General features: G+C 35.2%; 1 protein-coding gene and 1 long non-coding RNA gene across 2 annotated transcripts in view; both read right to left on the bottom strand.

Moving 5' to 3' along the window:
* LOC144447070 (uncharacterized) overlaps window positions 1–8,063 on the bottom strand; it is a 10,821-nt gene extending 2,758 nt beyond the window's left edge. Inside the window, exons 1-2 of the mRNA XM_078136967.1 lie at window positions 7,870–8,063; window positions 6,893–7,144 (exon numbers count right to left, since the gene is read on the bottom strand). Coding sequence (XP_077993093.1) covers window positions 6,893–7,144; window positions 7,870–7,885 — 268 coding nt within the window. The 5' untranslated portion in view covers window positions 7,886–8,063. The remainder of the gene's footprint in view (window positions 1–6,892; window positions 7,145–7,869) is intronic.
* A 30,014-nt stretch (window positions 8,064–38,077) lies between these two features.
* Window positions 38,078–46,707, bottom strand: LOC144447540 (uncharacterized). The gene is made up of 3 exons (XR_013482034.1): window positions 46,599–46,707; window positions 41,779–42,118; window positions 38,078–38,494 (listed from the first exon to the last, which is right to left on the bottom strand). It is a non-coding gene; the product is annotated as an uncharacterized LOC144447540 (long non-coding RNA).
* Between the last annotated feature and the right edge of the window lie 25,382 nt (window positions 46,708–72,089).

Here is a 72,089-nt window from a genome sequence, read left to right as displayed (position 1 = left end):
TTAGTTGTTTAAGGAGCTTAGAACCTTATCTTTGGCCTTTTACAAGGTTGGAGAAAATCCGGTATTGATGCAATGGTATAAACATATACGCCATTGTCGTACAGACAAAATGTATGGGGAAAAGGTGGCTGTCACCTTCAGTCATGTTACCTCATTTGTTTGGATTAGTAGAGTGCTTACGAACATGCGTCTGTTTTCAACATTTCAGCTTAACGAGTGCATTCAAGAAAATAGACGTAGTAGGGATAACAAGGAACTCTCTCCAAATAGCCTCACTGTCCCATTTATCCGTCCTCTTGGTCGGACACATAACAAAATACATTAAACAAGCACAGCAATTTCATTTTGTTGTATATCTTCACTGCAGTATAGTGCAGCTACTAATACACCGTTCTGTGTCACTTCACTGACTGTTTTGATTTTATTTCTAAGTCTGATTAAAACCAGTATGTTATACCATTAATTTGTGGATAGTAAGTGCCAGACTCAATTTCATATAATTACTGATGCAATCCAGTTACTGATCGGGCAGAAAATACCACGTTTCAAGCAATTCGGCGTATTTCTAATACATTTACATAATACATCTTTATATGAAGTAACTGTGCTATACGTTTACATAAATTAAGCTCTATATAATTATATACGTTTAACAATGTTGTAACTTTGTAAATTTGCTGCCATGTTTTAACTTTCTACTTTTTATCTGTTCAGTTCTCTTTTTCCATGTTAATTTATTCATAATTTCAAGAGTTTCTAAAATGTTGTTTTTAAATGAATAACAGTGGCAAGAACATAATAGTACATTTGTTTAATTTAACTTTTCCTACCCCTTAGTTTGTTGTTTTGCCAACTGACGTTGATGTACTGTGTGTTGACTTCGCGCATGCTGGCTATGCATAATCCTCCCGGAAAATACAATTCCTCGATATCAAATTTATAGACTAACACATGGATATGAATAAATTGCTCTTCTGAATAAAAATTCGAAATCTTTTATACATTTAGTAATAATGATAGGACCTAAAAACATTGTTTGGTTTCGGTTACCCGACCCCACCTAGTTTTCACTGCCGTCCCTAAACTTAGTTTTTACGTATTCTATAAATAAAATCATAAAATCGCCAAACTTGTGTTGTATCGCATGAAACAGTGGATGCGGAAAATGACATCAACTTAAAAAGACAATATAAAACTATTCTTCCAATCTGTAATGGCTGTACATTTGATGAGATGAAACCAATAACACAGAGACCACATGAAAAAAACGGAAAACATAACTGCCTGAACTAGACAATCACACATGAAAAAAAAATTTAAAAAATTAAAACCATCTATTCTAAAATTGAGCGTAATCGGAAACACACAATTTTTTAGGCCTAGTAAATAATAACTTTTTATATAGTACTTTTAGACACTGCGTTCAACGAGATTTACAATTATTATCCCTGGCACGGATCTATAGTGGCACAATGGCCCTTTGCTTCAACTCCCCGAGGAGCTCCATTGCACCTTATCTTATAGGATTAAAGCATTCACATTGTCACCTCTATCCTATCAGGTCCTCAAAAATTGAATCATTCGCAAACAAACGGCAACATCGAGGTTCGAACCTGCAACCTGCAGATTCCAAGCCGGTCACCATGACTCCACATAATAGATTCCATGTACCAATGGCTTTGTACAGAGTACGGGTGGGAATAGTGAGGGTGGGGATGGGGGTGGTGGCTAATGCTGTAATGCACATCGTAATCATGTAACCACATAGTACAGACCTTCGTAGATGGGATTATTACACTACAATTACAACCGTACGCGTGGACAATAAAATGAATGAAGGAAGCAAGAAATTTGACCATACCATAACATACTTGCACTCATACATAGCCTTCAGTCTTGAAAAGATAATGATGGGAAGTAAATGCAACGAAAGACAATATTTGAATGTAAAATTTGTGAACGACCCAGAAGTTTTAATATAGTCGTCGTATTTTATATTCCAGAAATACTGAGATACCGTTGTTACCTTGGAAGGTATTGGTTAATTCGACGTATCATGAAACCAATTTAACCAGTTATCTCATTTGATAATTCCTATATATTATTACCTTGTTTCTCTTAGCTTGCTATAGTCTAGAATGGAGAGTATTCAAGTACATTCAATTGTATTAAAATTTTAAAAAGTTTTTCTAAACACTTTTCTGAAACCTTTGTCATATTATTGAAGTTTGCTTCTGGTTCTTTTAATGAAAGAAATGTGGATCTTGTTGTCAAGGAAATGTCAATAATTTAGATTTCCCATTCAATTAAAATAGTATTCGGCGGCCATATTGGATTCTAAAGTGGCTTACTATTGATAATAATTTGACAGCAATTCGAAAAATATGTACGGTGACTCCGATTTTTTGTTATTTATTTATTTATTTATTTATTTTTTATTTGTATATTTATGTGTTTATTTATTTACCATTTGTTTAATTATTCATTTATTTGTTTTATTTATTGATTATAATTTTAACTGATAATGAGTTTTCTCGAAAAATGTAACATCAAAATGTTTAAGTTTATTTCCGAGGCGGATTTCACGTTAAGACAATCACCTTGATATGTGCAATCTCATGTGCTCTGAGTCGAAAACATTTTTGTTGCATATTCTTAGTTTAAAATTGCCGAGACAATGGCAGCTGTAAAATAAACTAGCTGTATGTGTCACGATATCGTCAATAAAGCACACCACTTAAACACATTTCGTGTTAACAGGCTTAAAATGTTATAGTCATTCTTGTAGTATAATCCTGGTAACAAAAATGCAAATGATAATCGTTGTGATAAGCTTAGTGGCCGTGAAATCTTACTAACTCCGTCAGCAACTTAAATTTTGTTTAAGTAGATTTTTTCTAACATGGAATTGTTAGAAATTTTCAATAAATGATGATTGATTTTTTTATCTAGTATCATCACTTCACATCTGTTCTGTTCACCACTTTGTATTATATGTGTAGCAGGGTAAGTTTAGGATAAGTTTGACATTCTTTGAATCGATAAAAACTAGAAAAACAATTCATTTAAATTAACTGTTCAATTTAGATGGAAATTATCATTTTTTTTGACGTACATCGTAATTTATAAGTTAAATTGTAATCATGACAAGTTTGATTTTGTTGGTTCTTTAGATGAAAAAGGGTTTCAATTCATTACCTTAAAGTTGAACGACACGTCCAAAATGTGCTTAACTAAACAAAATCGTTGGCATACACACCTCAGTTTGGCAAATATATCGTGATATTGTAGTTGGCTGAGGGCAACGGAAAGATAGCTATTGCGGAAAGTAACTTTAGACGCAACCTTATTTCTACAACGTGATTGAATTGTAACAGTATAACCAATGCCAGTAGCATTATGTCGACACTAAGTCCAATACCGACATTGTGTTATATATTTCCTTAATGGTAAATCTTTCTTTCAAGCGTTCACGTATTATCATATAGCTAGGCTCGTAACAAATTGTTCAGTCGCATCGTTTGAAAGACTATTTGCGTTCCCATTTCTACAGAGAGGTTAATAGACTTCAAAGTAAGTTTAATTTGTACTAATGTGGCTTAGATACTATTTTATCATGTAAAGTTAGATTTATTGAGACTAGTGCCAAGCCTTCAACATTGTCTATCGACGTGAAATTTATTGAATGACGTGATGTGACTGAAAAATGAGTACCGTGAAAACCATCCAAACCTAAAAAGTAATGAATATAATAGAAGCATTGCATTTATAAAAGATTATGGTCATTGTCACTATTTCTAAAAAAAATGAAAGTAGTTCCAGTATGCCTGTAATTGTACTACTATCTAGTTTACATGAAAGGCGCCTCGAAAAAAAACTGTTCAAACTGTTACTGTTACTTTGTTCAAGAAAAAACCAATTCTCACTTCAAATCAAGAAAAAAAATCAAAGGTTACCGTATACATTTTTTAAAATAAAGACCTCAATTGCCTTTTCTCTATGAGAAAATGTAAGATTGTTGAGTTTCTTGAAATCAAAACGTTGAGGGCCCAAAGTTCCTTCACTACTTCAAAAACACCAGACGCAAACTTCCATATAGCAAAGTTTGGAGGCCCATTATTCCGGAATAAGATTTTTGCGATCGAAGTTTGCTCTGTAAGAATTAAATGAAATTTGTGAAGTCTTCAAGAATATTAAAAAGTCAGTTTTGCGTTATTGAAAAGGTTTTAAAGAAAGACGTTGTTTGATAATCGTTTTGGTGCATCAAATTATTTTTAAGGAAACCATAAAAATGTACCATTTTTACCTTTTCCAACTGTTTTTACAAATTGGTAAATCTCTTCATATTTCATTCTTATAATTAAAAAAATAAATTGAATGCAATACATCTAAATTCTATTATTACGTATAGCTTTACGAAGAATGCAACTCTGAAATAAACTTCTTAAACTGTTCTTGTTACTTTATTCAAATTCCAACCTATTTTCATTTAAAGTCGTATGGGTTCTCTGTACATATTGGATTTAACCAGAGGTCAAAAATTTAATCATTTTAGAATCCAATATTATAAGAAATAAATTGAGTTCAATGAAAGCAAGATGGTGAAAACCAACATTTTCTTTCATTAGGACCAAAAACAAGCTTTTTATAATAGCAAAGTTTGGAGAGAATTAAAGAAATTTGTTTTTCAGATAAATGTCTCCGAGAAGCGCATTCTACCTTATGTGTAATTTATTTGTAATATCATAGTTTTCATTGCCGAAATTTAAACAAAAAAGTATTGTGATTCTTTCATTTTCTCTCGGACAGTTATGGACACTATACTTTGCCACTAAGTTTTATAGATGTGTTGTGTTTTAACCTAGCTAGTTCCACTTCAGTCATTTTGAATGATAAAGGATCGCTCACTTTGACTGGGGTACAGGGAGTGAAACAAATTGACAAGTGATGTTGGAATGAAATAAACCACGTCTGTTACTTAGGATAGAACAGAAAATAGTTAGTTTAATCATTGCATTTTATAGTTTTTCATTAAGAATTGTGTTTAAAGTGAATATAATTGTGTTGAAGTTGGTAAATATGCAAACGTAATGTGAAATATTTAATATATATACGTGTGTGTGTGTGTGTGTGTGTTTGTGTGTGGTGTACATTCTAATATTAAGAAAAAATAATAAGAAGAATGATATTAAGAAACAGCAATACATGTTACCTATGACGCAGCAAATGGAATAAAAGTTAACTTCTAATTTTAAACTTATCGCGACCTTAAGTACTAACTGCACTTCTTTGGCTGTAGTATTGAGTAGTGATGGATGCGTGTCGTTTGAGTAGAAGTGGCATTTTGCGTTACTAAACGTCAATAGTTGTCAACACAGGAAACAACGTTGATATGGGCAATTATAAACTCAGTATACAGCCGTGAATACATAATGTTACTACCAAACCAGAGTGACTATAGAATTTCAAGTAGGCGGTACAATGTTTTCTACATCTCACACACTGTTCTTGCTGGGGATTACATACTTAAAACAATTTGAAAATACAGACAATGGCATCGTACATGCAAACATATACAGTGATACATTTTATCTTACTATGAACACAAATATACACACTGTTTGATGAAGCAAGGACATTTCAAACAAACCTTTTCATTTGTATTCAAAGTGAGGTAAAATGTAACATTTCACATGTTTGCGCGTTATCATTGCATGTACTTTAAATTGTTTAATTCGTAGCAAAAAAACGGTGCGTGAGATGTAAAACAAACATCATACTGTCTCATTGAAATTCTATAGTCTTTCTGGTTTGGTAGTAATACAGCGCATAAAAATGTCAAAAACAGAGAAGTTAACTTGGCCTGGCTGAAGCTTTAGAATGCTTTTGAAAGTACAACAAAGAATACATTGGCTTCGGAATGACTTTGATATATCGTTTGTAAGAACGAGACTTTTACATAGGAATAAATCAACGCGGTTTGAGTGAGTTAATCTATTACAGGCCAATGCTTTTCATAAGAGTCGTGAGTAAGGGATTATTATCTGGAACATTAGAAAGTGTCTGTCTCTGTCTCTAGACTCTACTAATGGATATAATCCGGAACGCTGTTCGCCGAGAGAGAAAAAGAGAAATAACGGCCATAACATCAAATGGAACAAATAGCAAAATCCTTTTCAATAGGTGCTTGCGGATACGCAGGTTTTAAATGAACGTTTACAGGTGTTCCTCTTTGCGGAATTATACTTAGAAGGATTTAAGGATGGCAATAATCCTAAAAAATGAGATTGAGTTGGCTTTGCAGTCAACCTTTCCATGACGTTTTATTAAACGTGTTGTATTAACCGTAAAACTGTTAAGATCACTTCAAATGACATCAAGCTTTTATAACGCGTTTTCTTTTTTATATAATAATTTTGGTATTCATGCTTTCATTACAACGATTCATCATCCGAAATTTAGCTGCACGAATCCAGTCAATAAATTACAAACAAACATTGAAGAGCAAACTACCACACTGTATGTCATATTAGATAAACAGACAGTTTCACAGATACGTTCGCATTCACATACATACATACATACATACATACATACATACATACATACATACATACATACATACATACATACATACTTCGGATGATGCAATGCAGGTAAGCAACTAGCTGAAGTTGGTGCGAGTTAACATGCTCACATAAAACAGTATAAACAAGAGCGAATATGTTGCGGAACTTTGACATTTGTCTTTTAAATTAGGCACATACATATTTCAACAAATTCACTACAATATCTTATTTCGGTTAAGTTCAATAACAAGAATTGTAAAATCTTTATAATTATGACATTTACGAAATAAATATTACAGGCATGGAATGGATTTTTATCTCACCGTCTAAGTCTGCCGAATCAAAGGAATCCATCAATGCCGTGATTCTAAATTGGGGAACTCGTTCGTACTCTTCAATAGATAGTTTTCCATTGCCGTCGCTGTCAAAGAAACTAAACTGGCTTTTTGGTGTGTATGAATGTGGTAGCGTAGATTTCTTTCCCAGCCGTATAACTTGATTCCTATACAGGAAGGCTGTCGCTGTGTGTAGGGCAATGAGCTGGACTATCACCAAGAGTATTATGTGCTGACATTCTGTAAACAAACATGATAGTCAATACCGGAGAAAAGGAGAAGCCTTGGTGCTTCTCTCATGAGACATGGTGTGGTTTTTTTTGTACACAGAGACAACTTCAACTGTAAATGAAACTACTATAGAGGTGCCGCACACAGTGGGGATGTAGAAGAAGCCAATTAATACTTCATGTTGGTTATCAGTTTGAAAAGTAAACAATTGAAGTTATTAATATCATCAAGTCCAGATGTAATGTTTTCGACAGAAACCTGTTTCTACTGCACTGTGAAAGAATAGCAATGCCTTTACCACTTTTCAATGTGATTAGGTAACGAAAGTGTCGTCAGCGAAAGATTAAGAACAATTATTGTTACAGTTTAATCATTTAAAGAAGAAATATAGATAACCTTAAGGCAGCTCATACAAATAAAATGTAGCAAATTCAATATTTGTACATTTTTCTTCTCACCATAGACGAAGAAATACAGTTTTGTTAACAGTAAGATTTTATCGAGTCAGCCAATAAAATGTAGCTGCAATGTTATTGAGGGTTTTGCCAAACAGTCGACGTACGATTTAGAAACTGTTATTGAAATAGCAATTTACTTTTGATATGTTGTTAGTACCGTAAATGTTGTAAACTAATCAAAACTTTAGATATTTATATTTTTGAAGTCTAAAACAAGTAAATGTCAATGCTAAATCTTCAAATGCAACTTTTTCTAGCGTCTGAGATCGAACATACCTAATTTCGCCATCATCTACGAAGCTCCACAAGATCGAAGAGTTTCGCCTTCCGTCTTCCGAGCCTTTATTCTATATGGAACGATTCTCCGAGGTGCTCTGTAGAAATTTCAAACAAACCAATACGTTCCTTTGTCTTCTTTAATAGCTTCGTATCAGTTCCTTGATGTTCCCTGTAATGTTAAGCCTCCGAAGTCCAAATGACAACTGTCTCAATGGTCACAGGTGTGCCGGTCCTTTAAGTAGGCAGTGCTTAATGAAATTGTTACTGTTAAGCCGTAAACTTCCTGGGTCTTTTCTTAATACCGAGTACAATGTAAGAACTGTATACTGCTTTCCTATTGGATAATGACACTTGCTTTCGTCAATAGAGCGCATTGAATACGATTAATTAGGTATCTTTGTAACAGTGCAAACCCCGCAGTGCGCAACAACTGTGATTTTATCATTTTAAGTCCTTCATATCACAATAATTCACTAAATTTTTACAAAAGTACAATTCCAAAATGAAAGATAGATGATAGATGTTTGAACATGTATAACAATGTTTCATCCCAAAACGAAGAATATTAAGTCGTAGTGGTCTTGTGTATTCAGGTAGAATATTACCAAGATACTATTACGGTTACGTTCGCTGTTGTAAAACGTAAAGTGCACTAAAAGCATATTATACGTAGTAGAACACACATCTGAGATGCAAACTCGCACACTTTCTATTCGCTATGCAGATAAGCAGATTCAGACAGTGGATGGTAAACGTACATTACTGCCCCTTCAACTTTTTTACAAAACGTAATGTAATATTATATTACACAGTAACAATTATTGCCATTGCTTCAATGCCGTTTTCAATGCTAATCAACAAATGGACTAAGGCAGTGGTAAGGGTTGAATAATATCACCTCCACCCCCAACCCCCTAACCCCAATCCCCATCTAACTTACAAAAAAGTCAACAGACAAATTTGGCAATAAAAGACTGTACAATAACCGTCCTCCTTAATGAATACCAAACGTCACTATGTGCGTTAAAGATATTCATTAGATATTACAGATTCATATGTGGTAGAATAGTAGACAGACGCTTACAGCATAACGAGGAATCCAATACTTATGAAAAGATGTACACAGAGTGACATGATTATGTACATCGACAGTGAAACAAAGATAGATAGATAGATAGATAGGTAGGTAGGTAGGTAGGTAGGTAGGTAGGTAGGTTGCTTGCTTGCTTGCTTGCTTGCTTGCTTGCTTGCTTGGTTGGTTGGTTGGTTGGTTGGTTGGTTGGTTGGTTGGTTGGTTGGTTGGTTGGTTGATTGATTGATTGATTGATTGATTGATTGATTGATTGATTGATTGATTGATTGATTGATTGATTGATTGATTGATTGATTGATTGATTGATTGATTGATTGATTGATCGATCGATCGATTGATTTGGTGGGTGGGTGGACACACACACACATACATACATACATACATACATGTACATACATACATACTTTGTGAGTAGCATCAAAGTACAAACGCATATCATAAAACATTATAAAAGTCAAACGATTTTATAATTTTTACTACTTCTGACGTTTGTGAAGACATAAACGTTATCTATACCTAATCGTTAATACCAACTTCTAGTCTTTTATGTGTTAACAATTCGATACACCGAGTGAATTAAATGGCATCGTAATCCTATCGGGTAATCTGAGGAGTAGCTTTTGTAGTTTATGTGACATCCGTACCTTTCGTTCTCCTTTTTTCGTCCCTCCCCGTCGTGAGCATTGGGCAGTTTCAAAAATGAAAATTACCGACTGTTTAATGTTGGTGTTCACCGGCTTTATTTGATACAACCACGTCGGAAACCGATAAGAAACTGCATAAATATGTCCACAGCCATATCTATATTGCTACGCTTTAAGATAGCAAGATTGAATGAATACATTTCCTTGCGACATTTTATCTAAATGAAATAAGTTAACATGCCAAAATGAAGACTTTGGCGCCCATGTGACTGTGTCTAATTGCAGTACGTTTATTGGTTTATTTTATTTAGACAAAATGTAGCAAGAAATTCATCCTGATATATTAAAGTGTAGCATTTGCAGTTTCCTATTGGTTTCTGCGTGGCTGCATCAAAGAGGGCAATGAACACTAGCGAAATGATGGTTAAAAATGTATCATTTTGTATAGTATGCTTGATGCTATCGATGTCTGTATTTTGTTGTATGTAATCTGTAACAAAAAACGTTGTGTGCAATGTAAATATCATACATTCTGTCTAATCGAAACTTTATAGTCACTCTAGTTTGGTAGTAAATAGAATTGAAATTTATTCAAAATATTATATGAAGTGAGCACCATGATAATAGTTCCTGAGAACAAGACTGCTACACAGAACAACTTGTGGATGAGAGATACATTTATGGGCGAATATTTTGAAGTATCAATATAGATATGGCTGTGGACATGAATATAGTATAAATATGATTATAAACACAAATGTCAACTATAAACACAAAGTATCAGTGTTTACTCTATATCTACAAAATACAGTATTACATCATGCTTACATATATTTATTTCAATCTGATATAGCTCAAAATTACACAAGCCTTCAATATGATCTGAAACACCGACTGTTATCCATCATATGATCCTTGAAATATAATCACATATATAGTCTGCAACAGTATTTCATTTGTTTGTGCGTTTTGCAAATGTGAACAAAAAGCCGTGCCAGGTAAACTAACGAGAAAGCCCCGGTTGGCTAATCCCGAGGCTCGCTGCAGCTCAGCAGAGGGTAAACAAAAATGGGAAAGAGACAAAAATGGTCAATTTTATGAAAGGAAATGTGAACGATAGAAGGCTAATTTTAAATGCAAGTATGGTAGCCAAGGCCTAGATCCTACCAAGAAAAACTAAACCTGGTTGGATATAGATGTGTCGTTCACCTACACTTTACCCAGCAGGTACATAATTTAATAGACACCATGTCCAAGCCATGTACTCTACTCTTCAAAACTAGGCCTGAAGACATGCAAACAAATTAGTGGGTGGACATGAGATACGAGTTACAGAATATATCTTCTTTATGCGATCAGGGACGTGACATTCTTAGGGGTGAGATCAATAGTTCAATGTAGGATGAAAAACTAAATTCTTTTACTTGGGGGATGGGGGATTTTGGGCCATTTTTTTATCATTTTAGTTTAGATTATTTGAATTATAAACGTGTTCCATCCAGTCTAGCCATGTAATGGGTGAAATAAGATACATGTACAACATCCGAGTAAATCTAAAAATGTTTAAGAGTGTATTCCACCATTTTGTCCCACGTCAATGTCTGCATTTACTCCCGTGTAGGCGAATGTTTGGCCATCATTGTGCCATTTCGGTCTGTCCTTTTAATTAAGTAATGGAGGCAGAATGTATACTTCTAATTTGTCTCTAAGCAGAAGCTATTAGCAGTGACATCCTTAGATGACGAATTCCTTGTCGTTATTGCCGTAAGATGTTAGTGAGGCACTGGATCAAAGTTGAGGCTGGATATGCCTAGCATACGATAGTTACAAACATATAAACCCTTTCCGCAACGCCACTAATCAAATTAATTCGAAATCTTGCCTTGAGCAAAACATGAATTCCATACCTCGCATGGATCATCAATGACACAGGAACGTCTCCTCTGGAAAACTTAATCCTTTTCAACTGAGCAAAGCCAAATATCATAGCATGATACATTCAGAAAACTTACTTATAGTTATGTAGACAGCAATTCGGCACATCCCTTAGTGTACAGAGTTAACGGCATATGCACAGTCAATAGTTATTTTTTAGCATAACATGGCAAAGGACTTTGTATTCTTTATTTGTCACTATCTCGCAGTGCACCATTTATTATCGTGTTTTAGCGCTCAACTCCTGGGAAGCGCCACTAATGATAGATGCTATACCATACAGTTCCTTCTGTCAGCTATTCAAATCCGGCACACATGTGCAATGCTATAGCGGGCAAAGTAGATCACTTTGTTTCACGACATAATCAAATTTTGTCTTAAAAATCGATAAGTATAGTATTACCATAACTCGAAATACCATGCAACATGGAAATTCCAGCAGTACCCCACTTGCCATGTGTCGGTTTCTTGTAAGAGCTTTGTATTTGCCCTTGACCATGTCCTTCAGTCGGTTTTTTTTTGTATATTACAATGCGATGTATAGGATATGTACAGATGTTTGATGCGAATATAACTGGACAGTGGCCATATTTTCATAAAAATCAATATTTTATAAATTATCTCCAGGATTATAGGTTTATTCAACCCCATATTACTTTATATAACCTTTCAGTTTGTGTCACTATGGTCGCCTGCGCTTTACCCCCTCAACATCCCCCTCCCCCTCCCCGAGTCAAATATTGGAATATTGCAATACCTTACTTTAAATTGCGACTTTTTTATTTTTGAATGTCTTGGAAAGTTGATAAGTCATTGAATATCATCCACGTTAGTTTTAAAACGTTTTATTTAATATAATTTCTCTAAATAATTCGGGGATGGATTTATGTAGTTTCAAGACGACTTTATAGTCACAAATTGAGTGAAAATCCATACAATATCTCAGGAACCATGACGCATACAAACCTCTCTCAAGGTTGTTCATCCCATTATCATGTATCATATATTCCTAGCATTATTGTACGTGACCCTGACCTTGAAGGTGAAATACCAACAACAAATTATTTCACCAGGCAGGCATAATTAAGGGGTTGATTCATATGGATTCATTCTGACTTCAAGCATCTCTAGTCTCTATTGTCAGTTATGTCTTGTCTGAGTCACAAGGTTCCTGTAAGTGAAGTGTCAATACATTTTTATATAATTTAATACTAATGCAAGGGTTGGTTTTCCCCCAGTTTTGAAGACTTTACACTAACTTTCCATTATGCTTCAACATACAAGTATCTGCGAAATTCAGCCCCACATTTGTATTCATGCACAAACCAAGGAAGTCGATATCCCATAATGTTATGAATTCTACAAATAACAGGTCAATACCGCAAAACTGTACAAAATCCAAAACCCAAGCCATTAGTGTGATATGTCTAAAATATATCATTTCAAAAAAAAACTAACTACATTGTTCCCCGTTAATTGTCATCGCTCAGACACGGAAAACAACGAGTGGCCTAAGGGGCATTGTCACAACGAGGCGGAGACAAGTAGAGATGGGACACGTTGGTTGCAAATGTATTTCTGGTTGAATGAGAAAAACGTTGAAGAAAAATAAGTAATACCTGTGCAGGGTGGTAACTTATGAAAATGGTTGATAATGATAGGGATTTTCAACGTCGATGAAATAAATCAAAAACACTTCGTAACCAATACATCCGCGTTGTTTTAACGCATGGTCAGGTCATTCAATCTCGTATTTTTTGTTCGGGCGTGTTCAACTTTGCTTTAGCGTGGTATAATATCTCCGGACTTTTACAAATTCTACAAATTGAGGATTTACCAAACAGACAGCCTAATATCAAGTTAATAGTTGAATAAATGACAACACAAAATATCTCATGCTATAGACAATAACTCTTGATTTTGCCAAAACTGTTCATTATTGGGTCAAAAAAAACAAATGATTTTACTAAATCCTCAGCCAGTAGGTCAATGATTGATAACTTTATTAAATCCTTATATCATGTTCTCTTTTATTATGATTATATTATATAATCGTAAAGTTACTGGACTGATTTCACAGTGAACGCTTTATCAACTGAGTAAGGACATTTGATAGAAGAGAGAAAGAGGCACAGGGAACTCAATGATGATATAATGAGAGAGAGAGAGAGAGAGAGAGAGAGAGAGAGAGAGAGAGAGAGAGAGAGAGAGAGAGAGAGAGAGAGAGAGAGAGAGAGAGAGAGAGAGCGTGCCTTCTGCCTCTGTCTGTCTGTCTGTCTGTCTGTCTGTGTGTGTGTGTGTGTGTGTGCGTGTATGTGTGCGCGTATCTGAATGAAAAATGTGCCACGAGTGTCGGAAATGTAAGTCTAGGGTGAAACGATAAGGATAATAATGGCATGTAAATTATTAAACAGGATTATTCATCTCCGTTACTCATCAGACAGTTCGTTACATTCGTTAAATTGTGAAGCAGTCGTTCAGCAACAGTCTCCGTCAAAAAATACATAGTGGTATATTTGTACTTTTTCCAGTACCTTTTAAGGTAACACTTATTACGCTGATTTTCACCTTGACATTTCAGAACATATAACATTCCAATCATTGTCTAAAGGAGTAAACTTAAGTGTACCTTTTTTAAATGCTTCAGATTTCATTGAGGTAAAATGCACCTCACAGGCCCATTTACCTGAAAATAAAGTTCTTAAATTATCTCCAAACTTTGTCAATTTTGCTCCTTGTCGTTTATAATAAGAAGTGGAATTTGAGTTTTTCTTCTTTATGAAACTAATTTGCATTTTTCGCATCTGATATCCATGGACAAAAAAAACGACAAAACTACCCTGCAATTTTAAAATTATATCGCAATTTTTGCAACAAAAAAATATGAAAAAGTAACATATTTAATGAAAACAATAAACCGTACCTTGCAGCACAGCTCTACTTAATTGAACAATCAAAAACAGCTTCACAGTCGCCAAAGAAATATAAAAAAATTATGTAGTTGGAAACATTCAAAACCTTGCATAGCTGAACAATTCAAATGCCTTCACTAGTGAAAATTTGCCATGCCGTACATCCATCACATCTAAAAACTTCAATTGCTTGACGAAAAAATCAAAATTCTATGTCTCCGAAAACATAGGAACTTTCGTCTCTGTGGCAACTTGGGTGTATCTTCGTATACTCGACAATCGAGATATCGTTTTTTTTTACAGTAAATTAACAATGCTATAAAATACACTGCACTTTTCAACGATACGAAAATCGAGTTACCAGATTCTTTTTTGACCAAACCTGTGATTGATCAAAGTCTCTTGTATCAGGCTGACATATTGTAGAAAATGTTCCTCGTCAGGAACGACCAATTATATACAACGATGCGGATTTCGAGTGATTTAGGGATTTGTTTCTTCAATATCGTTGAGATTACGATTGCTTAAATGACAAATCTATCTGCAAATTCCCTTTAATAGGGAACGGTTGACGTATATTTTGTTGTGGAACAGCAATTCTCGGAAAGAGCCATGCAAGTGTATGTTAAATTTTACACCTTTGGTAATTTCCTGTTGTGTGACGGACAACAGACCGGAAGCTGTAATAACAATGATCTGCTAACGCGTAAGTGACGTTAACCGCCTACAACTTTACAAGCTTTTAAATTTTAACACCTTTTATCTGACATCATCAGTGCGTGTGATTCTGTATGTCCTTGATACACGTTTTTGCTTTGCTACGCTTTGCAAAGACTCGTGTTCGTTTGTAACTAATGCGTCACATAAAATAGTTTTTGATCCCCGGTAATCTTCAAATCCGTTGACATATTAATGTCAGGTAATGTATCGTGTTAGGTTCTCCTCATGATATCAATCAGGCTGTTCGTCTTCTCGATATTCTTATTATGTGTCTGCGTGTGCCCGTCATGATATTGAATGTCTTGTTTTACTTTTATATGTCATAGTATCCGTTATTGCAGATCATGTGCGCTGTTTAAGTCTAAAGAAAACAATACATTGACTATATGATGTGAACACATCTTTATATGATGTAAACAATTCATTATATGATGCAAGTACATCATTATGTGACAGTTATTGACATGGGTTTACAAGTATATTATCTCCATTTATAATATTGTTCTTGATAATTAGCTGAATTCATCAATATTAATAGTTCACTCAATCTAAGAGATATCCTTGAACTTTTGGTAAGTAAGACACGAATATTTTGTATGTCCGTGAACAGACAATCATACTTCTCATAGGGTTCCTATCTAAAGAGCTTTATACATGTGAAGCAATGGATTTTGGTTAGCAATTTACCAGATACACTTAAAATTACTGAAAATGTAACATGTAAAATTAACTATGCAGTGTGCAGTATTATGCTTTGAGAATTGAGTGTCTTTTGCAGAACAAAAAGAGTGTTGCTTGTCAACAGATGGGGGGGGGGTATTGTGTTTTTTTATTTGTCAGAGGGGGGGTTGGATTGTTTTGTGGATGAATTGCAGGGGGTCACTATTTTTAAGTACAACATGAACAAAAAGTCACCGGTCCACCCCCAGCCGTAAAAACTGATCGCTCCATAAGGTGTAGCATGTGCAGTTCAGTTCCTTATTATTTTGTACGTGGTTGTGTATCAAACGGAGACAGTGAACAGTAGCATGCAATGCACTGTAGCATTCCCTCGACATTAATATCGGGATCATGATAGCTCTAGCTTTCCTGATCCAAATCATCCACTATTCCGGTTGGACTATTCATATCATCGGGTCGGGAAATATACAACACAATGGAAAGGAGAAGGGATACGTTCTTTAGATTTCCATTGCAAAAGAAGTATTCATCATTGATTTATAGCGTTTCCTGAATGGTACTGACGTTTACCTATTTATAGCAATCATGCCCTATGTCTAAGTTTCACTTGGTAGACTTTATTTATAATTGGTTGCCAAAAATAGTGACAACACAATCACACTATGACGTTCAGTGTGTCCAGAGTTACGAGATGAACTATCAAGTGTCGAATTTGTTGATGCACAAGGAGATGACTCCTAAAGATTAAATGAAAGGTCAGCTGGCTAGAACCATAGTGTCAGGAGATGATTCGAGTTGTTGCAATAAAGCCTTAAAGGTCGTAGACATTTCATCAACTAATGAGAGATCATAAGAATTCTGAGTTGTTGACAGATTATGATATTTGAAAGCGAATCCTAAAATGACCAGATTTTTTCCTCTCAATTTTCCTTTTTTTTTAATGGTTGTAAATGTACCTCATGAATTCCGAATAATGTCCACTTGTATAACATACGGTATTGTATTGATACGAGAACGTTTTGGAATGTTTTATGACTTCAAACACAACCGTCTTGGTTTCCCGTGGGGGAGGAGGGACTCCAATAGAAAGACGTACTGGTATGTGCCACCCAAATGGGTCACTTTTTCACTTCAAAAACCCCCGGTCGACTTCACATCTAAACATTGCATAATCAAGTGGTAGATAACATGCTTTCGAACTTCCTTCACTGCATCATCAGAAAAAGGTAAATGACCGGACGATTTTCCCCCGAAAATTCTTAACAATGAGTCTGTTTTTTGGATTATACATTAGGTACATATTGAGATGTTGGGCAGCACTTCAGCTTCACGTTTAGAAAATGTCCTGGGGGAGGGGAGGGGGCTTTCTTTGAAACATATTATATTTTTGAATGAATATACATGTAATTTTTCCTCTTCTGTTCTTAGTCAAACCCTTTGTTTAACGAAATTTTACTGTAGTGAATGGTTAATAGGTGTCCATACAATCTATTTTGTACTGAATGTAAACGAATAAATTATTAACGCTACTAAAATAGCATTTGAAAATTTCAAAATGAAGAAAGCGACTTTAACTATTATAGTTTTATTCTGATGTGTTACACAATTTAAGGCAAACCTATTTCAGATTGATGAAGGGATGCAAACGTTACTGAGAGCGTAAGTCGTGATCCCCACCGAGTGAAAATAATAGAGCTGTTGATTGTCAATATATAAGGGACACGTTATGAAATGTTACCTGTGTAAACCCGATCAGTATCTCCAAATAGAAAGCGGGGATCACAAAACTAGTTTTGGAGTATAGCGAGTTCTTTTGTAATAGGGTCAATTTACGGTCATCCAGTTTTCTGACACGCACGTTAGGTGACGTTAACGTGCGTCATTTGAGTAACGTCTTCATGAAGATGATTCAAAGCTAAAGTGAACATTTGATGATAAACCGTCGCCACATCCTCTCTCTTACGCACGCATTTCAATGACGATTGTCCTAATAAAAACAGCTTTTTTTACTATCGAATTCCCTTACCTGCATCCTCGGTATTACAAGTACGTAATAAATTATTCAGAAAATGTGTGCTATTCGTGTAGAAACGTAACAAGGTCTTGTTTCTAAAGTACAACAGATTGAAGGTTTTATTACAGTGATTTGTTATACTGGTTTATCATTGACACCTTTTACTCTGGTTTCACATCAAGGTGAAGCGTCTACACAATCGTTGCTATGTTTTATCCCTGGCAAAATCAGTTGCCTTGCATTACAACCAAATAATTCACTTTTTAAGAATTGAATTTCCTAATATCTTATATTGATGTAGGTCTGATGACGCATCGATAACAAGACGGTGTACGCATTTCTTCGTACATAATTCAAAGAGATTCTACATGAGACGCGTTATGGTTTATTTCTGCACTGTAGTATTAAATGGAGTTTAGTCTTGCTTAGATTTCGTTTCATAGAATGGTGCTGGGGGAAAATTGGAAAGTGCCAAATATGTTCTTTACTTTAACACTGTTTTAACGAATTACCTTATACGTAAAAAGCACCTCGGAAATAAACTATTTGAACGTTTGCTGTTACTTTGTTCAAGAAACTTCAACCCCAAGTTATGTCGTACAAATTGTTGAACTAGATAGAGGTCACAAATAAAAAATAAAATAAATAAAAGCAATTTTAATATCCAAGATGTCCACCAAAATTGTGACCGAATACTGTGTTAAGTCTACAGGAAAATCAAAGACTCGCTTTCCTTGAAAACAAGACAGTTGGCACCCAGTGTCTTTTATTATTTCAACGGGACCAGAAACAAGCCTCTAAATGCCAAAGTTTTGAGAGGTGTTAAGAGCTTCTATGTTCATTGAAATTCGTCTCCAGGGTGCACTCTGCCTTAATTTTCTTATACGAATATTCTCTCTGAGATGATTAACAACGATGAAAATATAGAATTTAGTTTGGGATTCCTAAATGCGGGAAAAATAAATACGGATTTATTTTAAACAACTCGACGATTTTGCATCTGTCAGCGTAATTGTGTGTGTGTGTGTGTGTGTGTGTGTGTGTGTGTCACAAAATGAGGGGCCCTTCACCTTTTGCGTAGAGACTGGGTGTACATTTCTCTTAATTAATCATGCAAGATTATAATTCTATTAATGCTTTACTACGGCTTTCGAGCCATGAATGTATGAATGTATGTATGTATGTATGTATGTATGTATGTATGTATGTATGTATGCATGCATGCATGCATGCATGCATGCATGTATGTATGTATGTATGTATGTATGTATGTATGTATGTATGTATTTTATCATATTATCTATTTCCATGTTATCATGTTACCTATTGCTTCATAAAAGTATGGATGGAGTGTTAACAATTTTGTTGAAGTTGACACTCGCTTTAGCTGCTGATTACTTAGTATATGAAGGTTAGTTCTAACGAGAAGGTACATAGTTTAAGACGACCTAGCCGATAGGTCATGTTTTGAGCCTCAGAATGTTGCCTCTGGTTGCTGGCCTTCAATCATATCTTCAATTCCATTTGATGGTATCAGGTATTATTGCAATATTAGTCTTATACATCTCTTAGCTTTGTCGTTGAAAGACTAATAAATCATCGTCAATGTATACTTATCTACACTACTCTCTGATATATGTCTAGAGGGCGGTATTAACGAATAAAGGCCTTCTGTCATTTATAGTTTGATCAGCCCAATGGTATTCACTAGGCTGAGTTGTAAATTACTTTAGGCTTTCACATGTTCTACCATTTTAGCATTTACTTCATCGTTATTCTGATTTGTTTGAAATCGGTCGGTTGGTCCGTCGGTCGGTGTATTGGTTGGTTGATTGGTCTGTTCGTTGGTTGGTTGGTTGGTTGGTTGGTTGGCTGGCTGGTGGTTGGTTGGTTGGTTAGTTGGTTGATTGGTTAATTGATTTGTTGACTGGACGGTTGGTCGGTCGGCTGGTTGGTCGTTATATATGTTTTATGGAGTTTTAAACATATGTATGTTCGTGAAAGGAAATATAATACTTATCTCATAATGTTTGCAAATGAAGAGGTCGTTTCATTGAAGTACTTTGGAAGAACAATTGGTACTTCATGATGAAACTGTCTGTTCGAAGACAAACTACATTAGTATTTATGACATAATGATGACTAAAACCTACATGTTTCATATCTCCACTCCTCTCTTTAGCCTTGGAGCAGCCCTGCTGCGGGATTGTTCATTAATGTTTTAAAATATGATGTTTCGTCGACTTATGCGCGCGCTGGCACGCCCATAAATGTACGCATGCGCATACGCACGCTCATACGCACGCACGCGCACACACATATGCATACATACTTATGTACGTACGTACGTACGAACATACATACATACATACATACATACATACATACATACATACATACATACATACATGCATGCATGCATGCATGCATGCATGCATGCATACATACATACATACATACATACATACATACATACATACATACACACATACATACATACATACATACACATAATATACACACACACGTGCGCGCGCTTGCAATAAATGGATCATCCTGTCCTCGATCGCCCTGTCTGCCCTCCCAAATTAAAATGGCAGAATTTGGAGATTGGAAAATCATTATGTTATTAATGCCGTTTAACATGTACACTTTCTAAAGACTTCCTCTTCAGTATAATACAACCCTTAATACAAGTACTGACATGTATACATGAACCTAGTATGCGCCTATAGCCGTTAGTGATGAATTAGGTATGATGTTATCTTCGTATAGGCATCTGATCCGCTGAGTATATTAATATTGTCGTCGGATACCGTGATCACTCAAAAGCTTACCCTTATTTGATTCATAACCAGTCTTGAAAATGTCTAAAATGACTAACAGGTAATTCCCAATGAATGGGTTAGAAATAGCTAGAATTGACAGAATATCTGAATTTGTAAATATTTACAAATCATTTCATTCGCCCTGACCTACGTGGTTAGCCAAACATAAACGCTGAATCATTTTGAATCACATTAAACATGTATTATATTCTATAAATCACTGTCGTAGTCCACTGTTCTCTTTACGGTAGCGCTAACTATTAAACGCATATCGTACGCTCCCTTGTTACGTCAACAGAAAAATAGTCTTTGCCTAGTTTGGCAGAATGCGACGACCGTCCTGGAGCTGGTTCCGAATTGCTATGATCAAATCAATTTCTCTATCAATAACGCTGCAAATAATCATTAGTTTCATTCGACAAGTCAGACAGTGACAATATTACTATAATGAAATGTAAAAAGAAACACCATGCCGTCTAATTGAAACTCTATGTTCTTTCTGGTTTGATCCTTCGTCTGTTTCTTCCCTCCCTTTCTGTTCATAAATTACGAATACATTTTAATATGTATTCAGACAACACAAATAGATATATACTAAATAAATCATCACTTAATGGTCGTAAATTTAGCGCCACCTATTGTCGAAAATGAAAATTGCGTTTGTACGATGAACGAAGTAGAAGGGTTTGAATTTAAGCAGTTTGGGTTTATTACGCTAGTATTGAAGTGAAAGCACACTGTATTTTTTGCAATAGGTCCGAATAAAGAGTAATATGTGAGCATCAGTATTCTTGCGTTTTATGTATATCGACTTCCCATTGATAGTGAGTTTTGAATCACATTATATCACTTTTTACCGTACAGTGGTTTTAGAATGAATGAATGAATGAATGAATGAATGCATGAATGAATGAATAGAGGGAGGGAGGGAAGAAGGACGGAAGGAAGGAAGGAAGGAAGGAAGGAAGGAAGGAAAGAAGCAGTGAAGGAACAAGCAATGAATGAATGAATAATACATAATGGAGGAATGAAGGAAGGAAGCAATAAATGAATGAATGAATGAATGAATGAATGAATGAATGAATGAATGAATGACTTGTGTATACCAATTTTTTATCTTGGGTTTGATCCCAAATTTTCCAAAATATACTTCCATATATGTGATTCTATGGATAGACACATTTACTTCTGTTTGATATCGTTACTTGTTAGAGAACTGCATTACGTTTTTTAATACGTGTTTAACATACTTTAACTACTCTCTGAATTGTTGCCTGTGGGGAGGTCAAATCATTCGTATTCATAGTGTCAGAGATGTGAACTTGTGAACGTAATTTGTCAAAGTTGTTGAATATACAAAATCAAAATGGAGGGGCGTATTCATACCACGTATTTAGACGTAAAATGATACGTAATTTAAGTGACAATAGTCGATTTCTAGTTTTTTTTCATTGCTATGTTTGTAATATCATTTTGTCATTCAACAATTGAAAGGCATATTGACTTCTTTATTTATTGAGTGACAGATTATACGACATCATCGGCCACGTGACAACCGCAACTACGTGTACTAGGTCCTGACGAAGTAGCGTGTGTACACAACTATCTGTGATATGTGTATAGGTTACCACTGTCTCGCCTGAATCTGAGAAAATATGCATTGGTACAAGGGTCAGTTGAGATACGGAACAAATTGCTAGCTTACGTCGAAACATCATCGTACAATTGTTTGAAAGTCGTCTAGATAAAATATGGGGAAACCAACTCTTATGTAATTTATGATTATAATGAGAATGACTACTGACACTTTTTATGAAGACTGTAGTACACAGGAATCTTATGAATTACATAACACAGAGCTGGCAACATTGTGCGTCAGCGATACCACACCTGTCTGGAAATCATTTGCACATACTATATTGTTAAAGCCGATTATAAGTCCAAAGATTTCGTCGCGACCGTCTTTTTGATTTCAAGCAGACTAAATTTTGTTTGGGGGCTAAACAGAAAAAGAGTGAGTGCTAACTACTTACAATAAACAAAAGCGTGGGGCAATGAGTACTCTCGCATGATTTGGTTTGAACGTTGACCTTGTCGAAGATGTTCCCAACCATTTCAACGATCGCCCTCTGGTGGTGTAAAATGACTTAAAAGTATCTTCACGGTGAATGATCTCACTTTTACTGTATCTTGATTTCGTATCTTGCTGTTGGCGATTCTTCAAAGTAGGATAAATTGAATTCGATTTGCCAAAGTATAATGTGCGATATGCCGTTTGGGACTTGAGGCTGCATTTGCACCGGTACATGATAGCATTCGATTAGTAATAACCAACCTTTATGGAAACCGACTCTTAAATGCACAGAAATCATACCAGGAGACAATGGCTGAAACAAAATCACACAAAAAAAGGAAGAAAAAAAAGATATTTTCTCGTCGCTTTTTTCAAACGCCAAATTTTAGTATTTGGGTTCAATGACCGACAGGTGTTTGTAACAGAACCTGTTGAAATCATACCAATGAGCAGTGACTATTACTTGCCCCATATATAAAATATTCACATATTATTAGTCAAATAAATGACAAGCTTCAAATTTTCCTTTGTCGTCATGAGAACTGACATCACTATACCTTCCATTCCATGTTAGTGTGGGTTGGCTGTATTAGATACAACCGCACAAACACCAATACGAAACTGCACATTCTACAAGAATCAATGTATACAGTTTCTTGCGACATTGACATACATACATACATACATACATACATACATACATACATACATACATACATACATACATACACACACACACACACACACACACATACATACATACATACATACATACATACATACATACATACATACGTACGTACGTACAGACAGACAGACAGACAGACAGACAGACAGACAGACAGACAGACAGACAGACAGACAGCTATGAGATATAGCTATGAGATATATAGGGAGGTTAATGAACTGCCTATACTGAGCAAGTCGATAGGCCGTGTAGTTTAGTTTAGTTTAGTCGACATGACGTCGATTAAAGTTCTTTAGTTACGTGTATGATCAGTTTGTTTGATTACAGGTTAAGGCAAGCAAGTTGATAGGCGGTGAGGGGAGTATTTATATGATGACTAATGTATATATAGCTAAACAGAGAGAACTGTAACAGATACAATTAACGCTAGGACAGACAAACTGATTAGTCGATCGATGTGATTGGCAAGTACATGTTGTTTCTGAGTCGGTAAAGTTAAATAGTTAAGTACACCAGGTACATGTAAGTATATAGTATAGGTAGTTAAGATATTCATATTTACACTTTCTTTGGTTACTTAAATTAAGCTTAGGTCATGAACCCAAGGTAATTCAATGTATTGTGTATTGTATGCGAAGACTTTTTATCAAAAGTCTCTAATTTCTGCACGTGTAAAATAAAAACACTTAATAACTTTTTTTTTAGGTATGAATGGTCTATCTCAGAGATGCGAGATCTGTTTCTTATCCATCCTACTCTGTGATTGCAAGAGAGGTTAGCCGTAAGGATAAGTCACAATGGCGCCACCGTGTATTAGGCGGCAGAACTACAAATACTATTTCCTTCTACCACTCCTGCCCTTAAATCATACCCTCAGTCACTTGTTAGCAATGGTATTTGGTTTCCTTCCTCATCTTTTGTGATGATTGGGGAACGGATTTGTGGACGCCGCATAGTAACAAGAAATAAATGTGTAACTTGACTCGAAGTATCGACGTACCGAAAATGAACTAGAGGAATACGTTTAGTGTGTGTCTACCCTCAACATATACTCCGCTCTGCGTGCAGACGTATCGAGCACTGTACTACGGATAAATCTTACCACTGACTTCCTATATATATGCGTGAAACTCCGAGTTACAACCAAGAAAGAGTTCCAGTACTACCAAAACTATTACGCTCTGCCACTGCGGTATAGAGCACTGTCTTAGCAGATTGATACTCACCGAGTTATATATATATATATATATATATTTGTAAATGCAAGATGGCAAGGGTAAAAAAAGTATATCTTCGTCCTTTGCAGTTCACCGGATAATGTATTATTTACACTATACACACATATAAATAGATTAAAGATTAAAGATGAACATTTGAGGGAATTCTGATCAAAACACTGACCAAACCGCAGTGTTCTAGTACATTCGCAATGTTATAGAGTCAATTGCCTTCACTGATCACAGGTTAAGTGTTCTGATTAGACAATTCATAGCTTTCTGTCATTGATTCAAGGGTACTGGGATGAATAAATCTCTTTCTATAGACATCTAGCGAGGATTGATTGGGTGACTGAAGGAGAGCTGAATTTATTGGCTCAGGTCCGATTTCCGCGTTATTTATTTCTTGACTCTATTCCGTCAAGGTCGTAGGTAAATAGAACGTTACGTTTCGGAAGGGTGTCATCTACATTTAGTGTATATAGGCATGAATTTGACGAGTCGAAATCAAATTGTAACAAAAAGCCAGATCTCACGTCAGGAATCTCCCTGTTTTTTACTATATTTCGGTGTAAAATGAAACCAAAAGAAGTAACTGTTCAAATAACTGTTGACGCGAGCTTATCGATTTCTGACTTAAAAACACAACGTTTGCAATAATGCACTTCGATTTCCCCACTTGTTTGATGTGCGACAATGTGTCTACTACTGACATGTGACCTTAACGAATCTTTGCAAAATAAAGTATTCTAACATGTCTATGTACGTCCCTTGTACGTGCAATGAGAGTGATAGGCTAAGCGTGTATATATACACATATGTAGAACCGAGTACAACCGAGTGATAAATAGACATTATTCCCCACTAACGTTCTTCATTCAGCCGAAAAGTTAAGGGACATTGTCACTACAAGTTGTCAATAGCCCAAATGTCAAAAAATATTTTCCTGAGATAAGAATTTGCCACTACTCGTTTCTAACTGGTATTGACAAGACCCCTTATTTCTATAGTAGAGAATAATATGATTTGTAATACATGCGCAAGCTTGATTTTTTTTTTACTGGCGACAATAATGGCGATTATGAAAAGTTTGACTCATATTTAAATCACCGCAAACCCAATGGCGTAGATGTAAATTGTCGTGACGTAGTACGTACAGAATATAAAACCCAGTGAATAAAACTTCGAATGCGAAAACTTGCGAATGGTACAAAGAGTACGTGATATAACATTCGATATACTCCCTTTGTAAATACAGGCATCGTAAAATAAGGTTCAAATGTCCAATAGTATGTTGTAGTTGGCATTAGTTACTACTATACTAACCTCAAAGGGGCATAGGCCAGATTCTAACATTTAAGACATTGTTTTTCTTGTTCTCACATGATGTCGTACTTACTGAAGCAGTAACAACGTCATCGTTAGTTTAACTGGTGAGCAAACCGAACAAGTAATTTGAATAGATACATTTAGGGTGCAGTGGCAGGATAGTTGAGTAATTACACATACATAAACTCGTCAATGTTATTGATAAATATTTGGATACGCTATACACTTTTCAGGGCAAAAGAAAATCATAAAAATAGGTTGTATGTAAATTGATAATTTAGAAAACATAGTATCTGTAGTTGACCCCTGTCCCTTTTAACTGTTGATTCCAAGTCAGGCTATAAAGTCCGTACAATTTATACTCTGTGGTTATATCGTGGAACAGCATGACTGTCTGTATGTAGAATCGTGCAAGCCATATCGACACCCTACTTTGCATGACACTTAGTATGTTATACCTGAAGGTTTATTCTATTGTAATAACAGGTACACAATTTGTAGTTGACACAATTTTCAACGTTGTCAGAATGAGTATGTGAACAACAACAACAACAACTACTACTACTACTACTACTACAACTACAACTACAACTACAACTACAACTACAAGTGCAACTACAACTACAACAACAACAGCAACCCAGGCAATAGATAGTCAAACGTCTGGACACTCAGCAAAATAATATTTTATGTTTCATTGTCGCCTTATTCAACACAACAAATGTTTAGTATACATAATTTATCCTGCCTGAAAGTGGCTCGGTGACAAGATCATAATGACATCTGCACCTTTGTTATTATAATGCATTTCGGTTCCAAATCTTTGCATTCATGTCCCGATTAGAACCTAATTTATATACAATGTAGTCTGTTTAATGCAGCTAGCTGTACGTTACTGGTAATGACTTCGTTTTAAGGTTTATGAAATAGTATTAAAACAGGTACGCATATAACCTTTCAGACAGGAAAGATACTAGAGACGTACGTGGTGATGCATTCGCGTTGTCCAAGCAAGCCATATCTCTTGTAAACGTTCAACTATTTCGCACACATTGATACATTCTATTCATTACTGCTGCTGCTAATGTCAAGTGGTTTGATATCGCCAACGAACCATAAGTACTTTTAATACTCTCTCACAATCAGACTGCTATTGTCAGATATGTTTTCTTCACAAATACTGAAGCGATATTTTCTGTATGTACACCTCGTCTACTGGGAATTTTGGAAAGCATGGGATGACGTATATAATCAAGCTCATACTTCATACCTCAGTGACAACACGTCACCCAGTGTCGCATTCAAAATAGGTATATAAAAAACATATTTGTTATGACTTTTGAGAAATTTGCTCACTCAGTTGATAAGATGATTCTTGCAACAAAGGGGCTATTACAAGCCTATTCCAATGGGAACACCACTCCAGGACGTAAGGGCTTTTTCAATAATTTTGGGTCCAGGAGCCTCATTTAATGGTTTTATATCACCTACATTACACGTGATTTCAGAGAAAGAAGCAAATTGAATTCGTCCTTCACTTATGAATCTCCGCTATGGGTCACATTTCCTCATGGGAGTCAGCAGAAATGCTTATGCGATAGATAGGTGAACAACGAACAATCATGACCTTTTCATTGAAGGTAATAGGCACTTAGGATTCATGAATATTCATAGTACTAAGCTGTTGCAACATAGACAGTCCCTCCATAATATACTGTTACATAAATCTAGTACCACTGCCAAATGCTCCCAATCTACGGAACAATCTATAATGTATTATAATCACTACATGCAATCCAAAATACACTTTATTAAGTTAATCCCATTTAATTTTGGAGGGAAAACCGATTGGAGGTGACAAGCATTTGTACCCTAGTATTAAACAACACTGTCCACTGTCGTGCTTAAACTTGTGTATTTTATAACTCTGTTATTCTGTAATCACACTCACTTGTAATTGGTGGATATTGTTCTTGTCTATCAATTTAACTTCATGCTTGGATCAGTTTATGCAGCATCTACTTCTATCCACTTATTGACACATAAATATAACATGTGTACATAGTCATCTTTCCTCCAACTTCACATAATCTAGGGTAGATATTCATGTGTACATAGTCATCTTTCCTCCAACTTCACATAATCTAGGGTAGATATTCATGTGTGCATAGTCATCTATCCTCCAACTTCATATAATCTAGGGTAGATATTCATGTGTACATAGTCATCTTTCCTCCAACTTCACATAATCTAGGGTAGATATTCATGTGTCCGTGGTCATCTTTCCTCCAACTTCACATAATCTAGGGTAGATATTCATGTGTACATAGTCATCTTTCCTCCAACTTCACATAATCTAGGGTAGATATTCATGTGTCCATGGTCATCTTTCCTCCAACTTCACATAATCTAGGGTAGATATTCATGTGTCCATAGTCATCTTTCCTCCAACTTCACATAATCTAGGGTAGATATTCATGTGTACATAGTCATCTTTCCTCCAACTTCACATAATCTAGGGTAGATATTCATGTGTACATAGTCATCTTTCCTCCAACTTCACATAATCTAGGATAGATATTCATGTGTACATAGTCATCTTTCCTCCAACTTCACATAATCTAGGGTAGATATTCATGTGTCCATGGTCATTTTTCCTCCAACTTCACATAATCTAGGGTAGATATTCATGTGTACATAGTCATCTTTCCTCCAACTTCACATAATCTAGGGTAGATATTCATGTGTACATAGTCATCTTTCCTCCAACTTCACATAATCTAGGGTAGATATTCATGTGTCCATGGTCATCTTTCCTCCAACTTCACATAATCTAGGGTATATATTCATGTGTCCAATGTTTTTGTTATCTGATGAAATAAATTTCAATTCAATTCAAAATCTTTCCCCCAATTTCACATAACCTTGGGTAGATATTCTTGTATACATAGTCATCTGTCCCACAACTTCACATACTTGGTAGTTATTCAAGTTTACATAGTTTACATCTGTGGTACAGTAATGTCTCTGCTATATATACTATTGTCAAGATTTCAATCTTTTGAAGAAATTTCTACTGTCATATCGAAAAGGTTTAAATAATCATCTGTCTTGCCTGCCTTCTTTTATTCATTGTTATGTTGGGTGCGTATGCAATTATCAATCTTGTAATATGACCATGGCCTGTCCACCTATGGTACAGGTCAAATGATATCACAATACATTTTTCTCTTTCAGCCTTAAACCAACAGCGGTTGTGATATAAGTTCTCGACTGTGTTTTGAATAGAGTAATTTTTGTCTCAAAAACATAAAGTTTTAACTTCGTAAGCAGTATATCTTTTGCGTCTCCAACCTTCGATGTCATTTTTTCTTCCGTAAGGAAGAGATATATTTAAGGGTGGAAGTATGTGTGTCTGTGTGTCTGTCTGTCTGTCTGTCTGTTTGTCTGTGTCATCGTTTTCTCCATAACGGCTTGCTCAATTCAAATGAAATTTTGAAGACGTATTTCATAGGGTAATGGCAAGACTTGATTAGGTTTTGGTAAAAATCCCCTGAATATTAATGAGAAATTTACGTAATTAATGATTTTCGGTAATTAGGACATTTGCGATACCAAAGCGCACCTGTCCTGAAAATATTACTAATGTAGCTTTTAGTTTTAATAAGATATTGGCATATTTTTGGTACATTGTACACACGATCATCATGGACATTAAAGGATCTGTGTCATCGTTTTCTCCATAACGGCTTGCTCAAATTCAATTTTGAAGACATATTCCATAGGGTAATGGCAAGACTTGATTAGATTTTGGCAAAAACCCATGAATATTAATGAGCAAATTTACATAAGTATTGATTTTCGGAAATTAGGCTATATCTCAAGAATGCACGCTTCAAATTCATTATAATTTGCGATACCGAAGCGCACCTGTCCTGAAAATATTACTAATGTAGCTTTTAGTTTTAATAAGTTATTGGCATATTTTCGATTGGCCACAAAAAGAAAAAAATAGTTTCTCGTCAGGAAATGTCATCAAAAGTGGTGTGACTTTATCACCATTTTCTAAAACACGACAGGCTCAATTCAAACGAAATTTATTGTATGTGTTCTGTAGGGTAGTGACAAGAACTGATTAGGTTTCGGCAAACATCCCAAGAATTATTGTGAAATTTACGTAATTAATAGTTTTCGGTAATTAGGCTATACCTCAACAATGCACACTTCAAATTCAATATAATTTGATACATGCATTTGCGATACCAAAGCGCACTTGTCCTGAAAATATTATTGATGTAGCTTTTAGTTTTTTTATAAATTATTGGCATATTTTTGTAGGCCACTAAAAAGGAAAAAATAGTTTCTCGTCAGGAAATGTTGTCTAAAGTGGTACGACGATGTGCTTATTTTTTTTTTTTTACATTCTCATCAAATGTCACAGTACATGTTGTGGTTGGCCAGGAGATCACTAACAGCATGAGCAAATAGCAATCAATGAGAAAAAATAACTTATTACTTATGTTCTGTTGTATTCCAACAATTGTCTGTAGGAACGATAATCTCAAATCTTTGCCCTTACGGAAGACATTCAGTTTACATCTGGTTTGGAATCATTTCACAGCAACCGGCAAACTCGTAATAATGGGCCATATAGTCATTTTTATTGCCAACTATTTTATATCAAATCTCATGTGTGTAGCTCGTCAACAAAGATTTACTAATTGCCTCATAGTTAATCGACCAATAAAATCTCCAAAACGACATTCAGGAAAGAGTAAATCATTTATATGTAATTGTCATAAAGCATATGCCATACACAGAAGCCGTAAAAGTACACTTGTCTATTAATTCCAACGATTTCGTGTCTTTTTGTAGTTACCTGGTAATTGAAGGTTGCAGAGAAATTAAAGGACCATTAAGTCTTATTTGTCATTTTATGAGTTATTCCATGTTAAGATTGACAATCCAATGCACACACAGACTTGACTTGGAATGGATGGCCACTCTTTTAGAATTGATTAGACTGTCAAATATCCAATAAGATATCGAGAGACGTTAATACTGATAGCTAGTAGATTTATCTTTCTCCTATCTGCCAAGACAGTCACAAAACACTAGACAGTGTCCACAACATAGGCTGTACTAAAACTTACCTTTATGCACGGTTTTATAGGCCAGGGTTTCAATCCCAGATTCTCGCATTAATGTCATCTTATCAGTGAAGCATGAGGATTACATAGGATTATTCTTTTGTTCTGGGCCAACTTTTTCTATAGCTTAGTCAGACAATTGTTTTTCACACCTAATATGTTTAATCTCTTTTTTTTCAAAGTGAGCCTTTAAAAACCATTCCGATTATAACTGTGTGTGATGCTAAAATAAGCTAACTGTATGTAACCGCCACTGTTCTTTCGTTTTTGACGTGTATTTTAGCTAAAGAAATACATATTTCTGCACGTCTATAACTTGAAAAAAATTCACAATCACATATTTAAAAAATCAGGTCTTGTATGACGACCGATATTGTAGTAATTGCAAGTTGTGGATTTAAACTGATCAATTGGTATTTCAGTAGTGTTTATGAAGTATTAGTTAATATATTATTATATATTTGCATATGTAAAGAAATTTAAATAATTATGTTTCTATTAGAAACGAGAACGTAATCAATATTATATATCACTACCCACATATGCACACTGTAATGTTACAGGAAAATACGGTGTGGCGTTTCATGGACTGAAAATGATGATTTTTTCGTAAAGATGGACACAGTTTGACCCCAAAGTACAAATAACACAACACAGTCGACAGCAGAATCCAGTACCTATTCACATAGGCAAATGATAAACATGGCTATTCGTTTACAGTGTCGTAGATCGACCTGTCCCGAAGTGATTTACTCAGGGACTTCATGATTTCAATGCTTCCAAATGTTTACTTTCCTACTGAGAGGCTTGTCTGCTTCTACATCCCAACTGTGCGCGGCACATCAATAATCATTTATTTTGTCTATGTCTGTGTCTGAGAATGTCTGAACTTATTTACAAATGTTGTTTCCATGATCTGTGAAACGCTATGTCATGTCAACCCTGTTTCTGTAATATAGTATTATACACTTACTGTATGGCTATGAGGGCATCAATAGACAATTATTTAGCCCATGGAATTGTACATATCAGCTTTTTTTTTACCAATGCTGTCATGTTAAAAATATCGTATTCTTTGTGTGATGGGTTGTGACCCTTTACTGAAATAAAAGGGCTGTTAAACAACAACTATTTCCTGAGCCTGAAAGCCAAGTAATATTTTCTAGATAAGAGCATGATGGGTAATATTTTATTATTTGACCACTTAAAACCAGTCAATAAGTGTTTTATATAACAAATTCTCATACACATTCTTTATATGACCAAAGTAAATGACCGGAAAGACTTTAAGCCAACTTGACTATTGCCATAGGGAAAATAGAATACAGGTAGCGCACTCTCTATGCAAATTGGGGTCACTATGGGTCTCTATTCCATACCACATGACACGATATAAGCCAATCACTGGGGATATATGAAAACTATGTGTTGTAACAACAGACATGTCACGGTCAAAGTATAACTACTCTAATGATATTACACTACCCTTTGACGGTCTGGGTATATAGATTACCTTATAATATACCTAGTGATAATGCTGTGCCATGATTCGCTAGAATCAGTCACGTGATAGGAAAATAGACTGACTATTCCCCTAGGGAAATAGTTCCATCAACTATTACATGGTCACGTGACCACCGCGCCTTGACAGCAGGTCAAAAGAACGATGTCGTCTGCCAACCTCAAGAGAAGAGGGCAAGATTTTCATGAGGTATATTATAAAACACATATTGCCCGGCCTATATTTGGGCTATATCACTCGTTTATTGCCCCCTCGTGACTGTGAGCTACCAGAATCACATGCTATTTCATGAGGTCGAAGGGTGTTATAAACGGGTGCTATAGCCCTCATGGCCAGGCAATATGTGTTCAATAGTGAAGGACGAATAGGTATGCTATGGTCTAACTGTGGAGACTGCCATAGTGATTATTACTAGATATATCAATACCGTAATATGTATATCCAATCTGCAGTGAAAGATATTAAAACGTTGTGCATTTAGAAACGGGTGCCATATAGCCCTCATGGCCAGGCAATATGTGTTCAATAGTGAAGGACGAATAGGTATGCTATGGTCTAACTGTGGAGACTGCCATAGTGATTATTACTAGATATATCAATACCGTAATATGTATATCCAATCTGCAGTGAAAGATATTAAAACGTTGTGCATTTAGAAACACGGCATGCACAATAAGATATATTAAAGAGGAGGTCGATAGTAATGCCTTTAAAAGTTCTCTATTAATTGTAGTGTTATAACATGTAGGGCTAGATGTTGTCCTAAGAGAAGTAACATATGTATTTATTTCAGAGAAAGAGAGAGAGAGAGAGAGAGAGAGAGAGAGAGAGAGAGAGAGAGAGAGAGAGAGAGAGAGAGAGAGAGAGAGAGAGAGAGAGAGAGCGAGCGAGCGAGCGAGCGAGCGAGCGTGAGTCAGTCAGTCAGTCAGTCAGTCAGTCAGTCAGTCAGTCAGTCAGTCAGTCAGTCAGTCAGTCAGCGAGAGTGTGAGTGAGTGAGTGAGTGAGTGAGTGAGTGAGTGAGATAGAGACAGACAGACAGACAGACAGACAGACAGACGGACGGACGGACGGACGGACGGACGGACGGACGGACGGACGGACGGACGGACGGACGGACAGACAGACAGACAGACAGACAGACAGACAGACAGACAGACAGACAGACAGACAGACAGACAGACAGACAGACAGACAGACAGACAGACAGACAGACAGACAGACAGACAGACAGACAGACAGACAGACAACTCATGACCGCTGAGGAAGCGTGAAACTCCAAATAACGACTTATAGATAACATCCTTATTCTTCGGATTTACTCTGCAATACTCTGCTACTAATATTGCACCGAGCAATGTTCTCTCCAGTGAGACACAATGATGCATTGAACACAATTCAAAACAGCTTGTGTAGGTTGAAACGAACCAGCCGCCAATAATCACCAGTTTAAGATCAAAAAGTCATCTTTCCTTCTTTTCTCTGTTTGGAAACAAGTATCATAGATGCATTCCATTCATGCTTTTCCGCGGTACACCTTTATATATTGATACTATTCTTACTTGTAAAACACCGACTTGAATAAATCTACTTCCGTTTGCAAATCCGTCTGCATATTGTGGATACATTATTAATGGACATTAAAATAAACACTGCATTTTGAATGTTTGGGGTGGCATGTTGGTTCCGAAACTATAGAAATAGGGTTTGTTTATGCTGGTATCAAATTACTATATTTGGTATAGACGAATATAAATTTGCATGGCGACATTGAAGAACACAGGGGCATTGACGATTAAATGGGCGACACTGTGTCTCGCAAGGAAACGTATAGAATTATATGGAAGTTATCCATTTAGATAACTACGATAATCAAAACCTAATTTGCATACATCACTGCGTTGACTTTATTATTGTTCTCAAATGATTAAACTCAGTGCATAATCGAACAAGTTCATTAATATTTAATTAAGTCACCTGTACATTTTGTCGAATGGACCAAATGAAACAGTCATAATTGATGACTATTTACTAAAAAAAACTGAATTAATCTAAATGTGCTTGTCACTGCGTCGATCGAAATTTCCTTACATTGTGAACTCGAAAGGCATTGTAACTAGGAACAGTCAACACTGTAACCAATACAAATTGTGTGCGCTTATCAAGGCTGACTAGTTTATTCTATGAAAGAAGTCATTAGTCCGGTAAAGCTTGCTGACGTAGCAATATTGTACATCCATACATAAGTTGGTTAATTGTATCTCGTTTAATCAAACATTTAATATATTGGTCTATTTTTACAACTTGTATAATGCTTATTCTTGAAAGCACAGTTTAACCTAATTCGTTATTTTTCAATACCTAACACCTGCTCATCTATGCGGTTATGCTCATGTCGATAAATTATTCTATGCATCCAAGTCGAGAAAAATGGTTGTGCTACCATTATATTGCTTTTAATAATTACTTTTACTTCTTTCCGCATTTTACGTACATATTCATAGCGACATTATTATGTGAATATTGTACAAACAAAGAAAGTTTGATCAGCGCATAAACCCGAGAAACATCTTTTTAAACTGTACATCATTTTCCTTTCCATCGTGTTATATTACCATTACTATGACTGCTAGTGGGACTTCTATCCATAGGTTTATATTTCAACTTTGTATTAAAGGTCAAAAACCTTCGCCCAATCAATATTGTTTTAGTTTCAAAGCAATAAATACTTTCCATTAGAATTCTTCAGTCAATGTGAATTACGCACCGTTTAACGTCAAAAGGAAATATGGTACACGTAGTGTGGTGTGTGGGGGCGGGGGAGGTGCAGATTCGTAGGAGATAAACAATAACCTGTTCTGAAATTGTTGATTCCCAGTAAATAACGATAACTATCTAAAACTGTATATTTACAGAAAGGTAATTATGTGAAATTGTATAAATTAATCGACCATCTTTCTATATATATTTCAATATTAAAACAATACAGTGCACATATATATCCTCTTGTTTGAGATACTTCAAAGTTTTCAAATGATACTACCAAACCAAAAAGACTATAGAGTTTCAATCAGGCGACACGATGTTTGATGCATCTCATACAATGTTTTTACTAATGACTGCACACACACAAAATACAGGCTCTGATAGCGCGCACGTATATGAATTGATACATTGTATCTCACTGTGAACACACATACACAAAGAGTAATGTGTTTGAACCTTCCTTCCGACAGTGATGATGTTGATTTGTGTTCGCAGTGAGATAAAATGTATCATTTGTAAGCGCTATAAAAATACAACGTGCCTCCTAATTCAAACTCTATAGTCACTCTGGTTTGGTTGTACCTTATAACGTGATTTGACTGTCATTACATAAATAGACATATCCTTGTATTTGAAGGTTAATGTTAATAAATTAGGACTTAAAATGTGAAATATATAAATAAGAATTTAAAGATCTTTTCCTCCTGAAATCAACTATTTTTATAATTCTTGTCCACTCTATGCCTATAACGACTATGTTGTCACGCTATATATATTGCACATTTGTACACCTTTCACATTTTTTCATCATTTTCCCTCTTTGCAAGGTGTTGACATCTTACTGTGTGTACAGGTGTGTTATGCACTGATATCAAATGAGTTAATGTTGCCATTACAATCAAATTAGTTTCATTTTGGCCACTCAAGCGTAGCAATACTCTAATTGTAAGCAGGTTTTTTTCGTCATAATTGGAATACCAAGAGAGATTTCTTGGCAGAGGCAGGAAGGATACCTGACGTACTGTTGACAACTTGGGTGTTTATAAAAGGTAAACGGTAAGGTATATTTAGGTCAAATGTTTGATACATTTAAGTCAGTGTGAGTATTGGTATTTGATCGGCCAACGTTTAGCTGCACAGCATTTGTTTACCAGTTTCATGAGTCGAGTATAAAGCTTATCACGGATTAAGATAAGGATATCGATAACATACATACAATGTACATACATACATACATACATACATACATACATACATACATACACACACATACACACACACATACACACACACACACACACACATACATACATACATACATACATACATACATACATACATACATACATACATACATACATACATACTTTGAAGCGTGAGATCGAGATATCGATCCACATATTTCAACTGAACAAGATGTATCCATGTATCATAATAAGTCAGGACCAATTTGACCAATTTTTTCAGGATGATTACTTGTGGATTATCTAATGATATCGACACTTTTGAGTCTCACGGGTGAAGTGCGTCGTTTTGTCAGAGAAACCACCGAGAGTTGTTATATCGTGTGTTTGTTTTGTATTCTAATTTTATTCTCAGAACAAAACAAAACCCAGAATGTTCTATGTTAGCCGTCAAACTGTAAATGTGTTCGATTTTCACACAGTATATGTTTATGAATAGAAGAAAACAGACATCGCAAAATTGAGTATTTCGTAGATCGCAGTCTTGTAACTAGACAGTTTCCTTCATTTTTATTTGCTACGGGTAAACCTTTACAGGAAAGCCAGATAATGATTGTCGCTCGAAAGTCTGCATGGAGTTGCAACACGTTGAAATTATTTATTTCATTTCGACTAAATGTAGCAAAACGTGCGACCTTGCTATTAAAATGTGACGTATGCAGTTTCTTGTTGGATTATTCGTAGTTGTATCAAATAGACAAGCTGCATGGTGTTGTGAAATTAACTGTAACATGGTAGAATATATACAATCAAATTGATTTTTGGGTCCGCGCCCAAAAAACAGTACTCCGAATGCAATCACGGTTTCCATCAGTTGCTGTACTGTTTCTGGATACAACAGACCCCTAATTAATATGTACAGCGTCTAATTATTACTATATTAACAATTTTGAAGTATTGCATTAATAGTTGTTTCATCGAAAAAATATAGAGACCAAATCTTTTTTTTTTTGATCCTCCTGAATAATATTACCGGGTACTTGTAATCGTTTCATTATTTCATTATGAGTGAAAGACAAAACACCACTGATGTTAAACTCTAACAGGTAACAACGATTAAGAGTAATCTTCACGTCTATAAAAAAAATCTTCTTTACGTTTACTAACAACAACAACTACACTCTCTCTGAGAAAAAACCCCTTAGTAATTTCACTTTGTTCAAACATATGTAGACAAATTTGACTAGAGTGTGGACTGTGGGCAAGACAAAATTGAATCAATATTAGACTGAGATGTTTTTATTCAGCGAGAATCCTTCAGTGGTCATGCTAACAGTCCTAAGTTCAGCAATGCAATCAAAGGAGAGTTCTTTTTTTTCCTTGGAGAAAAAAATCCCATTATCGTGCGATCTGTCGACAAACATCGGTTAATAAAAGCCATACAAGTTAGATGTAATTATATACATACATTCAGCCAGTGCATTCTTTATTGTTTACAACATTATAGTAAAATGTACATATTTTTTTTAAATCTCTGCAAACTTGAAAATGTAATTAAAAGAAAACACGCAATAGAAATTCTATGTTGTTGAGTTCTATTCACGGCAGTCCCCCGTGTTTATAGGCACGTGCTGTGAGTCTGCGTTTTTTCTGTGTAATCAGAAGCGGTATTCAACAACATATATTCTATCTTGAGGTATGATTGATGACATTAGATGATCTGTGTTTGCTAGAAGTCAGCTATAGACATTGTTGGGTTGATGAAGACCGAGATAGAATACATATTGACCTTGGAGAACTGAGTTGATTTCAAAGCAAAGTGGCAAAAACAAATACATCGGATTTTACAACGAACCATTGGTGAACATCTGAAATGAATAGAGAAAGAGAAAGATGGGTATGAGTATAGTGGTGTTAACAAAGAGGTCAGGGAATTATTTGGAAATTTCAAATTATATCAGGAAATTGTATTCATGGTACACACACACACACACTCTCTCTCTCTCTCTCTCTCTCTCTCTCTCTCTCTCTCTCTCTCTCTCTCTCTCTCTCCCCCATCCACCACACACACTCGCCCCCACTCTCTCCATCTCTGTCTGTCTGTCTGTCTGTCTGTCTATCTCTCTGTCTGTCTACCTATCTATCCACCTATCTACTCATCGCACACTTACACACACGATCTCACGTTAACTCGCTCACTAACAAACAAACAAACACTTGGAAGCAATCACACACACACACACACACACACACACACACACACACACACATATACACAAATAAACCAAATCCAGACAAACTCCAGATAATCAGAAGAAGAAAATATAACCTCTAGTCACAATTTATTTAGCAAAATGTAAATTCTAAAACGGTTCCCAGAAAAACTATATCCTTATTTCGTTGATGGTCATTATATTGTGTTTCAAGCAGCAGGTGTTCGGGTTACATATCATCATTATTTCTATACTTATGTATCAGTACAAAAGTCAGTTTTCTTTCCACTCGGATTTACTCATGATATTTGATATTGCTTAATGGCGACGCAACATCTGTACTTTGCATCAACTTGTTCTGTTTTATTATTTATAGATTTCGGCTCATAACTGACACTAAAGCTACGATAATCCCTTTTCAAATTATAAACTCTTTGCGAAAGCCCTGAGACGACTTCAACTTGACAACATAGAACTAAAACCTTACTTGGATAAACTTGAAAAGAGGAAATAGAACGTTAGATAGAGAAAATACCACAATTATTATATCTAAGTCAATTCAGCTAATTACCCGTTGTCCAATAAAGATAGCTGATAAATTAGAATCAATGTTTGGTTTAACGAGTTTTTTCTATCGCAGCTAGAAGACTAAATGATATAAAAGCATTTTCTAACTACTTGAAATAAGGTCGTTGTATTCTAAGTATAAGAGGAATGTCTGCATTGTGATAAACGCATCCAGTAACTTTTTATTTATACGTATGTATATATAGTATATTATTATACCATGCACGAGCTAGGTTCAACAAACAATATGGAATATATAGTCTTGTCGTTCTACGTCACGACAACGCGTGTTTAATTACGTCACTGTTTCTACTGTGTTCAAATTACTATGAGTCAAAACGTTCAAAATTACCTCCTACTTTCCCCAATTTTTCTTTGATATTATTGGCGCTGATATAATTATGTTAACATTATTCTCCAATATTTGTCTTCATTCAGCCGGAAAATACTCGTGACCTAAGAGTTATCACTACTCGTCTAGCGACTCGTGGTGACAAAGGCCCCTTAGGTCATCGTATTTTCCTTGGCTGAACGATGAAAAATATTGGGGAATAACATTTAAGTATGTATACATAATCTATTGTTCAGGAAATAAACATGTTAAACATTTCCTATATGCTTGGCTGAAGAAATTAATCAGTCTATTCTAACGAGATGATATATGATATTCTAAACATGTTAAGAATATCTACAATTCTGGTCGATAGTTTTCTGTCTCATCAAACGACATTTGTGGGAGACAGTTGAATTCCGACATAGTTTCATAGGGGAACTATCTTTGCATGGGTATTCCTTGCTATACAATCATATTTTGTAATATGTCAAACGCAAGCGTGGATAATTCATTTAGCATATTTCCGCGCTTCTTAAGCGATTCGGTTGAAATAAGAAGGTGAATTATTGAGGCTCTGGGTTCGGAACTGTTACAAGATGTATGAGTATATGTGTTCTTATATTTCAGTCGATAATCTTTTTCTACAGTACAAAACTTTGTAAAATAATGTTCACTTTACGTGTGCTTCACTCGAATACTATAAGAATCAACCCCCGCAGGTCATTACATGTGATATGGCCTTCCACGGCAACACCTGTTGTTTACAAAATACCTCGTGGGCATGGTCGTAATAACGGCGAATTGTATTTTATAAACAAGATTAGATTTATACAATATAATCCCATCACGGTAACAAGAATCTACACAAAAACTCAGTTTTGAAAACATTAAATGTGGAAATGTCAATTAAAGTCAATGAAAGCATTTAGACATTTAGTAGTCCATTGTTTGGTTTCAATTACAATACCTGCCACTGTACAAATTACATATATTTAATACACATATCCCTGCAAATTGAATAGTATCAAATTGTTTTTAACATATCTTTGGGTGTTCATTTTACAACGTTTCAGAGTATCAATAATTTTTTAATACCGCATGTATAGAACAATGTCTTTTTTTAGCCGGAAATTGCAAAACAGTGTATGAATGGTAATGTAAAATAGACTGTGTTGAATTCTTCAACTTTTTCGATGTGAATACCAAAACTAGTTTTTAATGATAAGATTTTCTCGTCGAACACTTTACACTTTAGAATTCTTTTAAGAACATATTACATTCTCTCGGGACAATCTTAACTTAAACGATCCTATCAATAGCGAGGTCAGCACTTAAAGTCTGTTTTTAGTTCCATGGATTAAAATCGCTTCCGTGCACCAAGGATGCATTGGTACAGACCCGCTGGGGAATAACTTACTGAAAATGCCAAAGTGTTAAGTGTATATATGTTTGCAATGCAATGTTTTCCTGATTTCTACACTTTAAAATACACACGGTATAGCTAAGGGTAAGCATTTTTTTGACCCAAGTCCGTCATTAATGATACAATTATAAAAAGTTAACAACTTTCCTATCTGTTGGATTTGTATTTTTTTCAAAAAGATCAAGTCCATTCTGATTTTATTTATTCATGAATCAATCAATCTATCTTCAATGACGTCAAACTGAGGTATAACTATTTTGATATCCAAATGGGTGGGTGTTTTGATATTTTCGAAAGCTGCTTGGCTATAATTCGTTTGTAACATGCGTAATGAGGAGGTAAATCCAAACACCTGATGTATTTTGGGGTTTTTTATTTTTTTTAGCAAATGTGCACATCATAATCTTAAAGATTTTCGTCCTCTCTTTCTAACTTTCACTTTACAAGTGATAATACTACAAAGCAATAATTATTATCCAGGTTTTTGAAATGTTGCATTTTTATCAGCAAAATGTCAAAAAAGGTGGAAGAAAATAAAAGAAACCCCCCCCCAAAAAAAAGAAGGTGTTTCCATTAATTTCGTTCTATATTGTACTAATGTTGTTTCATAAATACCTTTATTATTCTTGGATATCTTCGAATTTATCTGGCAATGCATTTTCAGTCATGAATTCGTCAAAGAGTTTCCTTAGTGCTGAGATGTTTTCCAGTGACCTTGATAGCAACTCGTCGATCTCTGCTGCTGCCGAATAACCCGGTTGCCTTTTTCCAAACATGTGAAAGCCAGAGTTTTGATAGGAATGGAGCTTGCCGGACCTAGCTGAGGCGCCGTCGGCCAAATGTAAAAGCAGGCACATAGCCAAACAAGCTGCGATGAGATATGTCACTTGACGCATGGTTGCTTCTGTCGAGTTGAGTTAGGTTTTAACCTGTTGAATGGTTGCAAAGTCACAAACTGGCGGGGAAAAAAGAGAAAATATAATAGATATGATAAAGAAGACAGGATATCAGCTATGTATGGGTCTGAGACTCCATCAAACAATAGATGTACATATTTCTATTCATACACGTCACTTACTCAGCTGATTGTATGTTGTCATCAACTAATTCGAATTGTTCTAAATGACATCTGACCTCACTATGTCGCTTATGAGTTCAACTTCTGCACCTTATAGAGCAAGATCAATAGTTCAATGTAGGATGCAAAACTAAATTCTTTTACTTTGGGGGTGGGGTGGGGGGCTTTGAGCCATTTCTGTTCTCATCCTACAAAAACGATTGTACTTTTAATGGATCTGGTTTGTACCCCTAAATACAAGTATTTCTATAAAAAAAATCGTCAAATTGAGAAATGGAAGAATTTTCGCCATAGTGAACGTATGGCACTAAATACAGTAAAGTGTCAGCAAAAGAACTATTTTTTTCCTCAATGCATACTGGCTTTGTGTATTCACAGCACTACATACTACTACACAGATTTTAAATTGATTCGGTGTTTGACTCTTTTAGTTAGAAAGGGGGGTGGATGAGGGGAGGGTCGGGGGTCTAACGAGAAGAATTTAGTTTTTTTTTTATCTTACATGGAACTATTTATCTCACCCTTATTCAAGTTGATACTATAGAAAATCAAAAGGATTATATGTAAATTACGCAAAATGAAGGACCGACTGATAATTATAAGAAGGGCTTAAACAAGCTCGAAATATTTCTTTCGCGACGATATCATTCACAGGACCTCAGTAAAAAGTTACATCTTTTTTAAAATAGAAAACCGGGTTCGCCTTATTTCGATCAAATTCAACTATTAGAGAAAGTTATTGACGTAAGAAAACAATTTAGACATAATTTAAAAGTGTTTTCTTTTATGTGGTTGTTATAGGAAATCGCAAATGCCAGAGACATTTTCACAAATTATGTAGCATAATTTGACTTGTGGTGCTCTGTCGATGCCATAACAAAGTAGGCTCATCTGAAAAGAAAATTGTTTTATAACACAATGCTTTTATGTAGAGTCAAAGGTCAAATGACGCAATCATATGTTAAAGTCGTTCAAGAGTTGGCGCCATAATTAATAATCCATTGTCTGTCATCTGATAATGTACTTGCTACTTAGCAGAGTAACGGAGTAAGAAAATCCAGATACTCGGGACATGTAAAAATCGATGATAAAAAACATTAGGCAACCATTGCCGAAATGCGAAACTTAACTGTAACAATGCCAAAACAATTACGATTCAAACTCTGTAAGGAGTTGAAGGGTTGAATACGAGTCTTAGAATAAAATGGTGAGAACAAATAGCACCGTCTCATTAAAAATAAGATATTTTTAGCCATACATTTTAGATATCTATTCGTTCGTTGTTGTGTATAGAAGTTATCGATCAAAAACTTCTTTCAATTTTGCGAATCACTTCAGTGTGCCGTAATCTTCGTTTCGGCATCAGAAAGTCAGTAATGTTTAATGTATGGCGTACAACAGGCGGTTTGCTGTTTCGTGTACGCGTTCTGATGCCAGGCCTTGTTTGACATCATAACACCGTATGCCAGAAGAAGTAATGTAATGTTCCATCCTATCATATCGTTGACTTGTAGTTAGCGTTAGATTTATATTGCTCTTGTCATGATGCTACGAGAAATTTCACGATCCATGAAGACATCTCACTGACCCCTTAGTTTAGAAAGAACGGACATGGAAAACCTGATGGTTCTATTAACGATTTCAGTTGAATTGCAAACCTTTGGCATTTCATTTGATATCAAAGTACAGCTGGAATCAGGTTACACTCTTTAACGGCTTTTTTATCGATCACGGAGTTTCTATCAAACTGACTTGTAAATCAGTCAATGATTCGGTTAACAGTTAATGTATTATTCCATAAGTGATGTTTCGTGACAATGCAACTAAAATGTACTCATTCACGCACCGGTATATGTGTAACCCCTGGGACAAGCCACCGATATGTATATATGCTGAATTTCAACAACACTGATTTTATTCATTCTACGCCTTACTGTCGCACAATTTATTGAACCACATTCAATGGAAATGTAAAATAGAGAGATCATTTAGGATTTTTTAAGAGAATTTAAATTTCAGGGGAAAATAATTTCAAAGGTGTATTTATTACAGATTCAATTATCGCTATGGGACGCATATACATTAACGATAAGTTTTGTCATCCATCTATGAAAATAGCGTATAATGTGTGTATAATCGGATAAACTTTTTTCATTCTAAACTGTGATTGAGATCAGTGGAGTAATATCAACTAGCTGAAAACTCTTGGGACAGGTGTGGGCGTAGGATTAATTCAGGACCACCGACGCCATCGTCTACCTAGCATCTTCAGTCTGATGAGATTTATTAAGTGGTTCATGTTCATTTGGTATTTACAGCGGTACCGTCTGTTTGAAATCGGAGCATCTCTCAGACATACATTTGTTTTATTCACGTGGTGAGTTTTCCGCGAAATGTTTCAGCTTACTAGCCTCGTATGTTTCTAAAGTAGAGGTTTGCTATTGATCGTTATTACTTTTTAAGTCATATGATATTTGAAATCGAACTCTCACAGAAATACTCGGGAGACGCGTCATGTTTTAAAAGACAGAACTGCATCGATCGTGGTATGAGATCATTTTAAACGTTGTAGATAGTTTTGAAGTAGACGAAAGACCAAGTCTGCGTTAGTATTCACTGCTGTAAAGTCCTTTCACAAAGAAACTGCAACGCTAACGGCGACAAATGGAAGGTAGGCGTCGATACGTAATTTGTGTGTCTAATGTAGAACCGACCACTCTATTTCTTCATCCATGAAACAAGTGTCAAAATCTTCGGAAAGGCTACTACAATGAAATTTTGAAGAGTTGTACAAAATGTTATTTTGAATACTTCACACCGTGATATTGCACGAGTATGACAATAAAACTTAACTGTCCCCGGGAAATATTTGATTCAATCTCGGTAATTTACTCCCACTCGAACCCCGTTGGCTAAATAAGACATCTTGCATTAAAACCCTTTCAACCGAAAGTGATGGAAAAATCAATTGATTCACGCCATTGAGTCGTTCCCATTACTTTTTACGTGAAAAAGGTGACTGCTCACGGTAGCTTTCCATTTGACCACGCACTATCGAACATGAAAGCAATTGCAACTGTTAATGTTTTGCGATGTTAACTCATTTCTGTGATGGGCCATCATATGTATGCATATAGCTATGTCCATATAATCACTTCCAAATTAAAACATTTCAATATCTGCGTGTCTTCGTCGTGCATGAGATCACAACATTTAAATATCATCTCGTATTCTAGTGTACGTCCAATCTAATCTTCTGACTGGTGACTTTCTTTTCTGGTAGTTTGTTTGCTGTTTGCACCTAACTACTCTGCCGTGTCGAATTATCTGGCCGTGCATTCTTTCTAGAATGAAAACTATGTGTCCGTTTATCTCCCTGCGTTTTCTGTCGGTGAAATTATCTATCGATGTACCGACAAGTAACGGTGTATAAATTCGTCCAAACTGTACAGAACTCTGTTTCGTGTTAAATACTTCGTTTATCCTCCTGTAAAATGCTCGACGTCTATAAATGCTAAAATTAATTCCCTATTAACAGTATTATTCTGTCGGTTTACTCCTTCTCAAGTTGACTATATTGCTAAAATATTGTGCATGTAAATATCGCCATTCTATATTATACATTAAAATGGACTATTCCTCACATATTATTTGCTTGAAATCCTTTGCGCTCACTCTATCTCTCGTTGTGCGCTTTTCGAACCCATTTACGTTTCTTTGTAACATTAACAAATCTGGGGTTACATCAACGACATTTTTTTTACATGATTTGAAATAACAGTCACTGTTTCAAATATGTTGAATGACAATCTCATTAGACGTACAATTACTTACACGTGGTAATGCCTAAGGTAAGGTGTCAATGTTTTTCTTTCGTTTCCAGTATAATATCATAGCTAACAGCCTTGTATTTTCTATATCGAACGCTATCGAATCTTAACTGTTGCCTGGAATTTCTTTTCACCTTTTTTTTCTGCTCGTACGTAAATGAGAACGAGGTCGTGACTCCGACTTATCTAAAAACTTGCCTCGCAATAATTTTACAACGTCAGCAATACATGTATTGACGAGGAAATGGGCAGTGTTTGAATTAGAATGATACATGTACAGTACGTCGAGTATAGGAAATACTGTTCCGTTATTAGACTATTGGATAACATGTTTATGAGAAAAAAATACAACGCTTCTGAAGATAGTAATCCTGATAAGAATTAACGATAAACCAATAAAATACTTAAACATCCATTAAAATCATGCTCAAATGTTTCATTGATAATGACAAGATGACCGACAATAAGCCAGATATAAAAGCTAAGAATCTTAAAACTTACAAAGAACGGAATCTGATAGCACTCACCTGTATAGTGCGCACACGTAGACGGAATCCTTGTACAAGAACAGGCAACGAAACGTTCAAACTTACTTGAGAGTGTGATCTGTAGGTACCGTGGTGTGAAGGGATATGTGATGAAATCATGCTCAGAGATGCAAAGTTGTACCTTTTATAGTGTATGCAGAGAGAAGCGATCAGAGTGTGATTACGAAGGAAGAACACGGGTTGGTCCATTTCGTCTCATTAGGTCATTACATCCAATGTGGTTGGATGGTGTGACGTAGGAGTCGGCAGTAATGTCAGCCTTTAATGGTATGGTAATTTCCGACAGATCTACTTGACAGGCAAAGAAGGGCACTGTTTATACCAAACTGTAAAAAATACGACAATGAGAGTCGACACTTTAATACCACTTCGGTTTGAAAAAGTTGCGGTCTTACGTATGTCGTGATTGTAGTGGGAGAAGTGAGTCGTTTACGTAGTTCCCACTCCCTCAGAAGAGTAGAGTAGTCCTGGAGTATAATTTGTTTACCCTTTTTACAAAAAATATGAGAATGGATTTAGCGCAGTGTTTGTTATAGTTGTATAAATACACACCTGATACCAGTCGACGCCACATTGCGTCATAAGAGAAGAAGTATTCTATCCAAAAAAGGACACTTCGGATAGATTTGATATAGATCCAATTTGTCAGAAGTTCAGTGAGGTTGACAGTGATTTAAATTTGACAGTTTTAAGAGCTTCGTGTAAAAAGAACACGTTTGAAGCTTCGAAATAAAAAATTACGTCAGAACAACTTACACACGGTGATAGTTTGATTTACCCGTACCATATGTGTCCTGGTATGTTCCACATACACAATTCTTTTACTGGTACGTCTGATGACTTACGTATGCAGAAATAGCAAACTACTGACAGCTTGCCTTTTTCAGTATTTTAACATTCTACAAATTCTGTTGGTTTGCTGAAATGCGATCAATTCAACATCTACCCCCCCCCCCCTCCAAACCATAACTATAATATGTTACGGACACAAATCACCGTCTAACGTTATAATACATTAGACACGTTTGTATTTAGATATTTTGTCAAGTCAAGTGCCGATATGTGAAGATGAGGCAGTAATTCAATGTAAACACGTACGCTTTCACACATGAGACGAATATACCGATGTTAGTCCTGATTTGCCGCCAGCGTATAAAGGTATTAATCACACTCACCATATTGTTAAAAACTTAAAGAACAATTTCCACTAAAGCATAAGCCTTGCTTCAGTCACATTATTGCCATGGTAACTGGTGCTCTACCGTCCATATTTACAACTGGGACTATAAGCAGATTTCAGGTACAAGATTTCACTGTTTTCTCCTCACACAGTCACTACTGTTAGGAAGCAAATATTCCACAGTAAGCGGAACAAGATGATTCTATGACGAAATATTGATCTGGCCCTTTTTGCGTGATTTGTTCGATCCCTTGGAGCACCTTTGGAGAATTGAGATTTGAATTTAAATAAAAGTGGCACGTAGGTAACTTGGCATTCGTTGAAACGTGTTTCTCCCATGAGATAAGTTATTCCTCCGATGAATCGAACTCATCAAAGGTGAATTATCTGTACTACTTGAGCTCAAATATTGTTTGATGACCCTGTGTTCACTGCACAACCCGTTCTATAATCCTCATATTTGTTCGCTGTGTTTACATTTGGGCAGATCTGCAATATCAATTGGATTCATAATCATATACGTCTAATGAGATTGAAACTCTGGAGAATAAGATTCGATAAGAAGTCAATTTTCTACCAGATTGACGTAAGCAATTTGACAGCCAGCAGTCACACATTTGATGTTTTTAGCGAGACGAAGAGTCAGTTGATGACAGGAATTGTTCTAATCTCCTGACCATATGACTTACGGGAAGGAATTCATAACAGTTATTTTGTTATATTCATTCTACTTACAAGTATTGTAATAATTTTGTTTTTGATTATAGTCAGGTAGATAAAGGTGATACGAAACCACTATCAATCAATCAACGCCAAAGGGTCCAATGTTCTGAAGATTGTTATATGGAATTTCATCTCTCTTTTTTTCAATTCATGTATTATCGTTTCCACATATGATCCAGAATACACACACGGTCATGGGGAAAACAACAACCCGTTTTCTACTGTCTTAGGGGTCCGTGTTCTATATATATTAGAGGTCGAATCAAAATCAGGATATTAGAGTTCGAATCAAAATCAGGAATAAATTATCGTTTATTAGTAGCTGACAACAACTAGAAACATACCTCCTAATTTTATATTTAAAATCATGTTGGTTGGCAATCATATGTAGGTCAAGTGATGTGTTCACATCACTAGCTATGACAGTCACATGGTCTGAAAGACCGCATAACATATACATACGAATATGTAAATTTATATGTATGTGATACTGACTGTAAATAAACAATACCATAGACATTATAATTTTATCATACCATGTAAACATACCACTAGTTACATCATATGTCATGTCCATGTAAATATACCATATCACTCTGTCTCATGTAAACATTCGATAGAAGATCCATCTCATTGACAGTCAAATAAACATATCATATAGAAGACACATCATAGTGTGTGTCACGTAAACGTACCATAGTAGTTACGACACATTGTGTGCTAAGTAAAGACACCATTGTGGTTACATCATATTGCATATCATGTAAACAAACCATAGCAGATCTATCACATTGTATGTCGTTTACACATACAAAAATAGGCACATCACATTTGATGTCATGTATACATAGTAGTTAAACCACAATATGTGTCAGGTAAACATTCTACATGTAAACATACCATAGCAGAATCCCATCGTATGGCATGTAAACATACCACAGTTGTTACATTATATTTCATGTCATGTAAGCATACCACAGTTGTTACATTTCATTCCATGTCATGTAAACATACCACAGTTGTTACATTATATTTCATGTCATGTAAGCATACCACAGTTGTTACATTACATTTCATGTCATGTAAACATACCACAGTTGTTACATCATATTCCATGTCATGTAAACATACCACAGTTGTTACATCATATTCCATGTCATGTAAACATACCACAGTGGTTACATCATATTTCATGTCATGTAAACATACCACAGTCGTCACATCATATTTCATGTCATGTAAACATACCATATTAGATTCCTTTAGCTTTACTTTATAAGTTTGTATGTTTTTTTATATTTTTTATAGGACATCTTGGTGGCCTGAATTAAAGAAAAATAATAAGAAAAAGAAGAATATAAGTAGTATGTCTGGTATTTCTAGCGTATTATGTATGTGTCTAGTGTGTATGAGTTTGCGTGCCCTTGGTGTTATTTTCAAAATAATTTTGTCGACGAATGTCGGTTTAGTCCTGAAATAATCACTGAAAAAATTGAATGAAATATTTACGTTATAAATTTAGTGCAGTAAGTAAACATAATTCAGAGGAGGGGCCCTGGTTATCTTTCATATAATTGTTAACCAGTAAAATTTTAAAGAGAATACATACGAACTGGCAATGCCATAGCAACGGAAATTTAAAACTAGAAATAAGTTTTCCTCTGGAAACGTATATCATGTTTTTAAGTACAGTTCGTGTTTGAATATTGTTGACCACACAAACAAAAGACTTTCAGGTGTATTGATTGGGATGCATTGTTCAACGAAATGCTAAACGTCTAAGAGTACAACGATTCCCTGGCGTTTTTTTATGTGGCCTTATTATCTACATTTCCACTCCATTAACTACCTCACTTCAGAAATCACACAGAGAAGGCTATACTACACGACAAGATGTAAGACACTATTCGAATGAGAGGAAAAAAGTACTCTTCGATTAAAATTGATTTGGCCTTAGATCTTATTCAATGACATCTAATGTTAAAGCTAAACCCCGAAGAATCCAATGGGAATTGACTCGCAATAAGGAATTAGGACATGGCATTGCTTACTACACGCTTCTGGCTTATTTACATTATGCTTGGTTTTGTGGCTTTTGTATATCTGTTAAATTGCGTTTGATAGATTAATCTTCTTAATACAGTTAAGTTAAACATATTACTTGAATACCCGTATCCATGGCAATCGCAGTACGGTGCGGTCAGTCCCCTGTGATGTTACATATAACCTATTATGGTATATTCTACTTGGTATTCGTTTGTATGCTAAGTAGTACATACATAGAATTTAGTGTTTTGATAAAGAGATCACACCTCATGACATAAGCCACATGATTACAGAGGCCTTTCAATTTCAAAGCTCACACGTTTACAAGTGAAAATACTGCAAAATAATAATTGTTGTCCACGGTTTTTTGAAATGTTGCATTTTTATCAGTAGAATATTTAAACACCCAAAATAGATCAGAAGGTGCTTTGTATAAACAGAGTAGTAAAGTAAGGCATAGTATTGAAATCGCTTAGAATAAATTATGACTGTGAAGTACAAAAAAATACTGGTGGCGGTAGATGTATGTATTCATCCTCACTATCTATTTCACTGTATGTGTTTTCACCACCATCAAAAAAGTTCAACATGACATATATACTTGTCAGGATTCTCATTCCAAGCAATAGTTGACCACTGTGGGACTCGAGTAACCATCATTAATCTTCAAAACAAAACGTCAACATCTTTTTGGATTCTATGAAAACTCAAATGTCATATTCTATCATCTTTCTCCATCAATTTCTTGAAGAAACGTTATACGTCTTCTCTTCGATTTGCGCTTCCTTCTTTGATTTAATGGATAAGCTATAAATAATACGATTCTCGTCAAAGGAAATAGGTTCACCTTCATGTCAAATTAATACAGGTAAATGAAAATCTTATTAACCCATATAACCCGCCGTTTCTATAAGATATACACAGGTGGGTATTATTTTATATCTAATTACTCGAACGAGAATGATTCCAATGATCTTAAGTGACCTCATATCGTGATTGTTCACTCGTTAAAACGGAGGGTCGTATGTTTCACATGGAAACGTCATTTTCACTTCGTGTAGATACATGCTATTATGTTGAGGTAATGAGTCGTTTTTTATGTTTGCGCTGTCGTCAGTTCCATACAACAAAATAATTTGTATGACAAAAAAATCATTAACCTTCACTGCAACGATGTAGTTCTTTTAGAGCAGCTGAAAGTAATGATCCGAAAACAACATTTTTAAAAAAATGATAGGGGATTTCTTGAAGATTGGTATTGACACGACAATCAAAATCGACATAGTCGGTATATCCATTACATTATTTTATAATTGGATTAATTCAAGTAGGAAGATGGACGCCTATAATACTAAATTGACCACTCTCAAGGGTAAATCAATCCTTTATTTTCATTTAAATTTTCTCAATTCGGGTCACAACTTGAAGATTGAACGAATTCAACATTTACATGTAATTTATCTCTGGTTTAAAGAATTTTAGGTTTGAAAGAAATTAGTGTTTGCTGTATGAAAGAAATTACGAGATTTTGATACTTGAGCCTAAAGGTCAAGGTCAAAGTTCAAAGTCTTAGAAGAAAGTTGTATCTGATAATGTGGGATACATACTTGAACAACCTTTTTAGTTATGCAGCAATATTTAGTTTTTTGCGACAAATATGACGGCCAGTCGAAGAAATTTGATATTGTCGTGAAACAAAGTGACGTGCTTATGGTTCCGATAGTATCTCATCATTGTGACCGGTTTACAAGAAATGGGGGATTCCATATCACAAATATGGCTGCCTACAGAAAGACAGGCACACAAATGGACGGAGTCCATTGCAATAGCCCCCTTCCGGTGGTGTCCAGAAGGAGCACAACATGTAGAGGTCAACTGGTACATTTTATACAAAAAGGTCGGAAAAGATATTTTAAAGAGTTCTGGAGAGTCATTTCATAATTTGACATTACATAAATTTTGTTCGATTGCCAAAATACACCAAATTTAAACTCCATTTAATCTTTATTGTTCACATACCGGTCCACCGGTTGTCTCATGGGACTTAGAAGACATACATATTTATTAGATATAATAATGTTTATTACCTTTAATAGTCATGAATATTCAGTGTGCATCTAATGAATATGTATGTCTGTTAAGTTCCTGAAGGCCTTGGTTTACCAGTGTGAGATCAATAGAGGTGAAATTGATTTTAGATTTGGAGTTTCGTGGCAATCGCAAAAAAAAACCGTATGTGATGAGAAATCATGAAGTTACTCTCCACAACCCAGCGTTTATGAAAATGACTTTACGTCCTAGAGTGGCGTTCCCATTTAACTTATATTCCTTCCATTGTTCCTTGCATCCAAATCATGGTTACACTTATGATCCATCCAAATCATACGGTTTCAACGTTTGAATTAAAACAATAATTCTGTTGTGAGTTTATTATATTACATCGTCAATTACCTTACGACGTCAGATGCCTCTATAATATACGGAAAATTGTATCGAAATACATTACGAAATGAGCATTCAAAAATGATCATATGTTTTAATGTTGTTAAATTTACGAGTCATATAATCTCTATATATTAGTTATTAATGAAATTATCATATATCGAAATCATATTCAATTGATAAACAAGGTAGTGTTAGTACACATTACAAACATTTATTCAGAAGGTTGGTATGTTTAATTTACAGCAGCAAACACCTTTTATTGATGTTTCGCTGTAAATATAACCATTATACAATCGCAGCTGTACATAACTGCCTTTTGTCTGATGTTGCTTTACACCACAGGACTCTGATTACACTTTTTTTATATTGTGAGCTATACATTCATTTCATTTTCTATGTACTCCTATTGTAAATGAGCTTAGATATATACTGAAACCTTGCTTATCCTGTATTCTGAATTGCTTGTTCATTTATTTATTTTACATTGATTTGTTTACTTCTATTGGGATAAAATCTTTTTAACATACAGTAAATCACATGAAAGGCAGTTCTACTAATGTGATAGAGTCCTCGCGGAGTAGCGTCAAATACGACTGGGGCGTTGACTGATTTATGGGTAAAAGTGACCGTATTAACCCGTTGTGCCCGGCTGACGTCGTCCGCTTATTGATTCATATGTTTTCTAAGGGCCCTGTACGATTAATGCTTCTCGTTAAAAGCTTTCAAACACTGAAAAGCTTGTTAAATAACCTAAGCACTTGTTTCAGTCAAATGAGAATTTATAGTGCGGTGTGTTCTTTGATGTTGTCTCTTTTCTAAACGTTACAAGCCATATTGAATCAATACGACTGACATCAATTCGCCTATTTGCGTCCTTTCTACAAACAAATGTTCTGCACATACATACGATCTAGTAATACAACTAGTACTACCTATCAGATTGTTGACCATACCTTAGGTACAGTAATCAAGGTCTATATTATGTTAAATATAAAAATGTAATTTACAAGTTCAATGTTATCTTGATCGGATGTTCCTTTTCTTGCAGGAAGTTCCGTCATCATTCTGCGCAATGTGCTAAATATCTTAATATTGGCATACATTATAGGCGATAATATGAATCAGGTTATTTAGGATTAAAACAAAAAAGTTGGCATTTAAAATATATTGCTCACAGCGAATAAGTGTATAGTTACCACTGTTTCTACTATACGAAACATAGGCATGGGCATTTCCTTCCCTGATTGACTATAATAGCCATTAACAAATCATACGACTGGTTTTGTAGGCAATGAACACATGATTGTTTTATCGAGAGACAGGTAATAATATGAGTTGATGCATGGTATTTACAAAGCTGACACATAGGTACCGCCGTAAGCACTGCTGGAATAAAAAGACGAACTTTTTATTGGAAGATGTATGGTCAAGTGGATTGTGCCCAGATCGTTGCTCTTAACGTGATACTGCTTTGAGCTAAACCACTATTATTAAACTCTAGCTTGAATATTGGAGTATCGACAGCGTCACTCCTTTTGACTGATCAGATTCCCCATTTCCGACAAGCGAATCTTTGCAATACATCATTATAGTCATCGTATGTTCTAGAAGATGTGGAAGACGCAGCACCCGTATCACACAATACATGCAATACCGTTTTTTATATGGTGTAAATGTGACTTCAGGTCTGCACAAACAACAAAAGCCACATGAAAAATATATGGACACTGCACAAAAGTGTAGCATCTGGGCATTTTGAGCACTTTTTTCTACACAACGTAATACCTGTCTTGACAGGAAGACGTTGCCTATGTATTAGCACGGGATTTAGTCTGAGTGCAATCATCGTCTGTCTTCAACAGAGAAGCTAACGGTGTCTCTGAGGTTATTCTTTAAAATTGAAGACTGTAATTAAGGTAGTGAAGATATTGATAGTTTTTGACCTCGATACCACTTTGTATCGTGTTTCCAAAGCTCTGGAGAGACTCACTGTTGCCAAACATTCTGCAGCTTATTCAACTTAATCTCCCCTATGCTGTCGCCGAAACAATATGGTGCATTTGCTGGATTAATTATAATAGTGATGGACAGATAAGCAATATGGACAAACAAAAGGCCATGTCAACCCCAAGGGAATGTTGGTAGGAGAACGTAACCTAGCCAACACTATCTCGCATGATAGGATGAATGTCTGTACACGCACTTTGCCCGTACATGTTCGTATTTACCAGCAATCAGACCTCATGTCACTATATTTCATATTCGACAAATGTCAATTAATTCCAAGATATCAATTCTGAAAAGAAAACATTATATACGATGTCATATATATATAGTATTCTCAAAAGACAGAGCAAACGATACGTCATTAAACGACGAGATACGAAATCGGCAAGGATATGTCATTAGACGTTAATTGGCGCAGATGTCAAATGCTTGACATTAAATGAAACGAGATTTCTAAGAACAAATGACAGATAGCGAAATCGTGTGCATCTTGGATAGTAAACGATTTCGAATACCCTTTTTAGGAAAATTTAACATTCTATGTGTTTATTCCTGCTATTTCTAGCAATACTTGAAGTACGGAAACTATCATGTTGTTAATGGACACAGTCTGCTAAATGTCACCACTTAGAACTCTGGTCTGGACAGGATCACATGCAAGACTTATACAAGGCAAATCAAGTTTTGTGTGTGTGTATTTGTTTGTCTGTCAGTCTGTCTGTCTGTCTGTACGTACGTACGTACGTATGTATGTATGTCTAACTGTCTGTTTCACTGTCTGTCTATGTGTCTGTTTGTATCTGTCAAGATGTCTGTACATCTGCCTCTTTGTGCATGTATGTGTTTGTATTTGTACGCGTCTGTATGTTTTTGCAACTGCATCAGTACTTGTATGTGTTTACAATCAAACATGGTTAATACATATTCAGTTATATACTCTCTGTCCTTGCATTCATTCGTCACGTTGAAATCAATAAGATAAACTCTTGAGGACGTAATGTAACAGTCGGACTCAAGGGACATTATAATTGATAGTATTAAATAAAAATGAATTCAGTACTATCTTTACCAATGGGTCTTTGATCAGGTTATGTTCGAGGTAGTCTTGATCACCCGAGAAAAAACATAATTAAGGAGATACATTCAAAGACAATAGTATGTTTGTTTTGTAGATAAACATCAAATTCTAAGGTTACTCAATTAGGCACATAACAATGTCGTAGCAGGATAATATTTGAATTTCCAATCATGTCGTTCAAATCACGACGTCAGAATTAGTTGACCCATCCAATGTTTTACATTTTAATGAAACATGGATACATTAAATGGTTATAATAATAAGATTTTAATGTAGGCCAATGATTTGGTCACTTTACATAATCAGAAAGTTTTGGTCAATCCCTGTTGTTAGCTTCTTACTTGTAATACTCAATGAATGTTCGTTAGCTTTGATACCATTTGTTGTTTTTTTAATTTCAAAAACAACATAACTACGCGTTTCATTGCGGTGTTACACTAAATGCCAGACTGTTATGAATCGATAGTTATGGAGACCATTAGGATAAGAATTAAAATTGCAGGATTTAACACATTTTGCACATGGATTTAAGTTTGTAATTATCGCGATTGTAAATCATTTAATGTGTTCCCAGCAGTGGAATTTTCAATGTATTATCGTCGGTCGTTTTATTATTTATATCTTTATCGTTATAAATTCATTTAGATAATTTATTATATACATATATGTAATAATTGTACACAACTAGTGATGCCTTGAACATGTTTGTTCATTCCTTTCATAGACATACATACATACATACATACATACATACATACATACATACATATTACACACATTCACACATACATACATACATACATACATACATACATACATACATACATACATACATACATACATACATACATAAAAACAATATTTATATATTGGAGAAAGTTCAAGTTTCTCTTTGTTTTATCTAGTATCATGGCAAAATGTATCCTAATTTCGTACCAGTTCTATCTTAATATTTTCTTCAATTATGTATTCATGCTTACCAGAATATGTTACAGTTAGCTGACTACGTTATGTTCTAAGACACACTGTGATTTACAAGGTAAATCTGCTTAGACATTTTTTTTTGAATAAAAGGGTTACTTTTATCCAAGGAGTTCAATACAGACATTAATGTAACATTACCTGCATCAATATAAAGAAGGTAGTTTATAACAGCTAGTTGTCTCTTGTGGAACAACACTCATTCAATTAAGCTATTCCAATCTAATTGTTATTGATCCACCGACAAACCTGGATTCCCATGTTGATTGTTCTTTGACGTTTACTCAATGGTTATTTAGGATACAAACCATAAGTTGCAACTGATAAGCTCATGTCTGTCTAGCGATGGTTTATATGGTACACCTATCTGTGCGGCGTTCTCTCTCTCTCTCTCTCTCTCTCTCTCTCTCTCTCTCTCTCTCTCTCTCTCTCTCTCTCTCTCTCTCTCCAGTATATATACATATAAAAATTTATCTCTGTCTTAGCTCTCTTGTACGTGTTAATGTCTGTATCTCAGTGTTTGAATATCCGTTAGAGTAATTTATATAGATTTATTGTTGTTAGTTATATACATTTACAACTTACATATGTCTTTTATGTAGTCACGCGTATAGTTCACAATTAACAACGTCCTTTTCCCGCCATCAATTATCTAAAAGTTTCCCCGATTAGTTAATACTATTACAATGTTTTCACAGAGGTCTCAGAGTCGGTAATTCTCTGCCTGATCCTCCACATAAATACACATTGCCGATATCGCCAATAAACATACATTCTAACGTTCTAATAAGGGGGACTATTAAGCCAAGACAGTTATAGTGCGACTTGCAGCATGTCAGTTACAAGGATAACATTTAGATTTGGTAAATACATTATCAAAGTAGTTCGGTTGTTTTGTAAGACTAGTTTTGTTTGTTCTCATCTCTGTAATCAAATTATATCAGATCATTATATTTATAAAGTACTAGTATTTCTATTAGCTGAGTATGTTCCCATTTAAAACCACAAAATAATAAACCGAGAAGTCTTTATATGTTACAATGTTTTGACCTCGCTGTTGACTCATCAGTATCCGTTATGTCATCAATAGCTTCTTCTTTACTACCAACTATGAAGTAAAAACGGTACACCATATCTTACCGTATATGATATTAACGCATTCATGAATAATATATCGTTTTTGGCAGACAATGTTAGCCATTTGATTTTTGGCATACATGCTTACTAATGGGACAGAAATTCGGCTGCTGTCTGTGAAAAAAAGGTGACACCCTTGGAGGTCTTAATTTCTACCCACATTTTGAATTTGAATCTTTAATGTCAATTGTTTGTCTTACACAATATTATGTAAGCACTCACAGAATCTCTTTTACAACCTCCAAAAAAAAGACGAAATTAGGTCAGTCAGACAAAACATCAATATATTATTTACTTCAAAGGATCTCAGGAATGATACTCTTAGAGTTCTGACTTATAAATGTGAAATATTTGTCTTAAGCAACAGTACATAAACATTCTCACGAATCAGCGTCTCATTTTAAAACGAGATTGGTCGAAATAACAGTGGAATGGCAAAGTGTAAAATAACTATGACAACCTGTCAATATATTGTTTACTTCAAAGCAATTTCAGTAACCACAACATAGAAATATGAAATTTTATAGTTGAAGACAGTAGAATGTATGGTGAATAAAATGAATACATAAAACGTTTAGTTGAATACTAGAAATTATCAAATTATTAGGTTTATGCTTAATGTTTTAAGAGTCACCATTTGATACCAATCAAAGTGTAATATGGGGGTCCAATGTCAGTTGTTATTTTATTGACAGACGTAATCGCATTTTTTACTAGAAATTTGTCGACATAAACATCCATGAGTATGGCAACTTAAATGGTTTTTCATTATAATTTGCAAAACAGTAAACCACTCCTCTTTGCAACACTTTATTAAGTAATTTCTCGTATATAGAAATGTATCCTTTTATGTGTATTTCTATATCATTTCACATACCATCATGGAGAAATGGGAAAATTTAAAGTGGTTTTTTTTTATTCAGGGTAATGGTTTGCCCATAGGATTTTGAACGATTCTTAAGAAAGAAAATGGTTGGAATTGCTAAGCGCTATCCATTATCAAACTGGTTATTGTCATTACCGACTGCAAGTCGCCAATCCTATGTATCAGTGAACTGTTTCAAGTTATCTATGTGCACTATGTGAACGTGTAAATTACTCTAATGTAAATTCTAAAGGGCGCAGTCATCTTAATTTTTCGTTCAATTGTTACAACAGAAACGAGGACGTCTACTCGTGCCTCCATAACTTACACGGCAAAAACGTGTTTAAGGACGCAACTCATCAAGACCGTCGATTGCGAGCGTATCGCTTTACTATTTTCTGAATTCTCCGCAGGCACATTAGATAGAAATAATATAATTTCGAGCTAAAAATGTAATCCTATCTGCGTACCCATAGAATAAAAGTTGATTCGGTGTAAAATGAACCTCTCGATGGCATTCAAAATCATCTCTTCGGGACATCAAAGATATAACGTGAAATAGTTTCACAGCCCTATGTACAGAAATACTGTCATTTGAGGACTCCGTCTGATAATTGTATGACGTTGGTTGCCAAATGTGACTGAACGACTCTAAATTGATAAAGAAAGTATGGTTTCAATTGACATTTAATGCTCTACAAATCATTTCATTTCGATCATCCTTCGGCTGAATGAGAAAGAGTATTCTCAAAATCGTACTTTAAAAATAGAAGAGAATTTACTTTTTAACAAACAAACGTAGAGTATTCTTTCACGGCGAATTGGCAATGGAAATTTAAACAACACTTAGAGTGTTTTTTATCGAATCCCTTGACATTTTTTGAAAGATATGCGCTTTTAAAAGTTTTCTGTTGCTTTTAAGTAAGCTATAAAGACAGCGAGAGAGACAACACGAAACAAGGACAGAGAAGCCATGGTTGATAAAGGTAGACAAAACGAAAGGAGAAAAGGGAGCAAAAGAAGAGGGGGAGGAGTGATAGACAACAAAGACAGACACAGGAATGAAAGACGGCACAGACAGACAGACAGACGGACGGACGGACGGACGGACGGACGGACGGACGGACGGACGGACGGACAGACAGACAGACAGACAGACAGACAGACAGACAGACAGACAGACAGACAGACAGACAGACAGACAGACAGACAGACAGACAGACAGACAGAAAAACCGACTAGCAAGATCAGTGTGGTAAACTTTGACAAAACAGTAGTAAAACTAAACAAACGCAGGGTCAAGGCAGTGACACCTTGTTATTTCAGTTCACACTTTATCGCAAGGTCGCAAAACGATTTCGAAATATGATTGCAAACATAGATTGTTTAGTGTAAGTTCAAGTTCAATGTCGATCTCGTGATTTAGGTTTGCTCATTCTTACTCAAGCAGTGTGTTGTTGACAGCTGAATGGCGTTTACAGAATGGTTTATTCCCACGGTTTATTACTCTACCGTTTATCACGTTATGTGTTAAAAGCTAATGTGGTCACAAAGACTTTCAATTTTGATCAAGTAAAATTGTAAATCGTATGTTTTTGACTGATCGGCACAATTTCCAAGTGGTAAATGGTCCCCAAGCTGTGTGATACGCTGACCTTGCGGATAGAACGTCGTTGTGTACATTTCAGAGTTCAGAGGTCAAGCTTCCAATTGATTGCTTGTCATTCTATGTTGTTCACGTCATTCATTTGATGTGACTTCACAGTTGTACACACTGTGTGTTCCAATGCAGATAGTTCACGTCTAGCACACTGTGGTACAGATTTGACAGCATTTACAACCATTTACACTCAAAACTGTAACACCTACTATAAACTATATGTTAGCTATTATGTTTGCCAATTTTGTGACAAATAAAGTAAGGGTCAAAAGATTGTATATGTACACCAATTTGTTTTAAGAAACAATAAACAAGATTTTTTCTTGAATTTGGCACAAGCTGAGTTTATCTAAAACTTTTACTCAAGTGACAATATATACATAAAACTTCGCTTAAACATATAACATTAATGCCAATGCATGCCTTCTGTGACATTACAATCGCCTTCTGGTTTTATTAAAATAATTGATTGCCTAGTATGGATTCCTCGGCATTTTTTGATACGTATAACAAATTACGTCATTAGATCGTTTATATGTTATATCTTAATACCGGGTTTTAGTTCAGTCAATTGTAAGTGACGGTTACATATACTTCAGTAAATAGAATAGTAGGAGTGACTTTTAAATACGCATCATAAATCTCGCTCAAAACAGTATAAACTCGGCTCGTGTCCCTTTAAGGTAAGACCACGTTCAATGCCCCTTGTTGATATTGGTTTGTAGGTAAGAATTAAAGTAATGATTATAAACATCCATAAGTAAATATTTTCTTAAAGCTCTTGATCCACTCTTTACAAATAATTCTTGTCTTTTATACTACCATCGCAAGAGCTCGTCTAGAAAATCCCAAAGAAGTTTGGTGATTTACTCGTTTGCATTCAATGCTCATACACAAATGAAGGTTTGTTTTTGTTATTTCAGTATTGATAGACAAGCATTCAATTTCTAGCATCATTGCTGTCTGTTTCAATTAAATCAAATTGTATCGATTTCCTGCCAACATGTTCAACTTTGTCGTGAATTTGCACTTCGGAATACAACTTGCCTGAAGCAATATAGGCTTATTGTAATAAAGTCAAGTCGATACGATGCGTACATCTGTTATTTCGTTAGAAATAGGGGGTTCATTACAGAGAGATGTTGAGCTAAAAAAAATACACCTTTCGAATTCTCCGTACATGTTATGATATACATGCGGGAAACTATTTACCGACACTTTATGGTAATGGAATCATTTGTGATTACGTAACGGAGTGCACAATTCCATTTATTTTGAGCATTTGAATCACCGATTCTATCAAAAGAACAACTATATTGGTAATGTTTCAATTCAGGTTGTGAAATTGTTAATGCGTGATGGTCAGATGATACAAAACGAAGCCACTTAGTGATTTACATGTTATTGTTATATGTGGTGTGGGTGGGTGGGTGTGGGGGTGTCTGGATGTAGGTGATGTGTGGGTGTGGGTGTGTGTGTGTACCATTGCGAAATTAACTACAAACAGGTGTTTAATTTAAATGTTTGATTATTGGAAACTAAATGACATCGATCCAATAAAGTGGCCTGATGGTTGGTTTGGTGTTTGAAATGTGTGTTGGTTTCTTTCCTAACGCCTACATATATTTTGTATAACATGAAATACATAATAAAATAAATATTAACAAAATAAACATTTCCCTCAGCACATAACATAGTTATTTACACTTTATGCAAGCATCAGTTTATTATGCAACACAAAATCATATTATGCCTACGGTAATTCACAATGACATGTGTGGAGAGAGAGAGAGAGAGAGAGAGAGAGAGAGAGAGAGAGAGAGAGAGAGAGAGAGAGAGAGAGAGAGAGAGAGAGAGAGAGAGAGATAGTAAATATGATTCAATATTAAAAGTGGTATAAAAATAATGAACATCATAATATAAAACATACGACTTAAATAAGCAACAAGATACACTTAGTTACAGACTGCCCCACCCACTTTTAATGCACTAAGTTACAGACTTTCCATCTCTCCCCTTAGTATCTTGCCCTTTCCCTTAATGCACTACTTCGATTTTTTTGAGATTGTTGACATTCTGTTCTTAAAATGAAGATATGAGATTTATATATGGGTTGTAGAGATGGGTGTGATAAGCCGTATAGATAATAAATGTGCTGTCTGTTAGTTTTATATGGAAATGCAATTACTTATGGAAACCTAAAAAAAAGCTTATATATAGTTTGGTTAATGTGATGTAGACCTTGTAGTCCCTGTCAATAATAGTGCCTGGCTGTCACATCGCGATGAAACATAGACGCCCGACTTCCCCTGCCTATAGTCTCTGTTCAGTTCCAGTGTGTCGATCAGCTAAAAGGGCTATCGTTCTGTGTTTTACTTCATCGTTATTTGTACCATATATATATATATATATGTGTGTGTGTGTGTGTGTGTGTGTGTGTGTGTGTGCCGTCCTATATGCCCAAAACTTGCTCCTGTTTCATACGACTGCTTTATTAAATAGACAAAGAATGTTTTTATACGCACATCCACCTTTTAAAAATTACTACAAACTTCCGAAATTGTACCACAGTTGTAAGTTTTCGAAGCGAAAAATTATACAAGTTAGTTTTCTTTTAATACTATACAAACATACACACACACACACACACACACACTCTCTCTCTCTCTCTCTCTCTCTCTCTCTCTCTCTCTCTCTCTCTCTCTCTCTCTCTCTCTCTCTCTCTCACACACACACACACACATTCGTTTTCAACGACAAAGTGGCATTGCACAGTTTTTTATTATATCTCGATTATCTTGATAATGAAGTAAATGTACGATTGCATTAAAAGGGAAAGGGGTCATTTTCTGCATATAATGCATTAGATGGGTTCTGATAATACATCCCTATTCGATCAGATAATACTAATCAGTGTCATTAGATACTTGTCACTTCCTTCAACAGTATTAATTTCACTTTTTCTGTTCTTTTATTGATGTTAAAGCCAAGTATAATTTCAATACTTTTCATTTGATTGACACACTGTGTGACAATGCACCAAAGTGTCCTATATCACACGTCTGCTTTCCGTTGTTACTCTCTCGCTTTTAAAATAAAACCCACGCGGATTAAATCGGAAGACACTTTACAACCAGTCTCATTTCTTACCTTTTCCGTGGTCGTACCTTTTGACGGAATATCCGCTCATTACTTGCACGTGGAGAATGGAGTATATTGCTTTTTCATTATGTTTTGCCATCAAGTGACGCATGTTGTTAAGATAAAATGGACACTGGGTAGATAAAAACGTGTCAACTACAATTCATCTTTCCAATTCATTAATTTAGACTGTTTATGCATAGTTATCCCTTATTCTTTTATTTTGTCGTTGTACGTAGTGATGTCATTATTTCTTTGGTAGAGTTAATATCCATCTTGCTGACTGACACTGGTTGCAACTTAATTTCGTTTTGGTTTTCCTTTATCCTTTTGTCTGACATTGTGAGGTTTTTTTGTTTGCTTTTACGTTTACGTTGTAGTGTTGTCTGCGTGTGTCTATGTGTGTCTGTGTAACTGTGTGTGTCTATGTGTGTGTGGTAATGCTGTTTGTAGTACTAGGTTTTAGTATGTTTTGTGGAATGAAGGTGTGTTGCTGCCAGTTGATTTCAATTGAATTGCAATTATTTTCCAGACAGACAGACAGGCAGGCAGGCAGCCAGGCAGGCAGGCAGGCAGGCAGAATGAAAGAATGAATGAATGAATGTATGTATGTATGTATGTATGTATGAATGAATGATATAAAATTTATCAATGAATGTGACTCGGAAATTCAGTCGTGTGAGCGAGAGACTAGAAAAATACAAATCGAGCCTAGCCAGTCTATTCCACGAGTGTCCTTGAATTCTAATCAAAACTGTCTCCATTGTTTTGTTGATTTTTGTCTTGTCTTGTCTTGTCTTGTCTTCGTTGTATAAGAGTTTTGATACACCTGTTTTAACACAATTACAATTGAGTGATAGCTTGGGAAAAGAAACTAACAACAATATGGTTTATATCAATAAAGATATCACTGAATCGAATCTGTACATCTCTCCTGAAGGGCTAATACTGACAACGTGATGCTCAAATCATATCTACAAGACAATGCCACATGTCTAGTGTATCTTGTAAAACATGTGCTAAAACGAGCGTATAATCATGCAACGAAGACGGGTCCTGAAGTCACCTATATCCATTACATCATTCTATGCATGTGTAAACTTTAATCACATTTACCAGAATGATAAAGTGCTTCATTTATATTTCATTTTGTGTGTTTTTCTTCCAAACCCAACATGACATTTCCCCTAGATATGTTTTGTAATATCCTCTTTCAGAAGAAAAATGATTTCAAAGCTTTTATTTGTGAGTGGGCACACTACTATCCTACCCGACTAGCATTACCTCGTTTTTGCCTCTCACTGTCGTCACTTTGGCCCGAATACCTCATTCATCTTCATTAAAATCCTCTAGTTAAAAGCGAAAGAATTGAGAGTGAAATTCGACAATGTAATGATGATTGTTTTTGCCTTTTAGCGACTCCATCTGTTACCCAGTAGTGTTAAAATGTAAGCCCATCAAAGTTCGGCATTAACGACGAATAAAGCCGACAGTCACAATTTTCTGTGATTATACAAATTTTACTTTTTTTCCGTTGACAAATTGTTTCCTGGTTTTGGAAGACAAGTAATTGAGTAATGTTAATTTTTGCTCTGTGTGTGTTGGAAATGTGTTCACAAGAGATCTCGTTAAAATAAATTCAATTGATTTTTTTTTCACTTATGCAAAGTGAAAATAAATGTACCTACATCGATTGACACGCAATAATTTCCGTGATTCAGACTTCAGAGAAAGCTACCCTTTCTGAATTTATATTTTAAGACAGTTAACTGCTAGTTTGCTTTAGACCCCCAGGATGCCTGGGATGTTCCCAATACAAAGTGTACATTTGTATTTGCTGAAATTTAAAATAGGTATTACAAAGTGTTGCAATCGTGATCGTATGCATATTCAAAGTATGCTGTAGTTCTCCTTCAGGCTTTAAGACTATATTTCATGCGAATTTGATCAACTTGTCTTATCGTACTCAACAACCCTATACGATCTTTGCATTCAATCAAGTCATCACACAACAGTCAAGGTTCCCAAAACAAAAATTCAAATCATATGGAGATCGGTCTTTCAGCTACGGCGCCACAATTCTTTGCAACCAACTGCCAACTACTGTCCGCTCTGCACTAAGTATTGAGACTTTCAAGTCAGCACTACAGATATACCTTTTTGAGAGAGCTTGTTTGTGGCAGTGTTTATTGTAAAGTGCCAGTGAGCATCGCTTGGTGGATACTGGTACCTTGTTCAAGAAAGGTTTCACCCATTCTCAGTTCAAATCAAGGAAACAATGGGGGGGGGAGTCAACATACACACTGCTTTAAATGTTTCAAATAATATAAACAATGAACCATTTTAGATTCCAATATGGCCATCGAACACTGTGTTCAACTTATGCGAAATAAAAGATTGTCGATTTCTGCAGGGGAAAAAGACGGTGAATCTCCTTTGCGTGTGTATCATTTCAAAAAGGCCACGACTAATAAGCTATCATGGGGCAAAGGTTTAAAAAAAATTGAAGAACTTCATTTTCAAAGACATTGGTCCCCCGGGTGCATTCTACCTTAAGTCCCAAGTGATCAACATGAACCGACATCATTAAAAAATTAAAACTAAACTCTTTAAATTTCCTTTCTCATACAGATAGAACAGAATTTCCGACGAAATAAAACATCCTGAGGTAGAAAAATGTATAGGCGTAATGACTTCTTTTATTGCTTTTTTTGTATTATCTTTTTAAACAGCTTCCAATGCAAATGTGGTGACCTTGTCATTGATTAATATTGTGTCACTTTTCATCTAGACGCTTATCTACTTCAGTGAAGATGTCTTCAAATTACATTTATTGTAAGTAGGCTGCCAGTATGCAGGAGATGGACTCTTTTGTTGAAGAAATGTTAATAAATGGGTCAATAAAATATAAACAAAAATTTCAAAGTCTTTCACCATAATTTTCACTTCCTCAAAATTTTAACTGTTAACGTGAGGATTGATCTAAGAGAAACGTTGGCGTGTATGTTTTTATTTGTCGTTACTTACTTCTGATTAGCATATTCATGTCATGTCATGGTTGCTTTTATTCTTTTATTTAGTAAACGTGCATATTTACCTGTCTAGCTATCTATCTGTATGTATGTATGTATGTATGTATGTATGTATGTATGTATGTATCTATGTATGTATCTATGTATCTATATACATGTATGTATCTATGTATGTATCTATGTGTTTATGTATGTATATATGCATGTATGTCTGCCTACATGTATATATCTATCTATCAACCTGTCTATCTATCTATCTATCTATCTATCTATCCGTCTGTCTGTCTGTCTGTCTATATATCTGTCTGTCTATCTACCTTCTATCAATCAAGCTGTCTGTCTTTGTCTATCATTCTATCTACCACTATATATCTATGAATATAATATTATAATACATACTATTATATACACATATCTCACTATTATACATAGTTATTTGAGTATCAACCGATCTTCACTCTATCTATTTACCGATCTATCTTCCTGTCCATCTACTTATAAAATATGTATTTATATATCTATCTACCTAATTATGTATATATATATATATATATATATATATATATATATATATATATATATATATATATATATATATATATATATATATAATTGACTGGATGTAGATAAAACCACATAAAAGTGCTCAATACGGGTAGTAGAGCGAATTATATACAGGTTTTGAAAATTTGAACCAAATTATATGCTATAGACCCTACAGAACTGTTTCGTGAGGTGCGTATTCCTCACTCATCAGGGGTAGAACCTACCCCTGATGAGTGAGGAATACGCACCTCACGAAACAGTTCTGTAGGGTCTATAGCACATAATTTGGTTCAAATTTTCAAAACCTGTATATATATATATATATATATATATATATATATATATATATATATATATATATATATATATATATATATATATATATATATATATATATATATCCATATGATTCTTAGTACATATGTTTATAAAATATGTTCACGTGATATTTGACACATTGCATCCAACCAGTATTGTGTATGTAGTATATATGGACGTCAGCAGGAACTGTCAGCTCAACAGTCATGGATTGGTCTACTCAACTGGATTCTTTCAAGGCATAACTTGACAATATTAACGAGTACACGTACTATTAAACCAACTTTGCCTTACATAAACTTAACAATGTTGTTTTTTGTAACATCGAATGTACTTTACTCTCAGCATACGTTTTATCCTGTTTGGGTAGAGGGCCATTACATTTGAAAGTATTCAATAATGACTTCCTTTAAGATGGTTTAAACATAATTGGTGACAATCAACGACATATCGACAGGAAATTCATCTAAATTGCGTTCATATAATGATTCTTAAACGAGGCATCGCCTGGATTTCAGCCTTAGACACATGCCCCGAAGTGTTCAAATCATTTATTTATTTTCAACGTTAATTGGACGGTTTCTCTCTGCAGTGTGACATCTATTTGAGCGTTCTACTGTGAAACAATGTGCCTGTGTTTGTATTTCTCGAGAACCACAGAACGAACAAGGATACAAAACAGATTTGCATATATTTAAAACATGTACCAAGTGATTGGCTTGCTTTGATCACATGATAACATAAGGTTTTAATCGATCACAAATACCTGATTATCATTTTATTTAACTCAACTTATTTATTTCTATCTTAAAGTTGTTTTTCCTTAAACTATTTTTCCTGGGAGGTCTCCTTCTGAAACGTTTACCGTCAACCCTCTGAAGAACTTATTCACCGCATTCCCATCGCATTGATATTTTAGTCTCTATCCAGATTGCAAAAAAAGGTTCAAAACTGAAATTGTTACGTTTACAAATATACAAACTCAATCACTTAGTGTTGATAGTCGGTCCTAAATCCGAATTGAAGATGATGAACAAAGCGGTGACTTGCATTGATGTACCGACAACTACATAATTGATGGAAATGTGGTAAACATTTGTAAGAAACTGATTTGACATTTAAAGTTGCGAGTTTTCATGAGAAGCAAATGAGGAAGAAGTTTGATGCATTTATTAATTATTACATCTTGCCGCTTGCGGTTGCTTTTAATTAGTGGAACGTAAGTTTCCTAGGTCATCCCCATGTAATTCACGAATTACGACATTTCAAATAATCTATACTCTTGTTCATTCTTTACATTCATTTGAACTTCATGTAATTTTCAGTCAAGCTATATCAGATAATTAGTTTTGTGAGTATATCCTTCAACTTTTTATCTTCATTTGACTAGTGAATGGATAAAATGGATCGCTTTTAAATAACTGTTGTTGTTGCTAAAAGTCAATGAAATATTGTAAAACAGCACTGTGTGTGCGCGCGCATGCGTGCGTGCGTGTGTGTCTATGTGTGTGCCTGTGTGTATGTACACTATATAATATAATATACAACAAGCACACTGGATGATTTTTAATACTTGCCACTGTGATTGTTTTCATACACAGTGTGCAATGTCTCTACGCAAAAAAAAAGTGTTTCTAAGTATAAATATCACGCACTCGATCAGGTGACAGTTATCCCTTAAGTAGTGCGCGAATGGGAGCTTATTTGACCATAGAACCTTCACTGTGGTATGATCTATATCCTCATCAAGTTGCATCTACATGACAGGATATTGTGTCATCGTGAACCTAACCGAAAATGTACCGACATAGATCTACAAGACACATACTTACAAACTTGAATGTAAACATTTTTAACACAGCAAATCTTAAGTATGCCAATTTAGACATGACTTATTTACACAGTACAGTGACCGTCGTTTACAGCGTTGTCTTGTCGTCAAATACACAAAGTCTGGCTATGTGTATATGTTTGCTTTGGCATTACACGATAAAAGGTCAATCTCATCGTGGCATCAAACGTTTCACAAACGACCATTATCATCTGTAAATACAACAATCGATGTATTACTACAATCGAAGGGTGAGATGAAGCTGAATTAGTTGAACCACTCAAGACCGATCTAGATGTCTGTCCTGTCCCATTAGTGTTTTCTCATTGCTATTTGAAGAGTTATCTAAGAAATGGTTATTACAACCAAGCATCAAGGTAAATTCGTCTGGCTCAATTTAGACGAATAAACGTCATCAAGTCATTCTAGTTACAAATGAAGTGAAACTAATAAAAGTGAAATCTGTTTTACCCCCACAAAGTCCATTGGGAACTTTAAAGTTTCCAATTATTTACAACCTCAGCATTCTAGCATGCAATCGATAATTTTTTGCCATAGCGTCATTAAATTTTAATAGTAAGTTAACATTTAATTGCTTATAGCTAAATCTTGCGTGTTGCAACTAAAATTAGATTAGCTTTCTTTTATTCATATATATTCTTCGTTACCGAGTGTATACACAATACGTGGGTGTACTCTGTTGTACTGTGCACATGTGCATCTTTTAATTTTTCGATGTATATTATCTACACATTCAGTCTGTCTCCCAATAAACTTCTGTTTGTTCATACCAACACTCTGATATAGCCTTACTTGGGTAAGACATTGGTACATAATATGTCTCAGTAACCCAATCAAAGCATGAAAGGGTTAAAAACAAATTATATAAAAAAACATACCATGTACATGTCTATAAGGTGGTGGAACTATTACAAAGATAGAAACATACACATAGAGGGCCTCTTAAAGGGATTGAAATATACATAGTGGATCGACTACGTATACAGCGATATAGAAACATACACGTGCATAGACTGTGGAACTACTACAGGGATAGAAACATACATAGTGGAACTATTACAGGGGTAGAAATATACACAGTGGATATATTACAGGGATAGAAATATACACAGTGGATACATTACAGGGATAGAAATATACACAGTGGATTTATTACAGGGATAGAAACATACACGATGGAACTAGTACATAGATAGAAACATACAGAGTGGAACTATTGCAGTGATGGCCACATACATAGTGGCTCTATTATACAGGGATAGAAACATACAAGCTGGAACTATTACAGACGATAGCCACATAGTGGCTCTATGGTAGTGGAACTACTACAGGGATAAAAATATACAGAGTGGATCTATTACAGGGATAGAAACATACATAGTGGAGCTATTACAGGGATAGAAACATACATATTGGAACTATTACAGGGATAGAAACATACATAGTGGATCTATTACAGGGATAGAAACATACATAGTGGATCTATTACAGGGATAGAAACATACAAAGTGGAGCTATTAGAGGGATAATAACATACATAGTGAGCCGGTAGTGGAACTATAAACAGGGATAGAAACATGTACACTTGATGAACTGGGATAGAAACATACATAGTGGAACTATTACAAAGAAACAAAATCAGTTATGAGAGTTGATACGGGAAGACTGCGTTGATGAAAATTGAGTGTTGAAAATATACCTTGTCAAGATACTCAATATGATCTAACTCTACAGGCGGCACAGGATTCAAAGACTATCAGTGGGAATGTGTTGATACTTCATTGGAGAGATTTCAATACGCGAATCTAAAATGGTTTTAAGAGAGCGAGATAGATTTCTTTATGATGTTTGTAACAGTACAACTATTTACAAGTATTGCTCTGCGCTTCTTTTTTTTTTTAAATGCGGACCTACTTTTGAGACTGAAGGGCGCCTTTTGAATTAGTACACTTTGAGCTGTTTGTTGATGTGTTGGAATATATACCGATACTACATCATCATATTTCAGCAAAGTTCACATTGATGGGTTGCTGATAATTACACATGGAAAGATATGGAGTGTCAGTGTATCTATACATCGGATTTACGAAATAACATAACCTATTAGCAAGTACTGCGAAATAAACATTACCCTATTACCAAATATTGCGGAATATTGTATTGCGGAGATTCCAAGTCAACACCTTTTATGATACACTTCTTCTAAAGACTCAATTTAGTTGAAATAAGATCACAGAGTCAACATATTAGTCTATATTTACATTGGTAGTCGGCCATGGCTTGTCGGCGTTTTTCTCCAGATATTATTCAACATGAGCAAGAAAGTTTATCTTCCTCTTTAGAGAATTATGAAGCGTTTGCCAGAAAGCGCGCCCATTCTTGGATCGTACAAGAACTGAAACTGGCTATTCAAACAGTTGCTAAATTAGTTTGAAGTATAGTCGATGTTTTAGGCCCAT

This window comes from Glandiceps talaboti, chromosome 16 (assembly GCF_964340395.1).
Source record: "Glandiceps talaboti chromosome 16, keGlaTala1.1, whole genome shotgun sequence".
NCBI lineage: Eukaryota > Metazoa > Hemichordata > Enteropneusta > Spengelidae > Glandiceps > Glandiceps talaboti.
This window is presented reverse-complemented; position numbering and strand designations above follow the sequence as displayed.